Source organism: Lygodium microphyllum, chromosome 3 (genome assembly GCF_053477565.2).
Source record: "Lygodium microphyllum isolate KBCC chromosome 3, Lygodium_microphyllum_v1.1.10, whole genome shotgun sequence".
Lineage (NCBI taxonomy): Eukaryota > Viridiplantae > Streptophyta > Polypodiopsida > Schizaeales > Lygodiaceae > Lygodium > Lygodium microphyllum.
This window is the reverse complement of record NC_141137.1, coordinates 90,443,519-90,515,607: the sequence shown is the minus strand read 5'-3', so window position 1 is coordinate 90,515,607 and position 72,089 is coordinate 90,443,519. Positions and strand designations below refer to the sequence as shown.

Sequence of the window (72,089 nt, the reverse complement as noted above, 5' to 3'; positions counted from 1 at the left end):
CGCAGACAACCCGCAAAGGTAATCCACCTCTTTTCTTCGGATGCTTCCAAAGAAATCCGTCTTGAGAAAATAACCATAGGCTTTTCTTCTAATCTTCTTGAACTCTTCATCTGTCCATTCATCTCTTTTGCTTAGTGTACTAAGGTACTTGCCAATCTGCAACCAATCTCCAACATAGAGTTCTTCTATGAAAGCCACAATATCATAGACATGGCAAACATGATCAACCATAGTGGCTGAAATTTCTGCATCATCATGTCTGGCTCTAGACAACATATCTGCCACTGGATTATCCTTTCCTACTATGTGTTTAAATTCTGTATTTAATGACTTGATGTATGCAATCCATCTCAGCATATCTATATCCGGAGTAGAGCAACTCGTAAACATACCTATCAATGGCAAGCAATCTGTCTCTACCACAACTGAAGCTCCAATAAATTACTCCTTGTCACATTTGAGAGCCGTAACAATCCCCAGTAACTCCCTCTTGATTTGCGGATATTCCTCTGTCTCTCGTTTAGGACTTTCGCCCCTAACCAAATAGCATACATGTTTCCATCTGCATCATCTTGACCCACAGCCCAACCTATGCCAATTGGACTAGTGTCAACTGTCAATACAATAGGCCTTCCACAATTATAATCCGCTTTCCTGAGAGTAGGAGCAATCTGCAATAACTTCTTCGATTTCCGCATGGCTCTAGTGTGGCTCTCATCCCAATAGAATTTCTGCCCCTTTCGAAGCAGCTGATATAAACAATCTGCTATGTGTGCAAAATGGGGTATCCAAATCATATAGAACACACAAGCTCCAATGAATCTCCATACCTCTGAAGTGGTAGAACAATACTCCGTAATCTTGCCTATAGCATCCACCTTATCAAGTGAGGGTTTCCTGCCATAATATCCACACATATGTCCAACAATGACAACCTCATTTACTCCAAAAACAAATTTTTGCCCTACTAGTGTCAAGTTCACTTCTTCTAACCTGGCCAAAATCTTTTCACAAGCTGAAATATGATCAGCCACAAAGTATCTGCATCCCTGCTCATTTAGACTCTCATTCTTCTCTTCTTCTGCACACCCCTTAATGGGAACATCATCCAAGAAAGGCATGGTAAGCTAAGGTATATAATCACGAAGGACCTTATGCATGGCATTCATCATATGCGCAACAGAATTAGTAGCACCTTGAGGTAAGGTACACATCCTGACAAGCCCAATAGGAGTTCTCATAGTGGTTATGTCCCTGCTTTCCAAAGCCAACTGAAACTGATCATATCCCGAATACAAATCACCTAAAGAATAGATGGCACGTCCAGCAAATGCTTCTGCAAACTCATCCACAACGAGACCTATACCAACATTCCTGATAGTAACTCTATTTACTGGCTGCATGTCCTGTATAAATCGGAGAGTACCATTCTTCTTTGGAACCGTAAACCACCTATTTGAGTATGGTGTAGATGAAGGCTCAAGAATTTCCATCCTGATTTTCTCATTCAACAAATCAATCAGCTTTGGAAGGTGTGCCTTAGGCACTGGAATAGGTCGGAGGTTTCATGGAATATGAGGAATAGTAAAGATCACCATAGGAGCAACAATATCTAGATTCACACATCCAATCTCATGCAGAAAAAAAGCAAAACCCCTTCCATGTCGCTCAAGCATCTCCTAAAAGCATTGCTTCTCTGTGGGTAGCAAGAAATCACCATTTCCAATTTTCAATTCAGCAAGAGTCTCTGCTGAAAATTTATGGCCTATATGCTCCGGATTCCTCAAAATTGGTTGTTTGGCAGCCCTCTCTATTTGCTGATCACTGTCAGGTGGAAGCGGTACAGCTACCGGCTTCACCTTCTTATCCACATTCTTGTATTTCGTGTCAACCCTAGCTTCATTATGATCCTCTGCATTACTCAAATCTTGCTATAAATCAGCAATTCTGCACTTCAGTGGGGCTGAATATCCTCAGCCCTCTGCTCTATGGACTGCATAGGAACAGCCCTAAACTCTGGATGCTGAAATATTTCAGCAGTAAACTTTGTTGGCTAAAAGTTTTCAGCCCTCTGTGTCTCTGTAAGCTGATCATAATCAGCCGAAAACTCTGTTTGCTGAATTTCTTCAGCACTCAACACTTTTTGCTGAGTCACTTCAGCCTCTGACTCAATCTGTGACACAAAATCTGCAATTTCATGAAACATGTCCAGGGATTGCACTAATACATTACTGTGACAACTCTGCATATCAGTTTTCAGCATATTTTCCATCTCTATCATCGTATCTGCACAAATCATACTGTCATACATCCCATCTATATGCTCATCATCCTCTAAAATTCCTGCATTTTTCAAATTTTTCTCCTTCCTGCATATGTACTGCCTGGCAGCTCTAGGCAACTTAGAAGTCTTCTGATAGCTCATCGAACTATTTGCTGAAATCCCAACAAAACCGGAGGAGAAAACACTGCTGCCAGGAGGTGAGAACTCCAATCTCCTATGCTCTGTACCACCGTCGTCTCGCAAAACGGCGGTACCTAATGAAAACCCGAATCCCTCACAGTAGGCAAAGGTGCATCTCTAAGAGTATCCCTATTTCTAACATGGTTCACACACACAGTCATAAACTATACTGCTCTCATGCCATCTTTACTGCAAATCCGTGCATAAGTAGATCCAGCATCCATTACCTTTGTTTCCATGCGCATCTCTGTGATGAATGGCTGTCCAAGAATTATGGGATAAGAGCATGAATCCTGCACAAAGAAATGGAAATCCTCCTCTACATCTCCAATAGAAACCCTGACACTGGGACATGCAGCATACAAATCACCTGCAGTGTTGTTGGCGGCTCTCATACGCCACCCATGCTCTACATCCATAGGCCATCTGTTACTTTCATAAACTCCACGAACTATGAGATTAATCTCTGAACCATGATCTTCCAAAGCAACATAAGGCACCTGTTTCTCTCCAATTTTTACCATCGTTTCTGTAGTTTCCCTAGCCCAATGACTCCGCGAAAAGTGACTACGCGGTATCAAGACAGGCTCATCAGTTTCAGCATAGTGCATAGGCTGAACTCTCTTCTTTATCTGTGGAAAAACAGAAGGATTCTCAACCATAACCTCATCCTCATCCTCATACAACTTCCCAATCAAAACTCCCTATGTATCAATAGTAGGCAATGCATGTCTTTTCCTCTTCAGGACCTCTTGAAACTGATCTTGAAACTCTCTTTTCGAGATGCCCAAAACCTCAGAAATAGTAAAAGTCACCTCACTGCCAAGTATCTTGTCATTAAAGATTTTCTTCATGTCCGTTGATGTCTCAATATTGGACATCAATCTAAACCCTGGCTGCGTCCTCTCTCTAGGCTCTTACCTCTTTTCTCTCTTTTGAGCATCTTCCATCTGTCGTTCTGTCCCTGGTCTCAAACACGGTCCTGCAGTAGGTGGAGTAACAAACTCACTCCCTCTAGTCTTTTTAGCTGCACTTGGATTTTCTTCATCCCTCTTACGCTTCTCCTCAACAAGTACATATGCTCCCTGAGACTTAGCCAAGTAGGCATAAATAGAGTACCTGTCAACAACAGGTGAATCCCAACCTGTCTCAGATCTGATGCTAGAGCCTGCACTAGTCAAAACAGTTTGCTGAGTTTTTCCCTTGTTTGCCGTCTCCATAGCATAAGTCCATAATGCTGATTGATTCTCTGATCCCTTCTCAATCTGGACTCCATATGCTGAAGCATCTCCTCTAACTGTCACATAAGAAGTATGCGCAGCCATGTCATCCACTAACTTCTTCATTCCCCCTTTCCCAAAGTTGGTAGCAAGCGGAGCTCCTGTTTCTGTCAACCAAATCTTACCATCTTATCCCCAAAATACCAAATTCTTCCTCCTTGCATCCTGAAAAGATTCACAATCCCTGCAATGCTGATGGTCCGTACTATCGCACCAAATACATCTTCGATCTCTCCTAGGTGCACTAGGAGCACTCCTAGGTGCAGTAGGAGCGCTAGAAGAAATAGTAGGCGCAGTCGAAGCAAACTGCTCTTTCAATTTTCCCACCAACTCCGCTTTAACTGACTCCAGTGTCAAATCCGTTATGCCTTTGATTATGTCATCAAGAGAGGTAGGCACCGACGGATTGGATGGTTTTGGAGCAGAAGGTGCAGGCATCGATCATGGAACAGGAGGAATAGGAGGAGTACAAACAGTAGACACTGGCATAGGCTAAGAAACTGGCTGAGGAGAAGAAGAAATAACAGGGATAGAAGCAGGCATAGGAGCAGAAGACGGTGTCGGTGTCATAGAACCATTCTGTAGGCGAGTCTTCCATATCCTCCTCTTGGTCAAAGTCGAGACTACATCCTGGGCATCTTGCCAATCCATTTTAAGTCCCATAGGCTTCGTGCAATTCTCAAGAAGCTCTCCCAATTCTTCCTGAAGAGCAGGATCTGCAGCTTGCAAGAAAAGCTCAACTTTCTCAACATCCAATGCTCTTTGTTCAATGGCATCAAGCTGACTATACCTCTCTTCAAATTCTCGAATCAACTCTGAAGCAGCTAGACCTTTGTTTGGCATGTAGACCCACTCTCGGAATGACCACCGTGTAGCCATACCAAAGTCCTCAAGGGCTTTCTTAAAATCTTGCCAATGCGAATTTTGAATAAAAAGATCAGTCACTTTTGCCCTCAAGGCGAGTGTGATAAGACGAAGGAAATACTTAATCATAAGTCCAGCTGGAACTCCAAATATGTCTTCAAATATGCTGAAACATTACGGCCATCAAATAGCTTCTTCTCATTCTCAACTGCTTCAATCGCCTTAGTCGCGCTGATTGCATTCTCCTGCTCCAAATATAGTTGCCTTTGCTGAGACAACTATTGTTGATGCAATTGCTGCTGCTGCTGCATATACAATTGTGTCTGCTGATTTTGAAGCTACATATACATGGACATATTTTGCAAAATCTGCTTTAGATCATCCGTTGAAGTACTTGATGCAGCAGTCAATGATGGAGCTGAAGTAGAGGACGTAGCTGGAATTGTAGAAGAGGCTGAAATGGATGCTGAAGTATCTCCCATCCTGAAATTTATGCGACGCTTTCACGTCGGGTTCACCAAAGATGTCGAAGGATTGTCGAAAGTAAAGTCGCGACCACAGAGAACTTTGAATAATTTCAGGATAGGTATTCAATCTAGAGAGATCGATTCAATTTAAAAGCTCAATTTCAGATAATATGTGACATACAATCAACTTCATCTGAATGGGAACCTCTCCAATAAACATCTTGATAAAAATTCATGTCATATAAACAGCAGATCTCTTGTATAGATAAAAAATTCTGTAACAGTCAACCAGATCTAGAGCAACTTTTCGCAGATATACACAACTCATTCATATGATAGCAGCTGCAAATCGAGCCCATCTGGAGGCAGATCAGCCATCTCATAAAAGCTGGATCAAATTGCGAGTCTTATCCCCTTTCTTCTTCCTTCTTTATACTTTTCTTAGGATTTTGAGAAAGCAGAGACAACAAGCAATGAAGTACTTCGTTGTCTAGGATAACCTGGGTCTGAATATCACATCACCGGTCACAATATTTCCAACAATCCGCAAAGCACTCAGGAGAACAGTGGTAACTCTTGCTGATTGTCTTTGCTTTGACACATCCTAGGCATTGAAGGGTAGCTGGCTCTGAGGGGTGCACATTGCAAATTGCAATCCTCCTATCACTTTGAATTCGAAACCACACTTATTTGAGATAAAATCCATCCACAGGTGCTATCTCAAGGACATCGTCTAGAGTAATGGAACCATCTCGACGGCGCAAGAGGACATAGGGAGTCAGCTCACAGCCCACGATAGGAATCTCCGAGGGCAGGTGCACTCGCAGTACACTCAGCATACTTCCCACTCCCTCAGCCGTGTGAACCTGTAAATTTCTGTGGCTGTGAACAGCAATACTCTCGTTTGGCTATCTCGACCAGCAATATTAGGCAGTAATTCATGTACAAACTTGTGCCTTCTGTGAGGAGCTGGAGGTGGAGCTGAAGACAAAGCTGGGGAAGGGCAGTTGGGCACATCCGCCATCAGAAGACTACCACAAGGTCTACCAGGGTGTTCTCACACCACAAGCACGTGCATTCTGGCCTCTGTTTATCAGTTTTTTAACTCTCTGCTCGATTCGGCAGGCAGCAGCTATGATGCCATGAAATAAAGCCATTTGCGAAATCCAAGAGTCTCCAGAAGTCAAAATATCCAAACAACCAACGAGTCCTTCAGAAGAGCTCGTCATCTTCCACCTTCTTCGTTGACTCCTTTTCCTCTGCAGCTTTGTTTTTGTCTTCTTCTTCGTCGTCTTCACTTCGTCTCTGCAAGACTTCTACTTCTCCTTCTTTGTCTTCGTCCACTTTGTCTTCATCTTCTATGTAGCACGGAATTGTCTGTCAATCAATCTTCTCATTGACATCTTTCTGCCGTGGCTCCAGATACTTTGTCGTCACCTCAGCGAGTTTCAACATCACCTTAGTTCTGCAATGTCTTTGTCTTCCCTCTCTGCAGCTTCACAAATTGCCATCGGCTTGTCCTTCATCACACATTGACAATTTGGTTTCCTCTCCCTTCGTTGTAGTTGCAACTCGATCCGCCATCTTGACTCCTTTTCTTCTGTTAGCCATCTTCAACCCAAGCTCTCCTACGTCTCCCTTTTGCTACAGCATCCTTCCTTCCCCCCCCCCTGTTCTCCTCGTTTTCTTTCTGCCCCCCAAAAACTCCTCTTTTCAAAAATAGTCCTTCTTTAATAGGCCCTCCAAAAGCAACCTTTTGTTTTGCAGAAAAGCCCTCCAGTCCGCTCCCTCTTCAACCTTTCCAACTTATTCTCATTACTAAAATTATCGGTGGCAGCATCTTTTCTGGACTATTCTGAGCACACATAGTTGCAGTTTGAACCACCCTCCTTAAATCCGATTCATCACATATCCTACACAATTTTGGGTCTAAGAGCTCCATAAGTCGTCCTTCGGCCCACTGCCCATTCTACTATAGTGCGCTTCTGTCCAGATCCAAGCATCTCAATTGGTTTCCTACCACTAACTAGTTCTAGTAATAAAATGCCAAAACTGTATACATCACAACTTTCTGAGACCTTGCTCCATAGTGCATACTCTGGTGCAAGATAGCCCAAAGTTCCTGAACTTGTTCAACTGTAGCATTTTCGCCATAAAGACTCAAACTTTTTATAAAGTCCGTAATACAACATTGTGCTCAGCATGTTCACAAAACACGATCTCCACATCCATAATATTTCCAAACTTCCCATACATGCCCATCACTATGCCTCCAAACTTCTCTCCACTATACTCACACGCAGAAAATAAATGTAAACACAACGACTAAGTATGTACAAAGTAACAAATGTCACACACACAACATCTGGGTGGATTTCACACCTCGAATGCACAGCAATACGACAACGCAGGATATCATGTATGTTTTGGAGACTCTGCATGGAAGATCACTCGTGGCAGACTTTTGATTGCAAGAGGTGCCAAGGCTGACAGTCTCTACCCCTTGATTGTATCAACTTCTTCCCTTGATCATGTTTTGTCTATGGGTTCTATCCCACATGTATCTCTTTGGCATGCCCGTTTGGGCCATATGTCTTTGAAGGGAATGAAAATGCTTTCTGGTTTGCAGTACTTACCGCCCCTTGATTATGCATGTTTTGATTCATGTGAGCATTGTCTTTATAGCAGGCAAACTAGGTCTACGCATAAAAAGTCTGGTAGGCCACGCATGAGTGAGCCCTTGGCATTGGTACATTCGGATGTCTATGAGCCCATGCCTTGTCAGTCTATGGGTGGTGCAAAGTATTTTGTTACGTTCATACATGATTTTTCATAGAAAGTTTGGGCTTATCCCATTAAGCTGAAATCTGATATCTTGGCTGTGTTTCAGAAATGGCTTGCATTGGTTGAGAACCAATCTGAGTATAGACTAAAATGCCTAAGGACAGATAATGGGGGTGAGTATGTCTCACGTGCTTTTGAGCAATTATGTAATGAGAGGGGTATTAAGCGTTAGTTAACCGCCCCTACACCCCCCCCAAAATGGTTTGGCTAAGCAGATGAATAGAACCATCCAGGAGCGTGTACGCAGTATGCTTAGTCATACAGGCCTACCATAGAGCTTTTGGGCTGAGGCAACTAGTACAGCTGTGCATGTCATAAACAGATCACCTTCTAGTGGTTTGGATTTCTAGGTTGCAGAGGAGGTATGGACTGGAAAATTCCCCTCTTATGCGCATCTCCGTGTCTTTGGATATGAGGCATTTTGCCATGTGCCCAAGGACAAGAGAAGTAAGCTAGATCCCAAGAGTGTCAAATGCATTTTCCTTGGTTATGGGGATGTAGGTGAGATGGGTTAGCATCTTTGGGATCCGCAGGCGCAGAAAGTCATCCGTAGTCATGATGTAGTCTTCCATGAAGACAAAATGTATAGGCAACCTGAGAGAGTTGTTGAGATCCACAGGGTCATATTTCAAGAGGAGCCTAGAGCTCCTACACAGCCAGTTGGTTGGACATCCTATAGCTGCAGTAGATGCTCATCGTCAGGGTGTTGGACAGGCAGTTGGGCAGGCAGCAGAGCCTGCCGTGAGACAGTCTACTAGAGATAGACATCCACCTAATAGATTTCAACCCTCAATGCATTATGTGTTGGTTACAAATGTAGGAGAGCCTTTCACCTATGATGAGGCTATGTGCAGGGGTGACAGTCACTCCTAGGAGAGGGCTATGCAGTCTGAGATAGACTCCCTGCATAAGAATGACACTTGGAATTTGGTTTTCTTGCCTACGAGCAAGAAGGCTTTGCCATGCAAGTGGGTGTATAAGCTGAAAGGTACCCTTGGACACCCCAAGCTGGCATACAAGGCTAGATTGGTAACAAAGGGTTTTAAGCAGGAGCATGTTGTGGACTTTGACGAGGTCTTTTCTCATGTGGTTAAGATGACCGCCCTGCGCTTAGTCTTGGCTTTATTTGCTCATCTTGACTTGGATTTATATCAGATGGATGTCAAGACGGCTTTCTTACATGGGGACTTGCATGATGAGATTTATATGGAGCAGCCTAAGGGCTTTGCAGAACCTGGCAAGGAGCACCTAGTGTGCAAATTGAGGAAAAGTCTTTATGGCTTGAAACAGGCACCTAGGGAGTGGTATCATAAGTTTAATGCCTTTATGCAGTCACAGGGCTACAACCGGAGTGCTATGGATTCGTGTCTTTACACGAAGAATGCTCATGATGGTTCTTTATTGATTTTGGTACTCTATGTGGATGATATGTTGATAGCAGGGAAAGCTCATGATGAGCTAGATGCTCTTAAGGCTCAACTCAAGAAGAGCTTTGAGATGAAAGATCTAGGACAGGCCGCTTACATACTTGGTATGGGCATTAGACGCAAGGCATCAGGGACTCCTCTACTTATCACAGAGGGAGTACATTCATAAAGTCCTTGAGTGCTTCCGCATGCAGGATGTAAATCCTATTGGCTGTCCATTGCCTTCTTATGTGAAGGTATCACAGGCTGATTGTCCGTAGACAAAAGAGCAGAAGGCTGAGATGGCCAAGATTCCCTATGTATCTACAGTGGGGGCAGTCTTATATATGCCATGATAGCCACTCATCCAATTATTGCCTTTGCAGTTGGTGTTGTGGCACACTATATGGCTACACCTTGCAAGAAGCATTGGGATGCCGTGAAGGGTATCATGAGGTACCTGAAGGGCATTGCAAATATGTGCATATGCTATGGCAGCCAAGATACAGGAGTCGTGGGGTACACTGACTCTGATTATGCAGGACATGCAGATAGTAGGAAGTCCACTTCCGGCTATGTATTCACGTATGCTAGAGGTGCTATTTCTTGGATGTCCAGGGTGCAGAAATGCACGGCCCTTTCTACTACAGAGGCCGAGTATGTTGTAGCCCACTGAGGCTTACAAGGAGGCTATTTGGTTGGGTCATTTAGTTGCTGACCTTGGTATTGATGCTATCCCTACACTGCATTTGGATTCTATGAGTGCTATTGAGTTAGCCAAGAATTCGGTCTTCCATGCGAAGACGAAACACATTGAGGTGAGGTATCACTTCATACATGGGGTCATTGAGGACAAGTCTGTTGATGTTGTCAAGATCTTGACTGACCAAAATCCTACAAATCTACTCACAAGAAGCCTCTCTACAGAGCACTTTGCCTTCCTCAGGAGGTTGATGGGTTGGGATGAGATGACGTATTTCCTCATCCTGTTGTACATGTGTACATGTTATACTGTCTTTTTTCTTTTTCTTTTCACTCCTCACTGGGGCAAATTCGCCTTTAAGTGGGAGGTTGTTGGGTGTAAAAGCGCCTCTGCCTAGCCGCCCATGTATTACTACACTGACAGTCACTACCACTACACACGGTAGGTGGCGGGCCCAAGGCGCCTCTACCTAGCCACCCGTGTATTACTACACTGACAGTCACCACCACTGTACACTGCAGGTGGCGAGCGCCCGTCACTGTTACTTTATTCTTTATTCTTTTAGTGACAATTTGAATAAAGACGATCACACATTGTGACTGTTGGAGTTCCCATTTCTAGTCTCTCTCTTTCTTGCTCTTGCTGTCTCGCCATAGCTCTCGAGTCCAACCTTCGATCCGTCGCTTCCTTTCATTTTATAGATAAATAGTAGCATAAAAGTAAACATGACTCCTAACAAGGGATATACAACATTAAAAATAGCTAGTATCTATAAATATGCAACAATAAAAATTCATGTAACCACACTAAACTATGCATGTAGATGCTCAAGTTGTATATTCAAAACCATAGGAACACTTAGTACTAGAGCAAACAACATCCTATCAATACACATCATCACAAGTACCTAGCAATATGCTAGATGAGAATGACAAATATCGCAAGAGGCAAAGACCATTGATGTACATCCATGACTTCACAAGCTAAAATAACCTCCAAAATTTGATAGATACATCCAAGCACTTAATACTAATTCTCCTTGAGAACAAGATAGAATCACAAATGGTACAAACCATGCTACAACCATCAATAGAGGATTCCCATTTCATGAGCAATAGAGAATGAGCACAAACAAGCAATTACAATACCAAATACATCAACCAAGGAACTCCACAATCACACTTAATATTGCAATATCTTTTGAGGAGCTTAGTCAATGCCGATTTAAAAAAGAAAATAGTAAATGTTGCACGCACAAAAAATCTAGACTTGAATAGAATTGGAGAAACACAAGACAACTATCCCAATGAAAAACACTAGAATATATTAGCATGTTGAAAAGTATATGGCTTTCTCCTCGCTACACATCTAACTCCTCTTGGATGCAAATAATAAATAGTTCACACATGCACATCTTGTCTCTAGCAAGGAGCTTGTAGTATCTCCTAAGGATCTCAATCGATGCCTATTGAAGAAAATAAACATGAAGCAATATATGCACATAAAATCTAGACTCGTATAAACTTGGGAAAACACAAGATGACTATCCCAAAGAAAATTTCTAAAAATATATTAGCACATTGAGAAATAGACTGGCTCTTTCTCACTACACAACTTATGTCTGCTCTTGGATGTAGAGATGAGAAAAACACACACATGCACATCTTGTATCTATTAAGGAGCTAACCATATGTCTCTAAACTCAAATGCAAAAAGTTGAAAACAAAAGCAACCACGATAGCAATAACCTTGCTACTACAATGTAGCAAAGCTCACAAACATCATGGCATTACAACATTTGTATGATATTGATGGCCTGACAATGGCTAAAATAACTCAACTTTCATTACAGCTTGTATGTGCATGAAATCATGGACAACATCATCAATGTTTAAAACTTGCAAGAAGATGTAATACATGTGCTTGTAGGGGAGATATGCTGTATGCTTTACTTCTCTCTTCGAAAAATCTAGGCAAGAGCAACTCAGAAACTCTAATAATGTCACAATGTAATGCACCCTGTTAACCCCAAGTCGACATGGCGGAAAAATGAAGGAAAAAGCAAAAGGAAGATGCAAAAAGAGCAAAGACATGCAGACAGCCTCTAAAGATGAACCAGGGCAAAAAACGCAACTTTAAATGAAAAAGCGCCTCAAAAAAGTTGAAAAACTCTTGTAAAGGAGCTCCAGGCTCCCTCCTATGCCAATTGTAAAATACTAGACGGGTATAGGCTAGAGACATAAGGCTAGAAGAGGGAAATGGAAAAAATGACCTTGCCACAATGGCCAGTCATGTAAAAAAGGGATAGCTGCCCATGGGATTTTAGGGTTTGTATATAAAAAGTTCAAAAAGTGAATAAGAGCTCATTCTTTGGTGTGTGGCAACAAGAGTCTTCTTCTTCTTCTCTCCTTCTCATCTTCTTGCTTGTGTGTGCTCTTGAGAGAGTGAGTGTGAGAGTGTGAGGAAGTGAGTGTGAGAGAGTGAGGGATCAAGAGGGTGAAGCTCTTCACCATCTCCTCTTCTCTTCTTCTCTTCTCTTCTCTCTTCTTGTGCGCGCGGCTATGGAGGATGGAGCTTGGAGGTGGAGAAGGCTTGAGGATGCTTGAGCTTGTATCTAGGATTGTGGAGCTACCGGCATGTGTGAGAGAGGAGGCAACTCATATCGGCACTAAGGTAAGCTCACTACACTCGTAGGATCGAGGGCGCGTCGGCTAGGTGAGAGATAGCCATTAGAGCTCGCTTGGAACGCTTGAAACAATAAGCGGTCCGTGGCGGTTGAGTGAAAGCTCCCAAATTTTGGTTCCGTTGTGCCGGGACCAACAGATTCAAGCTTGAGCACTTGTGCACCTCATATCGAGCACCGAAGTAAGGGATTCATCCCCGAAACGAAGCTTGAGATAGGTAGGAAGTTTGGGTGTTTTTTATCTTCAAAACAAGTAAGTATTTTGGATTATTTCGTTTGTTTGATGATTTGGAAACATGGAGAAATCATGTCAATGTTTTTCTTTCGATTCTTGTTGCATTTAGAGTAGGCTAGGATTAGTAAATCGCACCAAAGAAGGGTAGGGTTTACTGTTGCAAAATAGGGCAAAACAGGGAAAAAATCGTGCAAAAAATGGCAAAAAGCTCACTTGTGATACCTAAGATCGGCAAGTGAGTGATTGGGGGCACCAACACCATACCCAGGAAGGGGTATAAGAGCCAAGAGGCCAAGGGAGAGCTCATTTGCAACCATTTCAGAGTGAGAGAGAGAGAGAGAGAGAGAGAGAGAGCTATTGCCAATTCGATTTGATCACACCAACAACGAGTCCACCGCTCTATCCAGGTATATGAATCCCTTCCTTTACCCCCTTAGGTAGGATCTGGAGGTTTGTGCCTAATATGATTGAGTAAATCACAAGAAATGATCGAAATCAAACTCGCATTGTTGACATGCGCCGCGCTCGGCCCATCCGAATGGTCACTTCTGGGCTGAGTCCCAGAATCGGCCCTCGACCCTCTCGACCCAAACCCTAATCGGCCCTTCTGAGTCTACCATTCGGACTGTGGACCAATTTGGCCCTTTGCCACGTGGCAAACTCGACCCTCGGCCCACTTCCCTCGGCCCAATTGCCTCAGCCCGTCCGAGCCAATCTGTCCGAGTGACTTCGTCTAAGTTCGCCTATCCGAGTCAATCTGTCCAAGTCCCAGATTTAGCCCTCGACCCATGCACCCCAGCTTGTCCGAGTGACCCACTTGGACCCTGCAATTCGGACCAATTGGGCCGAGTGTAGATTTTTACCGAATTTTTAGAAATTTGACTGGACCTGGCTAGAACTCAGCAGTGCAAGCTATCGAAAGCCCTTAAGACGCTCAGGACTTGATTCTGGCACATGGAATAGGCAAAATCATAGGGCGCAGCTGCTTTTAGCAGTTAGAAATAGGCAGTTGCAAGACCGAGAGACTTGGACGCAAACTGCTGAGTTGTAAAGCCTGCTTGGACCAAAAACGAATGAGGCAACATATTAGAGAAACCGTAAACCCTGCCAAGCATTAGAAGAAATATGGACTCTCTTTTTTGTCCCTTAAGGGGTTTCTCTCACCTCTCTCTCTCTAAAAAGAGATTCCAAAATAATATTATAAAAAGAGATATTCTACAGTCAAGCAAATCTTGTTTTTGTGTTTTCAATAGATTTCACCTATTATTTTATTCCCAAATTGCAGGATAAGGTCACTTTTTCTCAAAATCCTCATAACTAAAAAAATACAATTCTATTTTTTCTTAAAACGCAACCAATCATTGATACATGACTCTTTAATGCCCTCATGACTTTTCAACATTAAAATATATTAGAATCATTCTCATTCTCGCTTCTTAAAAGGGCGGAAGTTAAAAAACGATATAAAATGACGTACACATCATATTTTAAGATTATTTTTTACCCAAAGACACCTTTTTGACTCGAGAGTTTCCTTGTAAATTTTCATCTTTTTTGGACAAGTATATACCTATGTCTGGGCATTTTTTCATTCCCTCAGAAAGCTCTAGTTTTGTCCCAAATTTTGTGCATTCTTCTCTTTCCCTCCAGAATATGGTTTCTTGCATACGAGTTCTTCTGAAGCAGCATTGAGGAGTAGTTTTGATACCATTTGTTGAAATCAAATAATCTCTATCTACAACACACTCTACCCTGCTACAAGCCATCTTCCTCTTCAGAAATATGCAGTAAGAAATCTCCATCTTCAACAGTCTATACTACAAGCAATCCAGTGATAATGGAGGTATCTTTATTTTTTTAATCTTTGTGATGTTATTATTCTTCACAGTTGTTGTTCAGTCCTTAAGCATCAATTCATAGAGAGAGAGAGAGGGGGGGACAGAGAGAGAGAGGGGAGGACAGAGAGAGAGAGAGAGAGAGAGAGGAGGGGAGAAGGGGGGGACAGAGAGGATTGTGTGAGATGAACAAAGAAAATAAGTGATAGAGTGACAGATAGTAAATTAGGGCAGAAGATAAGATGATGTTATTGTTTTCCACTAGCCAAGCTTCAGTATGAATGTGTTTAGGGTTTCCTTGATGAATTTTTGTTGAGAGAGAGAGAGAGAGAGAGAGAATATTTTGGATAGAACAGAAGATAAGATTTGATGCTAATTAGAGGTAGATTAAAAGCCAAGATTACAGGCTGATTAGGGGTTGATTAGGGTCTATCAAGACTGAAAACAAGAGAAAGAGACAAAAACCAACTGGGTTTTTAAAAAAACACAGATATAGTGAATCAAAGGGGTGTAGTTCTGCGATTTGAATGTTAATTCAAGTTAACATTTGCATACTTTTTTTTTTGCAGAATGCAGGTGCAGGATGTACCAAGAGAAAGAGAGATATTCACTTTCAATTGGAGGATGAATATGCACCAATGTTCAAAAGAACTATGGAAAGAGATGATGCAATAAGATGCAGGATGCAACAAGAAAGAAATGTAGGGAAAAAAAATGTGGACCTTTGGGTTGATGGGTGCATTTATCCACCCAATCCACTCACTCGAAGGCCATCACAATTTGAAGGGCTTACATCATTTGTAAAGTTTGCTTGTGAAGGCAATGAAGGATTGTATGGATACACATGCAGACTTGTCACACAAGGATTAGCAGGGGCTCATCAAACCTTGACAAATATGCAGACAAGATTACAAGGGAATATGCAATCTTTGATGGAAAAGGATAGATTATTGGTTGAGAAGGATAGAGAGAACCAGAACCTACAACAAGTAATGTCTGTCATTAAAGATGCTATGCATGCTACACACGTGCAGAATATGGAGTTATAGTCTAAAGTCAATGACTTGGAGAAGGAGAATCGAAACATAGAGAGGAAGCTCACAAAAACTTTGGAGATTGGGCCCACTTTAAAAACCAAAGAGGCACGTCGGCGCATCCGATCCATTAAACCAATTGGCCAATTAGCCAAAGGAAGTGGACAATATCATAGACGGATATATGCTCAATCTACTACAATGAGAAATATGTTTCCTCATGCAGAGAATGATACTATTGCCAAAGTCCTGAGCAAGGATATGGTCAAAAATGCATTGGAAAATCGTAAATTCAGGGACATTGTGGATGGTGTTGCTAGTGAACGTCTTAGGGATGTGAGCAACTTGTTTACTGCTACAGATGCTCAGGGATTATGTGACAAGGTGGGAATGAGTTCTGAGTCATATAGTATGCTCTATCAACAATTGGATACATGTTTTAAGCAAGTCTTCAATACTAAGCGAGTAATGCCTCTACCAAAACCATTTCACGTGAAGAAGGCTCGAAAACAACTAAATGAGAAAGTTTTAGAACTAATTGGTGAGCCTACGCATCTGGAACACACACACATATTGAAGTATGGTTCCAAAGAAGTTGCCTTTGTATTGAATGCATCCAACAACTTTGTATTGGATATATGTAGGGTTCAGATTGCTATGGTCAAGTTCTACAATATGTCTATGGAAGAATGTAGAGGCAAGCTTAATTTTGTCCTCAAACTTGATGAGAGTGAGATTATCAAGGGGCAAAAACTTGAGCGTGTGAGTATAACACTTATGAATCGAGCATTGGATCCCAACATCGATGAAAAACATCCTTTATACTTCGATGTACAATCGGAGAATGAAATATGGTGGCTTGCAGCTTTTGAAGTACCAAAGGAGGACCATGAAGTACTTAAAGTTTTTTTTAACCTCACTAATATACCCAGTGTTATTCAACAGCAAAATAATGGAGCAGTTTTACACGTTGAGGGGTTTGGGGACTATCAAGTTGAATGGCATCTTGCAGGTGATTTAAAAACATTGAAGTGTATGTTTGGTTTATCAAATGCAGCAAATGCAAAATTTCCGTGCATATACTGCATGCAAACTAAGAAGAAAGGGAAAGATGGAAAGAAAGAATGGCTTGCCAAGGCAGGACAACAGGGTGCTCCGACACGTGATCAGAAAGTCATGAGAAATGGAATGCTAATTCCAGTGGATCCAAACTGGCGCCCTATTTTGGAAATACCACTAACAAGGGTTCACTTTTGCACATTGCATTGTTTGGTTAGAATAATTGAGAAGCTAGTATATGAATATATATGCTTTGCATACAAGATGCAGCCCGTGTCAGAATCTAATGCTACATGCAAGAAGGTAGAACAAGTCCTCTATGAAGTTGGATTGCACAGAGGCCAAGTAGAAATAAAAAAGGACGAGAAAAAATCGGGGAAGAGTGGAAATGTTCCTTGTAAACCATGCTTTGGCGGACCCAAGGCTAGGAAGTTTTTATCTCCACCTCGAGATGAGGAAGGCAATATACTAGTAAAACAACCAGAGAAGTACGAAGCATAGAAAAAGTTGCACCTTGCTATTTCAGATTGGAGCAATGGGGGACGAACAAGGATTGCAAAGGCAGAAGTGTGGATACACCTAGATAGATTAGCAGCTCTCTTACAGAAGTTGAGGTTTATGGATGGTGATGCCAATGCATTTAAAGAGACAGCTGCTAAATTTCATAAGTCCATGGTGGAGGCATGGACTACAAATAGCATAACACACTACATGGTCAGTATTATCACCATTGCAAAAAAAAATCATCATTTCGAATTACTTTGTGTTTCTAATCTCTTTTCTTGTGCAGCATATACTTGAAGCACAAGGTCCATACTTTGCAAATCAAGGAAGTTTGGCAATATGGTCAACTCAAGGCATGGAAAGATCTCACTAGCAAGCTCCCTGTGCTTTTCAAAAGGCAACTGATCATGGAGGTGGCATCAATGATTCCAATTCTATGAGGCAATTATTCCAATGGTGGTATAGGAGACTAGAGATACGATACGAGGAAAAAGAAAAGAAGTTCAAAACATCTCAAGCAGAATCTATAAGTAGGGCAATATATGAAGTGAGAAAAGCAAGATATGAAAACAGCACAGCTAGACAATGGCACGCAGAATGGTTGGCAACCCAAGAGAGAGATGGAAAAAAATGGAGACCTAGATAAAGATAATAATTTTGATGCATTTAGAGTCCACAAGAGAGCACAAGTCCCAAGGATATGACACATCAATACTCATATCTCTAACATGAGATGTCTTATAAATTTTCTTTAAAATTTCAAAGGTTTGTCACTATGTTTTTCAAAGTCGATTTCGAACTTTGTTTTTTAATTATGAAAAGTCGATTTTAAAATCCGAAGACAAAGATATGAAAATTCCAAACATTGGAACATTCACTGGCCTAGAGAGAGGGGGGTGTCAGGAGATAGAGAGAGGTAGGGATGGGGTGGAGAAATGAAATGAAATGATAAATTTAAAATTCATTTACACCACAGTAAGTTTGAAAGTTTCGTATTTAAGTCGTCTCTCCTTTCATTTTTTCCCATTGCTCTCCACTCTACCCTCCACCTTTCTATCCTTCATCGTCACAGCCATGGCACGTTCCAAGCTTCCTATCAAAAAGGTGCCTGCGAGAGCAAGAGCTCAACACTCTTCCGAATCTAGTGAGTGTACTGTGAGTGACAAAGATCCCCTAGTGACCGATAACGGTGGCCCTACTGCAGCCAATAATGATGGTGCTATTGTGGCCAACAATGGTGGCCCTAGTGTGGTCGATAATGATGGTTCGCCATTGTCCAGAAATGGTGGTCCACATGCTCCAGCTGCTCCACCTCCCACTACTGCTCCAACTCGTAATACACGCCCTCCAACACATAAAAAGTGAAGATGGAGACCAAGCACAGCTGCGCTACGCGAGATAAGGAAATTCCAGAAGAGTGCCGACTTGATTATTCCTAAGGCACCATTCTCCAAGTTGGTGCGAGAAATACTGCAAGATCTACAGTCAGGGCATCATCACAAGTTCTTTTCAAGGAACCAGGCAAGGAATGTGGAGCGATGGTCAAGCCAAGCCTTGCTTGCTCTCCAAGAAGCATCTGAAAGCTACTTGATTGATCTAATGAGTGATGGTCAACTTTTAGCCATTCATGCTCAACGTATCACTATTAAGCCCATAGATCTGGTTCTTGTTCGCAGGATCCGCAATAACAAGGATGCATTTAATCTTAATATCAACAATATGCTTTGAGAAGCTACCTTGTAATTGGATCTATGTTTTTAGCTCAGGTTTGGTTGTAGATTGTAAGGAGCTTAGTTTTGGGTTATCTTTCCAGTAGACCTTCAAGTATTTGATAGTAGTGGCCTGCAAAATGGAGCTAAATTTTCCCTAGCTCTAGTTGTACTTGGTGTGATGCACTATCTACCGTATATTTCATAGTTTCGCAATGCTAAATCCAATATGTGATATTCTATTTTGACCATGTTTCGCATTGTGTGAATTTTCAAGTTTCCAATTTTGTAAGTAGTTTTGTTGAGGATAAATTCAATGTGCAACCAGTACACATCGGTGTTCGGTTGTACATGGGCCGATGCACTATATCCTTACTATATTTAGTGGTTTGGCAACAGTATATCCGATATGCGATATTCCATTTTACCCATGATTTATTTTTTGTCAATTTTTAAGTTTCCAATGTTTCGTGTTGCGAGGTTGACAATACATTTAATCTGCAGTTGCGCACACTCATTATCAGTACATTTAATCTACAGTTGCGAGGTTGACAATACATTATCAGTGCAGTATAATGCAGTTAACGCATTTTCAAAGAAAGATTGAACCGTCAAATTTATAAATCAGAATCTGGTGAAACTTCACCCTCATGCTGGGCATTAGAAAAACTCATTTATATTAAAAATTTGGCCCCATCAGAAGCCTCTGGGTCACCTGTCTGGAGGCTCGCATCTGGGGCGATTCAGGGCCCCAGACGTGAGCCTCCGGACAGGTGACCCAGAGGCTTCTGTTGGGGCCAAAAAAATTTTGGGTGGTTGATGTGTCCTTGAGGAGTCTACAGGTAAAATTTCATGTGAATCGGAGCACTGGTGATATTTTTCCAAAGCGTGGATTCATTAATTAAAATTTTAGGGTTTTTGAAAAGTTTGGCTATAAGTTTAAAGTTTCACCTCATTTTACATATTTCACTTTTGAGTTCTGAGTTCTCTCTCCTAGAAGACATGGTACGCACCAAGCAAGCGGCCCGAAGATACCCCCCTGGAAATTCCATACGGCAGCCACGTCCTCCAGCTCCACCACCACCACCACCACGCCAGCATCGCAAGCGTCGATGGAAGCTAGGCATAGTGGCTCTTCGCAAGATCCGCCACTACCAGAATACCACTCACCTTCTGATACCGAAGGCTCCATTCCAAAAGTTGGTGCGGGAGATCATGGAGGGCATACTAATCAGGAACAACAAGACCCAGTTTCCAGATACATTACGCGCGAAACAACCGGATTGTTGGACTACCCAGGCCCTCCTCGCACTACAAGAAGCTGCTGAAGCCTACCTCATCGACTTATTTGGAGACTCAGTCTATGCAGCGGTGCATGCAAAGAGGGTCACCGTCACCGACAGGGATCTGCGGATAGTCAGGTTCTTTCAGCGATGGAAAGATAGTCCTCGCGGAGGTCAGCAAGGATAAAGGTGTACAACTCAAAAGCGCATGGAATGTAGCTTCTGAAGACATTTTGTAAAGCCTTGGTTGTAATGGACCCCATGTAAAATTGTTATTAATACAAATACAAAGTTTTTGGCGCGTCTTATTTTTGTTTAGTCGCTTGATATTTATTTTATTTACGTCGTTGAGTTATCGTTACATGCGTTCGAACAAATACATGTTGCTCACGAATTCGATAAAGCACTGCATATTAAATTTAGGGTACGAACCGTGTTACGTATAAATTCGACAAATAAACGTAACATTCAAGTAAAAAACAACAGTAAATGACACGTATCACAAACTAGATTGCACACGAATCCAACAAACATCGGTTTTCATTACTTGAAGAGAAGATTACAAAGTGCAGTACATCAGTGATGCGATATCAGTAGGCAATAAGTACATCTATTCTCTCCTAGGCTTCTTCGAGCTAGGCTCCCCATGGTCAGTGATCATAGGCAACAATACATTTTGCCCCAATAGTTCCTGTCTAATGACAGTGGAGTCTTCAACACCAGCAACCATGCCACGGGCCACCATGGAGAAAAGTGGGCCAGACCTAGTACTCGTGAATAAGTAGAGTAGCTTTGAACGTCGAAGCAACACTACTTTCTCCAGGCTGGAGTTGGTCGGGATGGTCTTGAAGGGCCCAGCCTTTGTTAGTGCCCTCAACTTCAAGAAGTTCTCGGCAAAAGCAGGGGAGCATGTCTTGTGAAATACAATAATGTCATTGACAAGCTGCCCAACGTACTCCTTCAATGCCGAGTCTTGCACCCTTCCTTGGCTACCAGATCGGCCACCCTGCCTAGATGAAAACTCATCTATATAGACAATCTCCTGCAACACACAAGTTCAGTATCAGACTCACTATGCATGGAGTGTGCTGAAGATATATAAATCATATTTATATGAAACTTAACCAGTAGGGCCTCTAGGGCATCGGGAGCGCACACATGTGTTTTTGTCAGGATCGGGCCCCCAGATGTGCCCTGGCTGGAGGCTCGCGTCTAGGGGCCTGAATCGGCCCGATTCAGGCCCCCTGACACGAGCCTCCGGCCAGGGCACGCGCCGATTCAGGCCCCCAGACGCGAGCCTCCGGCCAGGGCACATCTGGGGGCCCGATCCCGACAAAAACACATGTGTACGCTCCCGATGCCCTAGAGGCCCTACTGGTTAAGTTTCATAGGAAACCAAGAACATTACCTTCTCTACATCATCTATCTGCCACTGTAATGGAGCATCCAGGTCTGCTCCTGCAACTGGGCCGCCCTCGTCTCTCTCCTGGGTAGGCACTGCATAGTCGGGTCGAGGACCAAAAAGGCTTTCCTGCAACCGCTCGAACTCCTCATCAGAGATCTGATACTATGGCGCCGCATCCTCAATCTGCTCTTGGATGCTCACAATGGCAGAGATGTCATCGATGCTCGTGCCATCATAATGAGCCACCTCATCAACATGTGGTGGAGCATCCTGTATATAAAAATCTATGAAATCACTAGGTGCATCACGCACCATGATACAGTATAGTTCTTCTTCCCTAAGCTCCAACAACTCTAGCACATCCTGCATGAGTAGATATTCCACCCCCTCGATGGTGATAGCATGGAGAGAAGAGAGGGGTGGCTCTTCGCTCATGGGCATCTCATCAGGGCATGGAGGTGGGTGCACAATGGCCAAGTTCTGTGCTGCCTCAACACTCAGATCGAGAGTGATCTCCTCAGGCTCCCTCTCAAAGTACTCTAGTAGTGGTCGAGAGGGTGTGTCAATGTCCTCGTCACTGTCCTCTTGCACCTCAGTGCACATAACATATATGGCAAAGGCGGCATCCCTCTCAATGAGATCCATCGTGACGTGGTCCTGTGACGAGGTGGGCACTGCTCTAGCACGGAGATGTTGCCCCACATGCACCAGGGCTCGACTTATCACCTTTGCATGGCTGGATCCGGCACACAAACTATACAAAAAATCCATGGGAACCCACCTGAGAGTGGAGTTGGGAATAGAGCAAGTGAGAGGGTTCACTGCATCGCAAAATGATGCTAGTATACTAGAGTCAGGGTCTACAGCGGAAAGCGAGCTCTCTAGACTCAAGGTCACGCAAAACCTAGGGTATATTTGGTCCCCTATGTGCGCGTAGCATGTGGAGCTGATCCATGCAGCGAAGGCGGGAGTGGTAGCTTTGGCACACAAAGAGAGAAGGAAGGAGAGCACAAGTGTAGGGAAGTGGAGAATGAAAGTGAAAATGAGTTTGGAGTTATAGCTTTTATGTGTCTAGGGTTTTAAATAAAGGTTCTTTATAAAGTTATTAACTCTAAAGTTTCAAATTAAAACTCTTACCTTAGTTTCTTTATTTCAGTACTTTAAAGTCGCTGTTAAAATTACTCATACAGACAAATGCTTCATTCTACATTATTATATCCTCGAATATGTTTGGGTCGCTGAGTATATTCAAGTCTAACGGGAGAAAATATATAATTTTTTAAAGAAAATAAATCTAAAAGGCCTTGAAATTCCCTTTGGATCCAATTTAATATTAAAATCTAGGAAACGAGCAGCAGAGATGCGCTACAATATATCATTGTGCAAAGACAATATTCTCTAGATTATAGACCTCTAACCTGCAATTTAATTATGATTTTTAACTGCATGATTGAGTAATTACAGTATGTATTATCGCACGCTTGGATCACACTAAACTAAAATTTAAACTACTCAGAAGTTCAAAAAAGGTATGTATTCGCTCTTTATAAAGTTTTTTTACAAGGATTCCACTATCTCAAGGATATGTGGAGAAGCACATTGTTTACATGTCATGGATTGCTCACTACGAGTCCTGACTTTTCTATTATCTAACTTGAAATAGAAGTTGTAGAGGGGTTCACTGGACATTAGTTGGATTTCTTGTCTCAGAAAATAAATGGGCCAATGACTCTCTGCGCTGACTACGAAAGGATTATGACCACTCCACAAGATTACCACATCTACGAGTGCTGTATGTGTGTCATCTCGAATATCTTGATCCAAGCTGATCCACTCCCCTCGCAAAAGTCGCCATCTTCTATATCGAAAGCGAATGCACAGAGTTTGTCTAGCAATGAAATACATGTAATAAAAACAAAAATAATGGTAAGTGAATACGACTAACATAACAATTCATCTAAGCGAAACCTATGTCAATTAAATCAAGGTATGCAAAGTAGTAAAAAAGTTTTACCTGAATGTAATATCAGATTGGTTGACCCTGCACTCAATCATCTCATCAAAATGTGTTCTTTTGACTTGCCAAGACTCACCCAATAGCTGACTCATTCATTCCTTGGATGGACACTTGCATTGATAAGTAATCTTTGTTTTCTTCAAAACATCACATGAACCAAACAAATGTGCAAACAATGAGAATGGAATAAACCAACTAAGATGCAAATATTTGGAGCCTGTGGTGGGTTTCATAGCACTATTGATGTCAGATTTTATCTTCGACTTGCAAGCTCCTGACAACTCCAAGCTACCAATGAACCATTCACCACTAGACAATGGCGGCAATGGGACATGTTGCAATCTCTAGCTTTCTATCACATACAATGAATTATAAAAAAAGATATTTTGAGTGGCAAGTTGACTTGCAGAGGTATTATCATAGATCAAAGAACCTATCTCTTCATGCCAAACATGTATCTTGCCGCTTAAACATTCCACATTCTGCCATTCATGCAAAGTCGATGGATATAGAGCTGTCAATCAAACAAGACTGAATTAGAATACTGCAAAGACTTTTAAAAACAACTCTGATACAAAAGAATAATCAATGGTAAAATTTAACAACTTACTGTTTTGTTTATAATTTGCAATGTTGTTCTCGTCGTGTACATAGATTTGTTTATGCGTATAAACATGTTGAATCAACACTTCTGTTACTGCACTTGTGCCATTAAACACTTTTCTGAACTCTAGAATTCTACCTTTCCAATGTTTGCTAGGGTTTGCAACATCCTTGCGCTTGACCTTGAAACTCCCTCGAGTACTTGGGTGCATCAAAATCCAATCCAACTTATAATACTTATCACAAATCCAATTACCGCCATTATCTTTCCTGTTGAAGACCTCCACTGCAAGTATGCTACTGATATTTTTCCTCCGTGAAGACATCTGTAACAACCAAATACAAAAGTTACCTATCAACATGTGTATAATTTGCAAATGTTCTCTCCAAATGAAATTAAATTTAAATGGATCAATTTAAAAAAGAAACATTGTACCTGTAATTTCTTTCACAAAGATCCCTAGATATGTTGAACAAGAAGTTGACTTATAGTAAGACCATTGTTCCTTCACTAACAGATTCCTGCAGTACAAAAACAAAAGAAATCTTGGGTCAACGCATACATATAACTTATATAGGCTTTGTCCAAATGCGTTGCAATTTAACCATGGAACAGCAGTAAAAAATGGCAATATACATGTGGCTTTCTCTGCAAAAAATCCCAAAGATGTTGTAGAAGTTGAGTTCTTAATAAATCATTGTTCTTCACCCTCGGAGATTCTTGGAGTAAAAAAACAAAGGAAAGCTCAGTATACATGTAACTTGTATACATTTTGTCTAAACGAGATAAAATTTAACAGTGGAGCAACAAAACAACAAGACAATATACCTGTAACTTTGTTTACAGAGAAACCCTAAGATGTTGAAGAAGAAGTTGAGTGTTCAAAATATCACTATTCTTGACTGTAAGAGACTCCTAGAGCATCAAAACAAAAGAAATTACATGTCAGAGAATGCACATAACTTGCACAGGTTTTCTCCAAACGAGATAAAACTTTACCATAGAACATCTATGGAAGAGAAAAATATACCTGTAGAGTTTTGTGAAGAGAATCTTAGGGCTTTGGTAAAACAAGCTCTGCTTTCATAAAACACATGAAACTCTCTCTGTACTTGTGCAAAGCAAATGAAATTTTACAGGGTTACAGACAGGGCAAGCAATAGTGAGGCTGTAAAATTTCGTCAGGAAAGAAGAAGCGGGGAAAGAGATATGACAAATTTGAGTTCCGCCTAAGAAAGAGGGGGAAACTGAAAAGGGAAGAAAAGAAAAGTCAAATATAAAAAATAAGAAAATGAAAATTCGAGGCACAAACTTCCAAGAAGTGACAGCATTGTAGTCCCCACATTTTCCCTTATTTTATTGCTAAGGGAAGATTTGGTCCAAGATATGGCTAGAAGATTCATGTTACATGAATCTGGAATCCCAGCTCTCTCATTGGTTAGGCCTATATTTGTTTATTCACTCCTTAAGGGGCAAAAAAGAGAGTCCATATTTCTCCTAATGACGGCCAGAAAATTGACCAACAAGCCTATTAGGCCCGAAACATCGCGAGAGTGCGTAAGACGTCTAGAAATTGGTTGCTGCACTCACCTTGAATTTCTGCACTTAAAGTACCCTTAAGGAAATTGAAAGCATGATTGAGCACAAGTGCATAGGAAAAGACACACACATCGAGTGGCCATAAATTGAGGATTGTATTCAATAACGGAAGGAACTCGCCCAGATAAACCACTCAAGGAACCCACCAGTAGGAGAGGACCCAAGACATAGACAAACCATCAACGCGCAAGTAGGACCAAGCAAGGGGCACCGAGACGAAGTGGATTTGACAAGTCTACTGAACCTGATCGATAGCTTGGTGGAGCACCAGAATTCGACAATGGCAGAAGAAAGTTTAGACCACAAACCTAATGAGGAATTCGACTTAGGAGTCTTTCCAAAGGCTATTCAGCAGAGCTGGTCAGCAGTTACGACGCTCATGCTCGGTATGAGCACCACGGCAAGACAGTAGATGCTATCATCACAGATCTAGAAGAGAAGAGAAAGCTGGCCCGCAAAGCATTGCAAAGCATGGCTGAATACAATAGGGATCAGTAGGCTAGGTGCCAAAGGCAAAGCATGGAGTTGTGAGAGGTACAGCGGGTACTGAACCTGGCTGGCGGAAATCAAACGGACCACGAGAGAGCACTAGAAGGAGACTTAACGCTGAGCGAGCTTCTCATGAAGCGGCTCCTCGATAACATGGCTGCAGAGCAAAGTGCCACGGCACTAGCAACAACGCTGCTCGCAGGATTAGGAGCAAACCAGGGCTCAAAGAGCCAGTCTAAAATCCCTATTGTTGCCAAGCAACTCGATAAGTACCAACCCCATGACGATCCATACAACTTTGTTGAGTAGTTCAAGCAAGTCTGCGAAGCCAACGGCCTCAACGACCTAACTCAATGCTCTCAAGCGTTCAAGCTTTGCTTGGGCGACAAGGGTAGAACATGGTATACAAGCTTAGATACCACAGAGCGAGCCAACTTCAAAGGCCTCAAGGATCTCTTCATTAAGAGATTTGCCGAGCCTGGATACTCCGATACTCTACTAGTACACATGATGAATGTCAAGCAGAAAGAGAAGGAGGACATTCGCGATTACGTGACCCATGTGAGGAGTCTCTTTAAGAGAATCCCTATGGGCGAGCGACCGACTAAAAGAGTAGTTTCAACTGTATTCGTCAGCGGAATCCAAGATGAGGAGTTGTATAAGGCCTTGGCAAGCAACTCGAGCTTGCAGCGAGACGCGCTAGCTAGGGTCTTTGAGGAAGCCATCCGAGTTGACGATCAGCTGAAGGAGCGGAGCTCCAAAAGCGCGAACCTAGAAGAGACCAACTTGCGAAGCTCACAGAGAGTGTCAGCCTTGAGTGAGGGATCAGTCCCATCATCCCAGGATAAGGGGAAAACCACCGAGACAAACCAAGTCTTGGCTAACGTTAAGATGGAACTAGCCAAGTTGCAAGACATGTTGAGACGACCAATGTGCCCACACGTCCAATGCGTGAACTGTGGCGGAAACCACTTGCCAGCCGAGTATCAAGACCCTAGGTCAAGACCTTGTGCTAACTGCGATAGGTTTGGTCATGACATCACACATTGAAGATTGCCAAGAAGACTTCCATACTCACAACTATATGGCCAGTCTTACCTAGGGAACAAGCCACATCCATTTTTTGGAAGGGGAGCCCCATTGGCCCTCCCTGCGCCTAACGATGTTAAGCCGGCCGTTCCTAAGATGGAAATAAATCCTACAAGCATTCCTAGACCGCCTAGTCCTTATGTAACCCATCCACCGAGTGATGCTCCTATCCACTATGTGGAAGAACCAAACGAGGAAGAAGCTTACATATGCCCTTACGTCTCACATGACGATGAGGGCAACGTTGTCCTCATGGATTATCGCCCCGTACCAGTGATGGCATTAGGAAGAGGACGAGGTAAAGGCCTAGGAGAGCAGACGCAAGATCCAATCACCTATTGGACTTGTGGTCACCCAGGTCATGTCTCATCACGTTGCCCTGAAATGGAGTAGCAAAATCGAGACAGGGCTAACCAAAGGTGTACTGAGTGTGGAATCACCCATCTCTTCGTCGATTGCCCAAAGCGAAAGCCGTCTTCTAGCTCAGCCAACGTGCCATCTATCCCATTGGGGCTATTTGGTGTCGAGAACCTCGATGGGGAGGCCACGCCTATCCCATTGCGGGTCATGATCTGTGCCCAAACGAAGTAGGCTGGCATCTCTCTACCAAGACCTAGCAATCTTGATGCAGCCTCGATAGGGAAGAAGAGCCGTAGATGGAGGAGAAAGAGGTCGGAAGCTAAAATCGCACTAAAAAGGGAGAGTGCTACAACTCTGCTTGCTGGAAGGAAGGTCTCTGACGCAGAGGCAGAGACGTCGGCCCCTAAGACGGCCAAAAAGGGAAGTGCTAAGGTAGGGGAATACCCGCATCCAAAGCGACAGTTAGAGGCCATAGAAAAGGTGAAGGAATGGGTGAAGGAAGCCTAAGAGCATCTAAAAGACGCTAGCCCATCATAGAGGACGAGATTGATGATCTCTCCAGCATAAGTATCCCAACCTCACCTCCACAACCAAAGTCGGGAGAAGTAACTGCACCACAAGCAGTACCGCTGAGGCCAAGCCTCAGTGCTACAGGACCGCGGTTCAGTCATGGCCACTAGTCAAGACGATCCAGGTTAGGAGAGAGACGAATGCCCAACGCTGACCACGTTGGTGACTACCCCTGTAACACTTAGCCTAGGAGATTTGCTTAGGCAGCACTCCACCCTATGGCAAGATCTTAAGCAGTGGGTTGAAGGGTCACAAGAGCAGGTCACGAGCGACAGACCCTCATGACCATGATGTAGAGACGCAAATACCGAGTCTGACACTGCACTCTATGCCTAAAGCCTTGCACGTCAATGCTTTTTCAAAAGGTTCCAAGATGCATGCAGTCTTACCGGTTTTAGCCCTAGGCGATACAATGAGAAAGGGAATCGTGGACATGGGAGCTGGGGTTAGTGTGCTTAGCCATGCAGTGCTTCAGACCTGGGGAAACCCACCTGTTGAGACTGCTAGGTTTAATGTCACATTAGCAAATGTTATGAGAGTCAAGCCATTCAGGGTTAATAGAGCAAATACAAGCAGACTCCAAGCCATAGAAAAAGAGTATCTTCAGGATGGAGCAAGGAGTCATGTGTATGGAATGTGATCGCGCCTAGTTGGAACAAGTAGGAGCCATAGACCTTGAGCAAGCAGGCCTAGCCCAGCCAGGAATAACATCAGTACTTAGGACTAAATCACCATCTGAACTACGCCCACCAGGGGAGACCACCTCTTCTAGCGAAGACGGAGGGTTCAACTCTGAATCGAAGGTTAGTTCGGATAATGATCCGAAAATCCCTAGGCCGCCCACAACCAGGCGCACCAAAGGGGACCTACCCCTCCACCTGAGGCGCAGACGATTAAGGTAGGAAAAGGCAAAACAACCCAGGGATACACGAACGGAAGAACAGTGAAAACTGCATGACCTTCTTAAACAATTTACAAAATTCAAAAAAGGGGATAGGGTGCCAAACGTCAAGCGCAAACGAGCGAACTAATCGAGGGACCAGCCAAGTGAAAACCGCAGGACCTTCTTAAACACCCCGACCAGTCTTCATTGCCGATGACTTGACTGATGAAGAAGAAACAAGCCTTGTCACTCTCTTGCAAGAGTACATAGACATGTTCGCCTGGTCCTTAGAAGAGCTTAAGGGGGTAGATCCAAGTGTCATGACTCACAACATACCCATGACGCCAGACGCAACGTCTATCAAGCAGTGACCGTACCCTATGAATCCAAAACACGCTCATGCTATCAAAGAAGAGATTGATAAGCTGATGAGAGAGGGATTCATCTACGAAATTGAGCACACAAACTGGGTATCGCCCATAGTCATCGTGATGAAGAAGAATGGAAAAATCCAAGTGTGCGTCAATTACAAGAAGATGAATGCTGCCACCGAGGGACAACTATCTGTTGCCATACACCGAGCACATGCTTAAGAGAGTAGCAAGCAAGGAAGCCTACAGTTTTCTGGATGGCTTCTCAGGGTACAACCAGGTGCAAGTGCATCCTGCGGACAGAGGCATAAGACTGCCTTTGCCACTGAGTGGGGCGTCTTTGCTTACATAGTCATGCCCTTCGGGTTGACTAATGCCCCTACCACTTTCCAACGCCTCATGTGCACCATCTTTAAGGACATGCTTCGCAAGGAGTTAGAAGTCTTTATCGATGACCTCTGTGTCCACTCAACCTGGATCGAACACCTAGACAAACTCTGAGCAGTCTTCGAGCGGTGTCACTTATATCGTCTCTCCTTGAACCCCTTAAAGTGCCAGTTTTGGGTTAAGCATAGATGCATCCTAGGGCACGTGGTGTCAAAGAATGGCATTGCCACTGACTTCTCGAAGGTCAGGGTTATTGTTGACCTTCCACCCCCAAACAACTATAAGGGAGTTCAATGCTTCCTAGGCCATACTAGATACTATCAGCGATTTGCACTAAATTATGCGTTGGTCGCCAGACCCTTGTACAAGCTGCTTATTGTCTTCGAATGGACCGAAGCATGCCAACAGGCATACGAAGAGTCGAAGAAGGCTATAACCACAGCACCAATCCTACGAGCCCCAGATTGGACCATTACCTTCCATGTGCATATCGATGCTTCTAAGTTTGCCGTGAGGGCAGTGTTGTGCCAACCTGACGAACACAATTTAGACTATCCAGTGAGCTTTGCTAGCAGACAACTCACTGAGACCGAGATGAACTACTCGACGACGGAAAGAGAGGGATTAGCCATGGTATTTGCTGTGAAGAAATTCCAGCATTATCTTTTGGCCACGCCCTTTACCTTCTTCGTGGACCATCAAGCCTTGCTCTATCTAGTAAACAAACCCTGCACTACAGGACACATAGCTCGATGGCTCCTTCTACTTTTAGAGTTTGACTTATTCGTGGTGGTACGAAAGGGAAAATAGCATTACATGGCTAATCACATGTCACGCATTCCCACTGGAGAAGCCGCTGGACAACGTGTTGTTGATGAATTACCTGATGCCCATCTGTTTAACCTTTCCAGCGCGAGAGAGGTCTATTTAAGGCTGACCTAACGCCCTATTGGGCATATGACATAGTCTAAGTGCTTGAGCACGGACTGTCGGACTGACCAATAGAAAAAGCTCGACTTAGGCCATTAATCCTTAAGATCCAACCCTATCAGCTGATTGCAGGCCAACTCTATAGGTTGGGGCAAGATGGATTGCTACGTAGATGTGTTTGCGAGCATGAGATGCATGATGTGCTCTTAGAGACACACGGCGGCATTGCCAGAGGGCACTTTAGCAGAGACACAACAGCACGAAAAGTGTTGCAGTCTCAACTGTAGTGGCCCATGCTTTTCCACGACGCAGTACGATTTGTCAAGCACTATGACGAGTGCCAGCGGACGAAGGTTCCAATTCGCAAGGATCAAATGAAATTAACCCCAATTATTGCTCCACAACCCTTCGAAAAATGGGGAATTGATTTCATTGGACCCATCAGTCATATGGCACAGTATTCGCAGGCCAAGCACATCATTGTGGCCACAAATTACCTCACGAAATGGGCAGAAGCGAGAGAACACGAAAAAACGGCGCTAGAACGACTGCTAAGTTCTTATGGGAGCAAGTGATTTCACGATTTGGCTGCCCCATCGAACTGGTCAGTGACCAAGGCACTCATTTCATCAATGAAGTGATCGCGCATCTTCTGTCCACCTTCCTCATCATCCATCGCAAATCCTCGCCATACTACCCTCAGGCAAACGACCAGGCCGAATCAACGAATAAGATTCTTGTCAATGTCCTGACCAAGGTTGTCTCTGCTTTGCGCAGCGACTGGGACAACAAGCTGATGGCAGCTTTGAGGGCTTACCGCACAGCTTATAAAATGGCTGTCAGTCAAACCCCCTTTAGGCTGACCTATGGAACAGAAGTGATTCTACCATTAGAATTCTTCGTTCCTAGCCTGAGAATAGAGCTGCAAGAATGATGGGAAGGGAAGGAGGCATAGACACAACGCCTAGTTGAACTCGAACGCATCTCGGAGACTCGTCTTCTAGCCACCCATGCGCTAATCTGTGAGAAAGCCTGACGCAAGAGCTGGTTTGACCACCACGTCAAGCAGCGCGAGTTCGAATGGGTGACTTAGTGCTCCTCTACTCAGTTAAGGGGCATAAGCAAAAAATAAAATTTAGAGGTCTTGGACCCTTCAAAGTTCGTGCAATCGGCCAAACTAGCAATGTCGAGCTTGAGACCCTCGACGGTGAAGGAACAGGCTTCTTCAATGGTAGTCGAGTCAAGAAGTACTACCCTCCTACACATCCTTTGCGTGAGCCACTGATGTTAGAACCGCCTGTCAAAGTACGAGTAGCCACAATCACTGAAATCGACAATGAGGATGAGGAAGCCATAGAGCCCGCATACCTCCATATCACGGTCACTGCCAACCAAACATGTGCTTTTAATGCCCTGATCGACGAGGGAGCAGACTGCAATGTCTTAACTCACGATCATTGGACCCAACTGGGCAAACCACAACTTCAACCCACCACTACCAAATTAAGCCCATATGGGGCCCACTCATATGCACTTCTGGGCAACTGCAGATGGGCAACTGCAGAGCCGCCGTCTCTATCGAGTCTGCGACTGTACCACTGATGTTTTACGTGTTGCCAGACACTAAAGAAGCGGGCATGGAGTCGCTACTGGGGCGAACTTTCAAAAAGCAAGCTCACTGCAATGTCGATTACGCGTCGCAGCACATCCACCTCGCAATAGGCAACGTTCTCATTGTTACAGCTTTCAGCAAGGACTGCGCAACCTCATCCCGGGCCACAAAGCCACCGATAGAAACATATGTAGTCAAGTCTAAGGAGGGGGGTAGTGCGCGACCGCCACTCCCCGAATTTCATAAACCGCAACCCATGGCAGCCAAAGTTAAGGCCCAATAGCCTCGCCTTCAATGGATACCTAAATAGTTGTAATAGCCACCTAGGAGTCGACACTCCTACCCTCATAAGACCAGAAACTCTAAACCTAGGAGGCCCAGACACAGTTACAGCAATAGATGCGTAGTCAGTCAAAGATGGGTCCCCAAAGCCCTCTTGCATGCACAAGGCTACTATGAGGGCAATGCTTGGATATGGATACCTAAGGCCCACACGGCCAAAGGCACCACTCGTACGCCAACCTCAAGCTTGGTCATCCCAAAAACCATAAAACCTCAAAACCACAAGCCGCTAAGCTTCCCTGACCCGCAACCATCAAGCTCATCCAAGAGAGTCGCCCAAGCCTATCGACCCATGCGACAGCCACCACCATCACAAGAATCATCACCCGCCAAAGTCGATCCGACTTCCCAAATCCACCCTGAAAGTAGCAGGCCGTCACTCAAGGCTGCTGCTAACCCAGCAATAGTCCCAGCGACCCAATCGCAACCTCAAGAACACTCACAACTGCAACTTTTCGTTGCCAAAGGCTCAAGTCCTACCAAACCCCAACCACATGCAAGCCTTAGACCCTCTTATGAGAGGAAATCCTTTCTCACACTAGCAGCTGATTTAGTTGAAGAAACAAGGGATGACGTGGTGGCTTGCATTAAGCGACTGGACGCCACTTTTGTGTCGCTAGCTCTGAGCTACGATCGCCTGGACTTAGGCCTATTGGAAGAATGCTTCACAACCGAAGTTCAAACGATGCCTTGTTCTTGGGAAATGTTTGAATTCATGTTCACAAAAGCTGCTACCTCTGCTGCTGAATTGCTCAGCACTGAGATCTCCAAAGAACAAGCAATCAAACAACGCCTCATCATGTCGTATGATCAACGAACCACTTCTGCCATCACTGACCAAGAAGTTGCAGAGCTGTCCAGACTTTTGCTAAGACGGAATCCCAGTTTTTAAGGTATTGGTACACTCTTAGGTTGCAATGGGAAGTTGAAGGATGTCGAATAATGACCAACGTTGAGCAGTGTCGCGCTATCAAAATAGCAGAATATGACCCCACATATGTTGCGTCCACCTCATATCGAGTGTTAACCACCCTTCAAGGCCGTCCCATAGAAGAACACATCAAAGGACACCCCTACCTCGACCGCTTGTTGACCGAAGAGGAGTTACACATTGCTAGCCGGGTCAACTCTGGTGACTTTCTAACATACGTTCTCACATGCATCACACAAGTGGGGATTAAACCCTCTGATCTGGACCGCGACACTCACTTAGAGTACAACCCCCAATTCTATAATTGGCTCCTTCACAAGTAAATACTACGTCGCCATGCCAAACACCCTCACCGTTCTAATGCTAAATCCTAGGAAGGATTCTTCTTAAGTGGAAGGGGAGGGGGAATTAGTGAAATACATAAGCATATATTATGAAGTAAAGGGCAAAAAGTCAAAGACTGAAAAGGAGAATCTACATTGGATCTTAACGAATTCATTCAAAAGTATAGAGTTTTTCTTTTTCAGCAAATTATTATGTCGCAAGCACTAACAAAAATTACTGTTTATGACAGGAACAAAAGATGTCGCAGCAAGACCGCGCGCACCGACTCCCATTCACAGACAAGGAAAGAGAGAAATATCACATCCACCTAGAAAATCGCGCCTTCGGCCAGCTTAAGTTTTGAACCATCTGCAACATAGAAGTTGTGGTGGTTAGGGAGGAAGCAACTAGGAGGGTGGTCGAGCAATGTAACCTCAGCAAGTACCTTGAAAAATTCTCACAAGAGCCGGGACCACCTGAAGTGTGTAGAATTCCTCAGATCATACGACCTAGACCAAGAATGCGGCACAGTGACGGTGGGTAGAGGAGAAAGTGCCAAGCAGGTGCATGTCCGTCTAGACCCAGCCTTGGCGGAGAAGGCATTGGGGTTGGAGCCAGGGACGGAGAGAAAACAGAAGAGGGATGTCTATGCGATGCTGAAAATGAAAAAGGAGGAGGTGCTCACCAACGACGACATCAACATCCTAGACATCCCCGACACAGAAGCTAGGCTACAAGCAAAGCTAGTACATGTCCTCTTCTCTAGCCAGCGCTACAACTCCATGTTGCATCGAATCAACGTACTTGTGCTGGAGAACATAGCGGCCCACACTTTGGACGAAATTGACTGGAACGGGTATGTACGAAAAACCATCGACCAAGCAGCCAAAGCATTGGCTTTAGGAAGTGTGCCAGCAAGTGGAGGGTCTCCAGCCTCCAAGGCTACAAAGAGGAAGAAAGCTTCATCCAAGGCCTCTTACATCAGGTATGGAGGTGTCTTAACGACACTTATCCAGGAGGCCGTGAAGGAGGCACAGGAGGCAAAAGAGGGGGAGGGGGAAACACCTGGCAGATCACCTCCTCATCAACACCAGGAGAGGTCCAGTGATAGGACTGAGACCGAGGAAGAAGGAGAAGAGCCGAAAAGCAAAAAGCAGGTCAAGGAGATCGAGAAAAATGCAGCGCAAAAGAAAAAGAAAAAAGATGACGAGGGCCGTAGGAAAGAGAAAGAGGACTTAGAGAAGGCCAAGAGAGAGTCCCTTAGGGAGGCCAAAGAGAGGGAGAAGAAGAAAAAACAGGAAGAAGAAAAGGAAAGGGAGCAATTACAAAAGGCTAAGAAGGCATCGAAGCAGGAGGCAGAGGAGAGAAAAATAAAGGAAAAGGAAGAAAAAGAGAAAAAGAAGGAAGAGCAGAGAAAAGCAGAAGAGGAAAGGCGAAGAAAGGCTGATGAAGAAGAGGAAGAACTAAGAAGGAAGGAGGAAGAGGATATGGCTGAAGCTACACGCCGGTCCATCGAACAACAATGCAGAGTTGATGAACTGGGGAGTTTGAGCCCACAAAGAGAAGAAAGGCCTGGGTCAAGCACACGGGTGCCGGAGATTGTGCCGCTCGCCATCATTGAGGGCAAGGGCAAGGCCCTGATCCACCCAATTCCTACTCTACTGGTGCCTCCCACCGAGCCAACCACCATCACTCCTAGCATCCCCACCAGTACAGACGTATCAAATCTTGTGGCATGGATGTAGTATTTCATTAACAAGGAGATAGCCCAGGGGACGAGCATTGAAACTACGGCTACAAGACAAAAGCGGCCAGCCACAGACGCAAAGTCTAGGCAAGATCCTAAGCGACAAAAGGTGGAGGGCTCAACAACACCCATCCAAACAATGATGACGTCGCCAGCTAATTATGATGAATATGTCGTTGAGCTACTCTCGCAGTTGGAGAGAGCTAAGGAGGAACGAAAGGTAACGGTGGCTGAGTTGGCACAACTGAGAAGGAATCAATAGCCACCTTCCAGCTTGACAAAACATGGATGATAGCCATGCAACAAAGGGAGATCACAGATCTCAAGCAAGAAATAAAGGCTAAGGATGACAAAGAAGAGCACTGGAGGCAATAGCTCGAGAATAAAACACAAGAGCTGGTAAAGATGCAAAGAGAGCATAAGCTCCTGATAATGCAATATCAAGAGCTCTTCGCAAAAACCGCTAAAGTTGGAGAGCTCGTGGCTGAGCTCAACGTGGTGCGCAGATCGGTCGCTATATGCTCACGTAGTGAATCCCGGAATGTCCCCAAGAACAATGAACTCTACCTTTTTGCACAAATTACAATGTAAAAAGCATGAACGACAAGAGTAAGAGACCAATTGGGTTCAATCTCCCCCCACGCCTTGTGTGAGCGCTTCACAAAGCATATATTTTATATATATTTCCATCTTCATGCTCAATAATAGCCCAATTTACAAAAATATAACAAGCTTTTAGCTTTTGAGTTTGCTTTTACAAAAATAGGAATAAAGCTAATGGACGGTGCCCATAAAGTCTGGCACGCCCAACACAATGTCCAAATAGAAATAACATATCCGTGCGCATAGGCGCATACAAAATAATAATAAATAATCGATGCCTCAATAGACATGACAAAATATAGGCATGGCGCCTATCAAAATATAATCCATAGGTCGAATACTCGCTAGACTCCAATGCTTTCCTCCGCCACTGCTGCTATCTCTACACATCAACTGAAGCATTCACAATCGTTAGTAAAATAATACAATTAAACCGACAAAAGTGAATACCTAGCAGTCTTCAGCTACATAAATAAATCAACTGGTTAGAAATAAATCCTAACCTTAATTTATTACGAGTGCGCACTCTAAAACTCATAAACGTTTATTAATTCAATATGCATTTTGCGGAATCACCCGCTATGGAATCACCCATGTACACACTAAATTAATGAAACGCCCGAAAAGGACAGGTGTCCCCATCAACTTCTTGCACAAAGAATCCACTTTGTGTATGAGCCCCGGTCATCAAAGTTTACAGAATCCACCATAAAACCTCATGGAATCCACTGTGGAATATGCCTCCTGGCATCATACCCCCGGGGTGGGATAGCAATTGACCTCAATTGCTATTAGCTCAATGTGGAGCTAACAGAGTGGGGAAAGCATTTAAGTCTCTAGCGTGCATCCATTGTGCTTCCTCTACAGGATGGTTCTTAAATTTTACTAGATATCTAGAATACCTTCGGCCAGTTCTAGTGGTCATAAAGTCAGTGTCTATGATAGCTTCTGGTTCAAGTATTTCGGTCTCTTCCTCTAATAAAGGTGGGTTTTCATAAACAGGGTGGACAGGTAATTGGCCTCTAAATGGTCTCAATAGACTAATGTGAAATGTATTGTGAATTTTCCAATGAGATGGTAATTCTAACTTGAATGCATTATCATTAATTTTATGAATGATTCTAAATGGTCCATAGAATCTAGGAGCTAGTTTGACAACTGGATGTCTATCTACACTTTGCAGTCTACATTTTTCTATTCTCAGCCAAACATAATCATCAACTTTGAAATTCATGGCTTGTCTTTTCTTGTTGGCTTGTTTGGTATATGATTGCTGGGCTTTAGCAATCATATCCTTAACCTTATCAAAAATACTATTATGCATACTAGCAATATCATCAACACTCTGAATTCTATTAGACAAAGATGCAACAGGTGTAGATAATCTATATCCATAAATGACTTCAAACGGTGCTTTCTTTGTAGATGTGTGCAGTGTATTGTTATATGCAAACTGTAATAAATGCAAATGAGTGTCCCATGTGTGAGGTTTAGAGATAGTATATGCACGTAAAAGATCTAGAATGGTGATGTTTGTGGCTTCTATTTGTCCATTAGTTTCTGGATGAAATGCAGATGAGAAATCAATCTTTGTGCCTAGATTAGCAAACAGGGTAATCCAAAAATTGTTACAAAATCTAGAATCACGATCTGAAATGATAACTTTTGGCAATCCATGGTTAGTAAAAACAGTTTTAAAAAACAATTGTGCTGCTTGTGATGCTGTTAAAGTTTTCTTACATGGAATGAAATATGCTTGTTTACTAAATCTATCTACAACTGTCCAAATCATATCATGGTTAGATTTAGTATTTGGTAAACCAGTAATGAAATCCATAGAAATTTGTTCCCAAGGTTTAGATGGAACAGACAAAGGCATAAGTAATCCATATTGTTTACCATGATGTCTCTTAACTCTTTGACAAATCAAACATTCAGAAACGAAGTTAGATACATCTGCATCCATATGCGGACAAAAAAAATCTTTAGTTAACATACGTAATGTAGATATGATACCTCTATGACCTTGATATGGGGGACAATGAATTTCATTCAAAACAAAAGATCGGAATGGAATTGTAACACACAGTCTCTTTTCATAAAACATAAATCCATCATTATATGACAATGAATCAACAGGAATGAAATTATTTTGAACTAATTTATTCCAGTCAGAATGAAAAGTAATATCCTGGTGATATGTATCTTTCATAGCAATCAAAGAATCGAAAGATATGACAGAAATATTATGAATTGCAGGTCTTCTACTCAATGCATCAGCCACTACATTTTCTTTTCCAGGTTGGTATTGAATGATAGGATGAAAACTTTGAATGAAGGAAGCCCATTTGATATGACGGTCAGAGATTTGGGGTTGGCTAAGTAAATGTCTAATACTTTGCTGATCGGTCTTTATCATAAATTCTGAACCCATTAAGTAGTGTTTCCACTGTCTTAATGCTTGTACAACTGCTAATAGTTCTTTGTCATATGTGGAATATTTCAACTCAGAGGGTTTCAGCTTACAACTAGAATATGCTATAGGATGATTGTCTTGCATAAGTACAGCTCCTATTCCTGATCCACTAGCATCGGTCACTACTAGAAAGAATGGTCTATTAAAGTCAGGCAATTGTAGAACAGGGGCATTGGTTAATGCATGTTTCAGTAAGTCAAAGAATTTATGTTGATTTTCGGTCCATTGATAAACAATTCCTTTCTTGAGAAGTTTGGTTAATGGTAAAGCAAGTAATGAAAAATTACGTACAAACTTTCTATAGAAACTAGCAAGACCAAGGAATGAGCGTAACTCATGCACATTTTTAGGAACATGCCAATTCAATATTGCATCGATTTTCTTAGGATCTACTTTAATTCCATCAGATGATACAATATGACCTAAATACTCAATTTCCGTCTTAAAGAATTCACTCTTTTCAGGATTTGCATACAGTTGATTTTCTTTCAATAATTGAAAAATTAATGACAAATGCTCATAATATTCTTTCTCATTTTGACTAAACACCAAAATATCATCAAAGAAAACAATTACACAATACTGATATTTCAAAAAGATACGGTTCATCATTCTACTAAAGGTAGCAGGTGCATTAGTCAATCCGAATGGCATGACCAAAAATTCGTAATGGCCAAACTGTGTTCTGAATGCAGTCTTAAATATGTCAGATTTATCTAGCCTCACCTGATGATAACCAGACTGAAGGTCAATTTTACTAAATATAGAAAATCCTTGCAGTTTGTCCATAAGGTCATCAACTCTAGGAATAGGATACCTATTCTTTACAGTTATCTTATTTAAAGCTCGATAGTCAATACACATACGATAGGTATTATTCTTTTTCTTGACTAACAGTTCAGGTGCACCAAATGGAGAACTGCTAGGTCTAATCAAACCTCTATTTAGTAATTCCTCAACTTGACTCTGGATTTCTTTTTGCTCTATCTGGTTGTGCCTATATGGTGCTTTGCAAGGTGGTTGTGTGCCAGGGATCAAATCTATCTTATGGTCTTCTGGACGTGAAGGAGGTAAACCTGGTGGTAGGTCTTCTGCAAAACAATCCTTAAAATATGCAAGAAATTCCTTATGCCTAGGGTGCATATGATTTTCCTTTACTTGCAATTCATTCACCCAAATGAGATATGATTTACTACTCTTGCGTAATGCACGTTTAGCTTGAGTATGCGAAAGCAGTGGAAAAACATTAAATGCATGCATACCATATAGGATAATAGATTTTCCTTGAAAATTAATATTCATTGTGTGTGTGGAATAATCTATATCTGGATTATGCTGGTGTCGCCAAGGCATTCCTAAAATAATGTCACTCGACTGTAATGGAACAACTAAGAAATTTCTTCTTTCAGTGTATGAACCAATTTGAATCTCTAAATCTTGCACTTCTTGTGTACCATTATACCTAGTGCCTAAAAATGCAGCTTTTATGCGATAATGCGTAGGTACAGTCTGTAATTTCAATTCCTTTACCAATTTTGCTGAAATAAAATCATGAGTACTACCGTCATCATGCAAAATAGTCTTTTCCTTTCCATGCACCAAACATTTCATAGTCAATAATGAATGTGGAGTAGGCATACCTAGTAAAGTATCGGAAGTAGTAGTAGTGTCGTCCTCATCTTCAGTGAAATCAGGCATATCCTCATGTTCGTCTTCGTCCATGGCTCCAAGATAGTTGATATGAGCTGGTGGCTTCTTTGAATGACAGTTTGCTGCGAGATGTCCAAGCTGGTGGCATTTATAGCATACTATTGGCTTGGCTTTGGTTACATTGTTTGCAATGGCGGGAAGTCTAGGTATATTTGGATTTGGCTGTGGAATAGGCTTAGGATTTGAATTGACATTGGATGGTAATGCAGGTGGTTTAGCCTAATTCTTGCATAAAGATGATGAAGAGAAACGACCTGGATTAAATCTTCTAAAATTGGAATTGAATTGTTTAGATCCATAATTACCATTGGCTTGGAATTGCTGTGGTCGTCTGTCTCTACCTCATAGCTTATCTTCAGTGTCGTGAGCTAGGGAAATGGCGTCTTCAAGGGTAGCAGGCTTGAACATGTTCACTTCAGCGTAGTAATGCCCAAGAAGTCCAGACATATACTTCCGCTTATGTGTCGTCTCTGGTACGTCTTCAAGCATGCGTAGCTGGAGGAGTGCATTCCAAAAACGCTCTGTATACTGAGGTATAGGCTCACGATCCCGTTGTTGAAGTAGATCCCATTGCTTGATAGCCTTCTCATAAAATTGCGGTGGAAGGAAATTCTGCATGAACTTCTTCTTGAAATCTTCCCAAGTAGTAGGACATTCTATGCTCTTGCGTACTACAGTCCACCAAAGTGATGCTCTGTCTACCAAATGATTAGTAACACACTTGATTTTATCTTTTTCTGGATAAGTTTCCTCATGGAAATAGTCATCAAACTGACTAATGAATGCTAGAACAGTATTTCCTTCTCGTATGCCATTGAAAGTGCGAAATTTGAAACTTTGTTTACTTATCTTTGATTCCTTGCGAATGGTTTGAGCTTCAAGGGTAGCGTCGATGGTACGTCGAATCAAATCTTCAGCTTGAGGTTCTTCTTTGTCGGTAGACGCTCTTTGTAATTTTGCCAATTGCACTTGCAATGCTTGCCTAGCCCTTCGTTCTTCTTCCAATTGCATCATGATTAAGTCAAGCTTTTGCTCCATCGTAGGCTCAGATAGGTCGTCTTCAGCCATAGGATCATCCATATGTGGTTCCGTCATCTTGTAAAACTCAAAAGACCTTTCTCACTCAAAATCAGGTTAGCGGAATGAGCGTAGCTCAAATTCGGGGTTACAAGGCTTATGTGTTTTTGGGTATTTCTTTCTCAATCTTCAGAAAATCTGCGATTTTTCCTTCTTTGTATGCTGAAAATGCTTCAGCAAACCTGTGTATGGATAGAATACCTTCCAACGAACAACTTTGCAGTTCGGAGTTTCTGCACAGGAACAGCCCTTCTAGGAGTTTTGAGCACAAGTCAGTTCTGACTCTAGTTGACTAGTCTGACTTGCAGAGTTGCAGACTTAGGTGACTTGTAGAGTTGCAGACTTGCAGAACTTAGCTGACTTAGTGAACTTGCAGGACTTGATCACAGTTGACTTGCAAAATTTGATCTCTGAAGCGCGGGACTTGGAGTTGCTGACCAGAGGTGATTTGTCTGACTTGTTTAAGCTTAATGAATTAAGCTTACTGGCTTAAGCTTTAGAGGGGGGGCTTAATCTTTGAAAAACGGCGCAGTCGTGAGGGGGGGGGCCGTTTTTTCTGCCACACGGAAAAATTGGACATCCTTGGATACCTCGCGATGATTTTCTGAAGCTATTAAGCTTCTAATCAAAGCTTATAAACTCTAAGATTCAACTTTGAAAGAGAGGAGATATGAAATTTCTCACAGTTTGCCCACGACTTTTTTATGGAGATGAGGGAGTGGTCCTCCGCCTGTATTGCCTGGTCCTTCGCGATCGGATAATAGAAATAGGGGTTCTTGATCGCTAGAAGTCTACATGTATCGACGATTTGCGACGAGATTGAGTGTAGAGCCCGATCGTTCCAGGAGCTCCGCCTCTACACGAGATGGGTAGCGATTGGAAGCTCTTAATCTCAGCTCTGCTCTGATACCACTGGTGTGCAGATCGGTCGTTGTATGCTCACGTAGTGAATCCCGGAAGGTCCCCAAGAACAATGAACTCTACCTTTTTGCACAAATTACAATGTAAAAAGCATGAACAACAAGAGTAAGAGAACAATTGGGTTCAATCTCCCCCCATGCCTTGTGTGAGCGCTTCACAAAGCATGTATTTTATGTATATTTCCATCTTCATGTTCAATAATAGCCCAATTTACAAAAATATGACAAGCTTTTAGCTTTTGAGTTTGCTTTTACAAAAATAGGAATAAAGCTAATGAACGGTGCCCATAAAGTCTGGCACGCCCAACACAATGTCCAAATAGAAATAACATATCCGTGCGCATAGGCGCATACAAAATAATAATAAATAATCGATGCCTCAATAGACATGACAAAATATAGGCGTGGCGCCTATCAAAATATAATCCATAGGTCGAATACTCGCTAGACTCCAATGCTTTCCTCCGCCACTGCTGCTATCTCTACACATCAACTGAAGCATTCACAATCGTTAGTAAAATAATACAATTAAACCAACAAAAGTGAATACCTAGCAGTCTTCAGTTACATAAATAAATCAACTGGTTAGAAATAAATCCTAACCTTAATTTATTACGAGTGCGCACTCTAAAACTCATAAACGTTTATTAATTCAATATGCATTTTACGGAATCACCCGCTATGGAATCACCCATGTACACACTAAATTAATGAAACGCCCGAAAAGGACAGGCGTCCCCATCGACTTCTTGCACAAAGAATCCACTTTGTGTATGAGCCCCGGTCATCAAAGTTTACGGAATCCACCGTAAAACCTCACGGAATCCACCGTGGCACGGAATCCACCGTGGAATATGCCTCCTGGCATCACAACACCATGGAGGAGAAAAGGAAGTAGGACGTGGAGGAGCAACAATAAGAGATTGAGCGCCTAACCGATCAGTTGAACTCTGAAAAAGAGGAACAGGGGAGGCTGATCAGGGAATTGGAGGACCAAGAGCAAAGGCTCATGATACTAACCTTGAAGCAAGGGGAGATCATGGAGGAAATGAACAAGAAAGCAGAGGAGTCGACGGTGCATAATGAAAAGAGAGTGAAGACACTGGTGCGACGTCTGGCTCTAGTAGAAAAGGAAAAGATCATTGTAGAGAGCAAGGCAGAAGCCGCCCAAGTGGCCTTCAATGCCCAACAAAAAGCCTTCCTCGACACCATCAGGGACACTACCCACTCAGAGGAGGGAGAGCCATTGGAGGTGGCACAAAGAAAGCTTAGCATTGCACGCAGAGCCCTACGCACAGGACTGCAAATGCCACCCCAACCTGCGGAGGTTAGGCTGAGCCCGGATGAGCAACTGAAGTACCTACTGCTGGTCAGCCTAACCCCCCAGGAAGCGGATGCCCTAGGATTTGAAGAGAGAGCACCACAAGGAAATCGGTAGGGGGAGGAAGCCGAACTCAAAGTCGACATGAACAGATTCGTAGAAGATGTGATTCCACAACCCCCCTCGTCACACATTCAAGAACAACAACCACTTAACCTGCCCCTGGACAGACAAGCCACGCTCAAGGAGCGACGGAAAAAATTGGTGGAAGAAGCCAGGAAAAGGCTGCAAGCCAAGCCAGTCGTGCGGCCATCCGCATCCCTCCCACCATGCCCCGATAACCTCCCAACGCAATTCCACTCGGAGCTGGTGGTCTGGGAACGACAGAAAATCGAAAAGGACCTTTCTCTTTCAGCTTCCTTATGCCTAACAGCTTGAGAAGGGTCCTGCCGATCAAAGTAATGGAGGAGGTGATCGCGACTGGCAGCCGACTAGGCCAAAAATGGCTGGATGACAGGGCAAAGACCCCCACTCTATGAGGCACGGAGAAAGTAGAATTCTGGCAAGACAAAGTGTACGAAGTGCCACACACCGTAAGGGGTTACGACTGCCAACCCCTCTGGAGAAGGCGAATATGCAATGCTAACATGCTCGCCTGGATGGCATTTTGCAACACCCTACCCTACGAGAGGAACGATCCCACATTCATGGCGTATCCTCGTAGGATAGGTGTGGATTTTGTCGCCACCCTCCATGGGAGGCATGACTTCCTCGTCATCTACAATTCCAACGCCACCTCCTTCGAGGATGTTCTACTTTTTTATTTAGGAAGCCTAACCGACTCCATGACGCGCTTCCTCGCAGCATTCTCCTCCTGTCCCGATCCCGCTTTCATAACTACGTGTAATTACCTTAGGCTTCTTAAGCTCCTACTCAAGCAAGATCCGACACTGCAGGAAAATGGCTTGCCTCCCCTCTTTTTTGATCCAAATGCTATTGATAGCTGCGCTATGGCACACTTAATGATGAGAGCTAGCCTACTACCTTTCTTTTGCCTAGCTCTCCTAGAGGACATGAGCGACAGCCAATTCACTAGGTGTAATCACCCCTTCCTATCCACCACCTCTCTACACGTCCGCATGAACCTAAAAGGGTACATGCAAAGCCACCAATTTTTGCACAAATCCATCCGCCCTCCTTCCCCCCCTCATTCAGACGATGAGAATTAGACTTGGTTTTCATACTCCTGATGTAATACTATCCCTAAATGTACAAAAAAAAAAAAACAGAAGAAAAGAAAAGCACAAACGCCATTCCACACTGAAGGGACGGAAAAACTCACTTGCAGAACTACTTAGCACCACAAAAGCACAATCACTACACCTAGGGGTTCTTAAGTTAGGCATGTCCGATGGCTTCAATCGGCCGTGGCTCCACTCCCAACCCCCTAGCCCTTTTTGCTCCCCCACTTCACGCTTAGGGCACATCAAGGGCAAGACACACCTAGGGAGGTAACACTCACCTATGGTTAGACCTGTCACCCTAAGCCACTAGCACCACACCCCCTTGGCACAAATGGGGTCCTCAAGTGTGGGACATCACCCAGGCTCGCATGCGGTTAGACCCACCTCCCCATTCCACTAGCACAAGCACAATGCACCAACACGCTGAGGACAGCACTCCCCTTAGGTAGAGCACCGCACCTTCTCCTTCAGGCACCCCAAAAGCGCCAAACCACCAACTTCAGAGGCCCTCGTCAACCCATGACATCCAGTTAGCTGCTCTGACAAACATCATTCTTAAGCTTCCACAAGCGCCTGAGTTTACATGTGGCCCTCACCCTTACACCAACCCAACGCCGAAGTGCCATGGGACTGGCACCCATCTAGGAGGGGGGTAATGTTAACCCCAAGTTGAGATGGCGAAAAAATGAAGGAAAAAGTAAAAGGAAGATGGAAAAAGGGCAAAGACACATAGGCGGCCTCTAAAGATAAACCAGGGCAAAAAGCGTAACTTTAAATGAAAAGGCGCCTCAAAAAACTCGAAAAACTCTTGTAAAGGAGCGCCAGGCTCTTTCCCGTGCCAATTGTAAAATATTAGACGGGTGTAAGCTAGAGGCATAAGGCTAGAAGAGGAAAATGGAAAAAAGGACCTTGCCACAATGGCCGGTCATGTAAAAAAGGGATGGGTGCCCATGGGATTTTAGGGTTTGTATATTAAAAGTTCAAAAAGTGAATAAGAGCTCATTCTTTGGTGTGTGGCAACAATAGTCTTCTTCTTCTTCTCTCCTTCTCATCTTCTTGCTTGTGTGTGCTCTTGAGAGAGGGAGTGTGAGAGTGTGAGGGAGTGAGTGTGTGAGAGTGAGGGATCAAGAGGGTGAATCTCTTCACCATCTCCTCTTCTCTTCTTCTCTTCTCTTCTCTCTTCTTATGCACGCGGCTATGGAGGATGGAGCTTGGAGGTGGAGGAGGCTTGAGGACGCTTGAGCTTGCATCTAGGATCGTGGAGCTACCGATGTGTGTGAGAGAGGAGGCAACTCAAATTGGCACTAAGGTAAGCTCACTACACTCATAGGATCGACGGCGCGTCGGCTAGGTGAGAGATATCCATTAGAGCTCTCTTGGAATACTTGAAACAATAAGCGGTCCGTGGGTCTTGGCGGTTGAGCGAAAGCTCCCACACACCCTTACTACCTAAGATCCCTCTATATCCACATGAAACATGTGACACTCATTACAAATGACAATCTCCTCTCTCAAGACAAAGGCAACAATAGAGAAACCTTTAGCTATATTGTCTCTAAACTCTTTGGTCACCTTGGAATATGATAAATAGCTTTTCCACCTCGATGTTTAGGCTTAAAAGAACTTATCCCACATTAAAGGCCCCACTATAGCACAAGAGGTCATCGAGGACACCATATCCCTCTCTAACAAGAATCATGTCCTCTCCAAATCTACCAATGATAGATGTGTACCTAGAGAAATATGCCATACACCAAGAGTTGGCCTATGCAATCTAATCACCCAAGTGTTGTCTACACCCAACACTATGAAATAAAAGAAGCACAAAACCATATGAACCCCTCATGAATACCCCCAAGGGCACTTGTAGATGGTGGAAAGGCACATCAATCCTCGCACCCAGATCTCCTATGAAGCATTTTGGAGATTAATAAATGCACCATATCATTGTTTGGGCTCCTCGAGAACCTGTCAAGGGGTGCACCTATAAGAAATCATCTATATAATGTGCGTTCAAAGGGTATTAAGAAATACCCTTTCTTTACATGCTATAAGGCTATTAAATGACCCCTTTTACTTTACTAAACTTATATAATTTTTTCACATTATAATTGAAAAATCCTTTTTGTAAATATAATCTTGTGACTTTTACTAAATAAAATACCATTTCTTTTGAACTCACATGGTATCTTACATATTCTATAAGGTGTGCCACACCCCCCAGGAAGAACCCCATGGCAAGTGACTTTTGATTTTGGGATTGTCCTTCTAATTGCCCACATAGTCTTGGCTATCTTCTTGTCTTTGATAGCTAGCATCAAAGATGTTGGTCCATCAACTACCCTTGTTGTTTTCTTCTTGTTCACTATGGTTGTTACATACTCTGATTTGTGACTATCATCATCCAACACAACACCAGGTCTAGAAAGTAGTTGACTTTTTCATATTATCTTGATTTGCAAATTGCATTATTAGTGCACTTTATTGAATGATTGAAAGTCTAGAGATGTGGTTTATTGGTGCACTTTTGTGAATGCCATCATAGATTTGCTACAAGCATATGTGGTAGAGGAGAACTTGTGCTCTTGATATAACTCTCAAACTATAGTCTATATGAAGCTAAGGCACTTAGAGAAGTAAATTGTTGCTTGGGGGAGGGGTTGAAGCACAAAATCATGTCGTAATCATAGAAATAATGTTGAAACAACCCTTAGGTTGATATGCAATCATGAACATAAACTAGGCATTATGATCACATCATTTTATAACTTAGGCACATCATGCAGTAGTGGCAATGGCAATGGGGATTCATTTCTTGGAGCAAGATGGGGCATATCATGTCTAAAATGAGAAAATGTACCCTTTTTTCTTCACAAATATGTAACGTTTTACCAAAGTCCTAAAATCACCTCCCCTTCTCTAAGCACACATAAAAAAGTATATTCTTTAGAACTCAAGTGGTAGTCACATAGGTGCTAACACATTAACATTCTTAGGATAAAATAGAACGTATTGTAATGACATCACATTAGCATTTTGGAATGCATTCTTAGAATGTCTATATGTTGAAACACATTAGCACCATGATGGCCACAAAATAGTAATAAATTGGGACTAATTTAGTGATAGAACCAAATAGATTGCTTTGGGTGATTTAGGTGATGTTGAATAGAAAAACAATGATGCATTGTGTACTTAAAACCACTGTAATGCTTAAAACTTCATTAGACAATGCAAATTTGTGTAGTTGGAACATACTCTAGAAGCATCTTTGCTTTTGGGAATTGTTGCCCAAAATAGGTAGCCTAAAAGAGGGCATTCTATGGCTAACACTCTTATACCTTGCCCATTTTGATTTGTATCTTTTTGGACAAAGGCCTAAATGTAATCCATGATATTTTTTTAATATTAACATATCTATTCATGTTAAAATTTGTGTAGTTGGAAGCCAACTTTTTTAAGTTTCACTAGTTTGGAAACCTATGTTATGTGCATAACAACGGTGTCTTAAGTGGCACCTTTGACCTTAAGCGTATTTGTTCAAGTAGGCGACGGGTGTTGATAGTCCCTTTATTGTTGCCTTGATTCCTTGTATTTGGACTTTTCCCAAGGATGATTGGAGCTTCATAGTTTGGATTGTTGCAAACTCCTAAAACACAAGCTTCAATGCTTTTTATGGTTGGGACCTGTTTGAATGTGACACATGCCTATTGATTCCTAGGTCATTGGCTCCTCCTTCAGCACTTTAGAGCCTACACCTCATGTGATAGTGGCTTGAATGTGCTCTTTCTCCCTTGCCTTTGCTTTGAACCTCCACTTTCACTTTGACTACATTGTAATTGGTCTCTCAATTCCTTGATCATGCATTGCCTCACTTGTTCATTTAGTCATTCCATTCCATTCCATTGTTTGAGCACTCTTTTATTAGCCATCTTGTTCTCACATCTCTCTACTCTTTGTTAGCTATTGTGTTCTCACATGCTATTGCAACAAGGGTGCTCTTGACACTTGAGCTACCATGAGCATCAGGGCTTTCAAGACCACACACTAACATTTGATGCCTTTGGTTTAAACTTTGAACCTTTTGTTGAGCTATGAGAACTTATATCTAAATTATTGTTTATTTTTGGCATTTTCAACTCATTAAAATAATCCCAAAAAGGCATTTTGGCATTTTTCATGGCACTCTAGATAGTTGTACGATGCTAGACATTCTCTTGGCTCCAACATGTTCTATAAAGGGGCCTAGTGTGCATATTATCATTCATCCCTTGCGCCTGCAATTGTTGCCACCATCATTACCCTCCTCATCTACCTCATCTGCCTTCATCACAGATTTTTGCCCAATCATCTCAGCTGCTGCCATGTCTTTTGGTGATGTCGCACAATGGTGATGTCTCTCTCTCTCTCTCTCTCTCTCTCTCTCTCTCTCTCTCTCTCTCTCTCTCTCTCTCTCTCTCTCTCTCTCTCTCTCTCTCTCTCTCTCTCGGGCACTTTGAATGAAAGTTGATTTATCTACAACTGTGGCTGGCCTTGTCACCTGACGTATGCTTGCTCTATCATCTCGCATGGTAGCTCACTTATGCAGCTAATTGGGATATGTTCACTTCTAACGAAGCTCAGTTTACTGGTGTGCCTTGTCACCATTCCTCATCTTGCTAGTGTTGAGCTAAACCAACGCGGGGTGGTTTATAGCCTGTATATGGTAATGTGCAATGTTGCAAGGAATCTGGGGCCGACTTGCGTGCCTGGGAGTTTAGATCAAGGTCAAATGTCTTGGATGATCAATCGTCTTTGGATTATGTAATTAGAGGATTGAAGGTCTACGGCTATCTAAATCAACTACAAAGCATAACTTTAAAGGTGCTAATAGTATCATCTTCAGGGGGGGATAATTTTCAAAATAGGGTGGTTGATGAGAGAGGAAGTCGTAATTAGAGGAGTTGACAGACTAGCATCATCATTAGTGATAGGGATACACATCAGATAAGGGACATAGTAGACGAGCAATGATATCTTAATACACTAGCAACCTGACTAAAAAGGATGACAACATCATCAATATTTGGGGTCCAATGAGAGTCATCAATTTTCATTGTAGATGTAACTAGCTTGCCAATTGGAATATGGTATGTCCAAGTTTGCTATTCGAGTGAGTGTCCCATCCTATTGAAGCCGCAACTACCTGGAGTTGGATTTTGCATAAGTGTGACACTTACTTTAGTATAACTTTTGCTATGATAGAATATCAATAAGTGCTTATGTAATGTGCTACAGTATGTCATCTGAACTTTAGTATCACCACAAATATTACCATGTTTGCAATCTTGCACGGGCAACAAAACCTATAGGCACTCTTAATGTTGGTCTTAACTTAGATACATGTTGAATTCAAAAAAATATTTTCCAAGATGAATTGGCTATTCTAGGGAAGTTGCAGCATCCAAACATTGTCCTGAATGGGCAAGAACATCACAGAGTATATGCCCCTCGAAACAAAAGAGTAAACTAGCCCCTAAATCACTCCATGCTGGCATGGGCTCTTTTAGCCCCTTCCTTGTTTTAATGTGAGATGACAAAGTTCTTGGTGTCCCTACACCACTAAAGATGACAAAGGCATCATCAAAGAGTCCCAAAAGCTAGAAGATGACATGTGAAGTTGAATCTGGAATCTAGACAAGAGCCATTTCAATTTGGCGTGTTAAAAATTGTGAGATAATACAAATGCAAAAGTTGACTGCTGGTTTTGGAGACAATTTTCTTATCCACTGCTATCCTTAATAGATGGCAAAGTGTTACTCATTGGATGCTCTTTATAGATGGCATTATTAACCTTTAACCTCTTGCAATTGGAAGAAGCTGACAAGGAACTTTTTTGTTTTGTGTGCAGGTTGCAAGGTTTTCATTGGTTGCAATGCCTCAATGTAGAAGGTGCTATCTACTAACTCTTATCGTATAGTTTTAAATATGATTGCTAAGATTACTTGGAAAAGTTAACTTCACATGTTTGTGCTCTAGGTTTTGAAGTTCTAATGTGTCTCCATAGAGGGGAGGGGATAGAAAAAGGAGAAGGGGTAGAAGGAGCACTCTTCATATAATAGTGGAGGATGGGAGTGAGATAAACATGATGGAGGACAAGTGGAGCATGAGGAGGAGCATGTTGACCTAGACCCTATTGTTGATGACCTAGATTGTGACTTATGTTGTGCATCCTGAGGTGGTGAGTGAGGACAACACAAAGAATGAAGAGGGAATGAGTATGTTTGGTCTAAGGGATGGTTTATCAAGTCTAAAGATAGCCTTTGGGAAGACATATTAAAAAATGGAAGAAGACATCAAAACCTATCAACCATTCAAGAATAATTTTGAGGTTAACATAGAGGCAATAATTAATACTATAGACAGGGCTAGGAGCTTAAAGAAAGGCGCTATCTTGAAAAGAAATGCAACTATTGCAAGCTATAACAATCTATATAGACACCCAACAAGATGTAACAAACATTTCTTTTTAAAGAGAAGAAACTTAATTTAGCATAGGAATAAATTGTACTTGATCTAGTCTATGCTTCTCCACCTCAAATAAATATGTAGATCTCTTCACTTTTTAGATTATCCCATGGCTTTTAAAAACTATGAATTTGAGGTAGATTCATCCTTCCTTAAACACCGGAGAAATATCCATTAACCTTAAACAACATTGCTATGTTTTGAACATTCATGAGTCAATTATGTTATCTTCATTTGATTTTACCCGATTTATAGACTACTCGCACTTTTCAAAAAAGATAATAAGAATTTATAAAAAGATACACAAAATCTCGGTGGGTAAATCTAGCTATGCATGTCAACCTAATTTTTTCTAAAATTTGAAGAAGGTGATTTATTTTTAACCAAGAACTATGAACTTCGTGTAGTCCCAAATTGCTATGTGAGATTTGTAAAAATTTGGTGATGGTGCTAATAAGATAGGCTCTAGGACCAACGAGACGATACGCGTGATAAGTCTAGTGGGATGGAGGGAGGTGGCGAGAGAAAGGCTCCATGTTGGCGGTGTGATTGTGGACGGCAGCTGCGGAGGGCGTTCGAGAATTATGTCGCTTCTTCTAGCCTCTTCCAGTCTTCCCCGAAGGTGCCTAAAGGCAGCGTCTGTCTGAGGTACTCGTCTTCTCTGGAACAGTCCTCGCTAGAAAGGAACGAATTAACTCTGCAGCTTGGCACTCCTCTCTTCCTGTGCATGCCTCTGATAGCAGTTCTGTTTCTCACAGTACGAAACCAGCATTATTTGTTCCGTTTGCATTTTCGTGTTTCTATCCCTGCTGCAGAGGTATGTCTCTCTGCATGTGTCCCATGGCACCTCTCTCCTTGAATGTCAGAAATCAGTATGGTTTGTTGCGTTGCATTTTGATGTTTGTAGACTTGCTGCAGATGTGATCCCTCTTTGCATGTCTCGTAGCAGTTGTCTTCATGAAGCTAAAAAATCAGCACTTGTTTGTTGTGTTGCGATTTGGTGTTTCTAGTCTTGCTGCAAAAGCTTTCTCAATTTCTTGAGCTTGGGAATTGGCATCTGGTCTGTGGTTTGCTCGGCATGTAGGAATCTTTTTTCACTTTTGTCTGTCGCCTTGCAAGGGATCCATGAGGCTGCATGCGTTCTACAGAGTGCTAAGATATGGCCTCTTTGCAGGTTACAGTACGCTGAAACATTTCTTCTGTCAGAAGAGCAGACATGGCTGCTACAGCAGCTCAGCCACCAGCAAGAGTCGAGACTTTCTTGAAGACACAGGTTGGGCATGCAGATCACAGGGTTCTTAACAAGGAAGTCGTGTTAGCTTCTAGACCACGCGGGAAGCCAAGTGAAGGTAACTTTGCTGTGCGGGGATATGAATTCCCCCTCACCTGCCCTATACCTGGCTCTAGGGATGTTATTGCAAAGACCCTCTGGGTGTCCGTTGATCCATACCTTCGAGAGCGCATGAATGCAACCAACCCCATTGGCATGCAGCCCTTCGAAATCAACAAGGTTTTATTTCTTCACTGGAAAAGCCCGATTAAAGCATGTACTGAGATTCAAGTCAATTGTCAGCGTCTTAACTGCATTAAGGTCATTTCAGTAAAGAGCAAAAATGTTCTGTGATGAAATCGAAGTTGTTTGCAAAAAAATAAAATCCACTCATGGATGTCATCATGCCAATTGTTACTCAGTTTGGTCAACTGTAGGCCTTGCCAATAAGTTTGCTGGTTCCGATCAGGGTAAGTTCACTGTGCAACTTTGCTACTGCAGCTGAAAGTCAACTTAGTAGTATCAAAATTTCAATCAATGGGAATTAAATTCACTTTCTATTGTGAATTAAACATGAAGGATTGCTGTAAGCTAGCAGATGGTAGTAATGTTTGTTATTTTGGTTGTAATCAGAGTCCTGTGTTTGCGTGGCAAGTATGTAGAGAAGAGTCTCTGCTTTTAGAGAGAGCCTGTCTATATGAATGCTTCAAGAATTTGTACTTAATACAAAGATAGATTTACAATTTCCATAATGATCGGCCTATTATTTTCAGCTGTTAAGTGCCCACAATACCTGTAAGGAAGCTTAACACATTGGGACTAATTGAAAGTAAGAGATGGTGTTTTGAACATGCTTAAGAAGATGAAGGTCCTTTTGGAACCAACATGTATCTAAGATTGAAGAAAATGACAACCTTCAAGGAAAAATAGGGAATTTCTGATAACCTTGAACGAAAAGTAGGGACTTTTCACATCCAAGGAAGTCTTATCTGAAAAAGAGGGGTGGCTTGGTAAACTCTAGGTGTGAGTAAAATGAAAGGTTGTCCAACTGTACAATGTCCAAGCAGTGTATGGATAGGGAAAATGAAAGGGGCAGTATGGTAACCAGTAGGCTTGAGTATGATAAAAGTTGTCCCATGTACTACTCGTGTCTTCAAGCTTTGATTTAGAGGTTCTTGAGAATGTTTAGAAACTGATCAGAGGTCCCAACAATGTCTCTATGTTTGACTACTCACTGTAGTACTGTAGTGGACATGATGGGTCAGTCCCATCAAATGGTCACATGAACTATGTGGGTGGGTGGTGTGGCTAGATAGAGAATGTCTTTAATGAGGTCCTTGTTGGCTCTAGTTCTAGTTATTGTTGGTGTGGCATTTTATTGGGTGGGAGGTGGGAACATGCATACCTTGATTTAAGTAGCCGCTCCTTCTAACGATAGTAGAAGGCAATAAATTCATTCACTAGGACTTTTTGGGAGGTCCTTGTGTCATAGGAGTTGACTGCTATCTAGTTGAGATAGTAAGGTTAACTATTGAAGCGGATATCAAATGGTCCTTTGTTGGCTTGAGTGTCTAGTTATCTCATTTTATTTGGTGGGAACGTGTATATTTTGATTTAAGTAACCCCTTCTTATAACTAAAGTAGATGGCAACAAATTCATTTACTAGGAGTTTTCGGCAACAAATTCATTTACTAGGCGTTTTCGGGAGGTTCTTGTGTCGTAGGTTTTGACTAATATCTAGTTGAGATAATATTTAGAGAGTTCACACGTAGAAGATGGCTCAACTACACTCCTCTGTCTTCACTTTACACTTTGTTAGGAGTCGTGCATCTGATTTTGCCAGTGAGGCTAGCTGTGTCTCCACGTTCAAGACAATTGGTGAACCCTCCATCTCATCACAGCCAAGCTAAATGTTAGATCCATAGAATCCTTTTGATTCATATGGATCGAAAGCCTTTTTTGTTGCTTCTATTCTTCAAGATCTAGTTGTAAGTTACCATGGAGACCATGACTGATATTGTTATGTCAATGTCCATAGAGGAGGTTTTTATGGGCAGACTTTCTTTTCTTATGATTGGGCACAAGACTTGCACCATCTCATTAGGTTTAATTCCTTCAATGTCAATAGGATTAGGAACTTTTGTTTCAAGTCCTAGTTCATTTTCATTTTTAGTTTCACATGTTAGCTATCCATGGGTGCATGCCACTATGCACTCTTGTACTCAGTTGTGGGGATTGGCATACTTGTGCACTACCTTACCCTTGCAAGTAATGAATATCCATCTATATTGGAACCTCTAGATGTCTATCCATGGCCACTTAGATGCAAGGATATCCATCCGCTACTTATGATGCCATTTCAACCATTCCATGGGCCACTCATACGTAGGGATATCTGGTCTTTTCTTGTCTTGTGCCTATCCACCTTCCTTGGGCTACTCGTACAGTGACCATGCCTATGCCTACTTAGTCCAAACACAGATGGGTCCATTGTGTACACTTCCTAGATGCATGGTGGGCACTTTGGTGGCAATCCCCAAACATACTTTAGTCCCCTATCCTACCAACCCTATTTGCCACTCAAAACTAACACTTATGGCTATGATCAATAACACTTTTAGTGATGAGACTCGTTTTAGGGGGTTGAACTTCTTTTTTTGGTTGAATCTCATTCAACGAGTGCTTGAGTCTCGAGGTCTTTGGGACCTAGTAGTTTGTCTAGAAGGCTATGTTGGACTCTCAGTTGTCCTACCATGATCATACCCATCCATGGAAGGCTCACAATGCTACAATGAATGTCAAGGTGATGCAAGGGTTATTGATTTTCACGTAGAGCTTCAGCTCTAACCCCTAGCATTTGATCGTTGGAGTCATCTTATCTTATCAACCATTATGTTGTGAGAGGTAGAACTTGGCACATCAATCTTGATCATGAGATGCAAGAGTTCTTTATTAAGAAAGGGGATGATTTGAAAAAGCCAAGATGGTTGAGCATAGGCAATTACTTGTCAATCTCACTACTGTTGGCTCATTGAAGTCAAATGATGACCAGGTCAAATTGTTCCTAAATAAGATGCCTTCTAAATATTTCCACTTTATGCAGCAAGTGATTTGTTACGGCTCCATCCTATTCCCCATCCCTTTCAAAGGGGGATGATATTGGTGATATAGTTACAGATTTCCTGGCCCTCTGTGTTTCAAAGGGGGATTCCTAGGATCTTGAGGAGCTTCTTCCAGAATTGTTACCTAATTCGGGCCTTTTCTTCATTCGGAAACCTCTCTCTTTCGTCATTGAGCTGCCATCCCTTGTTGCTTGCCTACCCTTTTATGGCCCTTGGTTCCTGTTCTTCTTGGGCAAGTTATGGTGCCTTTAATACCTCCTCGCTGTTCTCCCTTATTAGGGTCAAAGCCTTGGCTCCCCCATTCCTGACTGGAGTTTGCTAGAGGTCTGTTCGAGGTCTCTCCACTCCCATTTGTCCAGATCATTTGACTCAGCTCTGCTCTGCTGAGTTCAAGATTAAGGCAGTGTCCCTTCTATATGATAGCTGAGTGTGTAAGGCCAACAGCTTAGTCTATGTTCCAAGATAGGAGCCAGACTTTTTCCAAGCGATGTCCAACCATGATTTTCTGGTAGTTGCAGGGAGACATGGGATCTCCACTCTTAAACAGAGGAAAAATAGTATGATCTGCCCAACTTCTCTCCTTGTTTGCAATTTGTCAATGACACCCCCAACTCCTTTGAGTGAAGAAATTGCTATGAGTTGGCCTAGGCATAACTGAGTGTGGAATTGATGGCATCTATTGAGAAGTCTTCCCATGGAAGTGGAATCTTGCTATTTTCAAAATAAGTGTATTCACTATAGATCCAATTAGCACTTTTCTGTCCTGTTGAGCATCTAAATCTATTGCATAATTGTACCACAGTTCAGGTGCTGCTATGGGTGTGGGTCAGGTGGCCCCTTTTCCTAAAACATCCTTGGAAGTCTTTTTACTTTATCCCCCCTAAAAAGAGCTGGTAGATGTCCTTTTTCCAACCTAGCAAGATAGCTTCATTTTTCCCTCCTTTTAAGTTCTGGAATATTTTCCCGATTGGCTGTATGTATTTGTGTTCAATGTGATATCCCTCTAGTCTGGCTCTACTCTGACAGCGTTTGTGTTGACATTTTTATAATGATCATAAAATATCCAGTTTCAAGCCAAAGTTAGGATGGCTGTTCTCTCTGAAAGACTTACTGGTTGCTACTGAAGAATAGCTTATGTTTCTAAATGTTGAATCCCACTACAAAATGATTAAATGATGAACCTTAATGTTTTGCATATTTCCATTTAGCAGTTCTAGGTGTTGCCAAAGAGTAGGTTGTCCACTGTGAGCATGAGTTTCTTGTGAACATGTTGGTTCTTTATGATTAAGCAAGGTCTAATATTTTGAAGCTTACATTTTGACACTGCCAATCTATTGAACACAAGCCACACTTTCTTTGGAAGATTATGATAATGAAACATTAATGAGGCAGTGATTGTATTTCAAAGTCATGAAGTTTTATACGTTTTGACAGCCGATCCAGTCACATTCACTTTCCAAAGTCATAGCATCTGATAACGTGGATTTTCAAGAAGGAGATGTAGTGTATGGGGTTACAAATGTTGCCGAGTATGTTGTGGTACCTGCTGGACAAGGAATTGAGAAAGTCGATGTCAGTTCAATTCCACCTTCTTGCTTCCTAGGGATTCTAGGTATGAGAGGTCTATATCTGGAGTGGCTTAAAGAAGTCTCCTTGTTTGAGTTGCTATTTACTTAGATCTTGTCTCTTATTTGTTTCTTCATGATTAAGATAAGTTGTGGTCCATAGATAGTTTTGTATGAGAAGAAGTTTTTAACACTCGTATAATACCTTGCAGGTATGCCTGGCCACACTGCATGGGTTGGATTCCACTTGATTGCTCAGGCGAAGCCAAATGATACTGTATTTATCTCTGCTGCATCAGGTGCTGTTGGTTTGGCAGTGGGTCAATTTGCCAAAAACAAGGGGTGCCGAGTTGTTGGTAGTGCAGGCAGCAATGAGAAGGTGCGTCTGTTGTAACATTACTCCTTCAAGAAGAGGTCAAAAAAAGCTTGAACGGCTGGTTTTGGGTTTTTGAGATCTGGCCTACGGCTGTCTTTTTTCTCAACAAGAAATTGCAAGCAGATAGATCTAGGACCAAGTCCTGGACTCGAGCACATATCACCACCCATTTCAGCAAGAGTTTTGGAAAAGAAGGTTAAGATGGTTGGAAAGAAGCAATGTGGAAATTTCAGCAGGATGAGTCGGATGCTATTAACTTTTATGGTTTTGCAGAGTATTACTATTTTAGAATATTAATGGAGGATGGTTACGTGCTCACATGGGATGTTTGGCTCCCAAGCTAGGTTTCTTTGTCACCAGCAGCAAGTCAAGCTGTGCTTAGACTTGATTGTATACATACGTTTATGATCCTAGTATAGCTTGCTCGTGTTTATATGCTTTTCTTATCGTCAGGAAGTGGGTGATGTGGAGCTTTAGACATAAGATGGGAGGATTAGACTAGAGAGGAGGCCATCCTGCATGTCATGTTTTGGGTCCTCAGATAGTCTGGATGGCCAACACGGATAAGACATAAGATGGGATGCTTAGACTAGAGAGGGGGCCACCCTACAATATGTAGTCGTGTTTGGAACCTCATAGGCTGGATGGCCTTAAACATGGATTGGTTGGTCGTTATGATACCATCTAGGATTTGGAGGACTCTTGTAATCAAATTCTTGTCCGGATTGCTGAGCCACCCACTACTATTTGCACACTATCATACCTACACTCCAGTGCTCACTGCTGCTGAAATATTTTCTGCTAGATCTTAGAAGGACGGGTTGTGATCAATGTTAAGTTGGCAGTTCGCAAGCTCCAATCCATTTTAACAGTACACAGCACGTGCACACAATGACAGTGTCAGACCTCTAGCATCTCCATCAAACTCTTGACAGAGTTCACAAAGCAGTGGATGACAGCACAAATCTAATGGATGCTAACACACATTGCCATAGCTTTAGCAAAATGTTGTGTGGGTTTAAAGGCAATGGCAACATGCTGTGTGGATTTAAAGACAGATCCAGTTTGAGGCTTCTTTGGGGAGTGCTTTAGCATCTTGATGGGCTTGTATTGTGAAGATGCCAAAGGGAATCAAGAAATATTTACATACCTTGCAAGTACTCTTTGCAGTACAGTAGTTGTATATAGAAATGAATCTGCACTTCAGTTTTCGAGGTTTCTTTCTTGAAGAGTGTGCTAGAATCTTGAAAATATTCATGGAGGTTTTGATATCCTTGCAAGACTTAGGATGCATACTGAATTATCAAGTGATTAGTGGCGGGGTGAAGTTACTTGTCAGCTCCATACTTAGGAGGTAAGGCCATGGTCATTGGTGATATCCTCCAGACTTCCTTGCAAATTGTGGTGGGAACTTTTGGTGCCCTCGACTTTGATGCAGGATTGCAAAGTAAAGAGGGGAATCTGAAATTACCTGAAAGTGGTGTATAAAGAAAGTCTTAACAATGCTTGATGATCTGTGCATCAATTGATCTGAAACTTCTATAAAACATCTGGACTGTGCCTGCACCCTTTTACTTTTGCAGATAAAAGTTTTGAAGGAGTCATATGATTTTGATGACGCCTTCAACTATAAAGAGGAGGAGGACTGGGATCTGACCCTGAAAAGGTGAAATCCTTTACAGATTACTCTGCTAAGATTCCAGAGCTGTGACGAATAACTGTTGTTGTGGCAGCTGTGCACGTATTCAAGCAGGCACATAGCCAGAGTGATTTATATCATTCTTCCAACAGAATTGTACTCACGGGAAATTGTGTATGCCTCATAAGTAGTTTCATGCTTTTAAAACTATCAATCATGGCAACAATGGTCTTTGTAGGCTCTTCCCAAATGGAATTGATGTCTATTGTGAGAATGTTGGAGGTCCCATGCTGGAGGCAGTGCTAAACAATATCAATGTGAAAGGCCGGATTGCAGCATGTGGAATGGTGTCCCAATACAATAAGGTAATGGATATATTTTGTCTAGGTATCTTTGTGGCTCTGTATATATGCTCTGACCACCATGTATGGTTTGATATGGATTTCAGCCTCCTGAAGAAGCGAATGGCATTCGCAATTTGATGATGATCATTGGCAAGTGTGTAAAATTAGAAGGTTTTATAATTTCCCATTATATGCATACCCGGGCAGACTTTTTGAAAGAAGTCATGCCGCTAGTGCAACAAGGAAAGATCAAGTACAAAGAGACAGTCTTGGGTAGGGGGATAGAAGAGTTTCCAAAGGCATTCATCAAGATGTTTGATGGTGAAAATATAGGAAAGGCATTGGTCCATGTCAGCAATGATTAGCTTTCTCCATGAAAAGGGTAAAACCTGGGAAGCTGGAATGGTCTTTCAGAATTAGGAAACATAGTCGGCAATAAGACTAACATGTACATAATACTAATGGTCTTTAGGAATGGTCTTAGGAGCTAGGAAAACATCATCGGCAATAAGACTATGTACAAAAGCTTGAATGCTGTAATTAAGATGTGTAAGAAGCAAAAGCACCAATAAGCTGTGTAATTCAAGCTGTTTTTGACCAATTTGTTGATGCTCCTCTTTAAAAAGGGTGCAAACACGGCATCTTTGAACGTGAGTGGACCTACTTGTAGAAGACCTTGTGCATGGACAGAGTATATCTTAAGGCAAAATTTTGCAAGATAACGACCAGGCTTTTGGGAAATTTGTGGTGCTTTAAGAAGTGTTGCTGGCCTATATGTGCACACAACAATCTTCGTAAGATGTGGCAACTCGCATGCATGTGGAATTGTCACTCCCATCTTGCCTTCCTTTTAAGGGTTGAGAGCAAGTTTTCCCATGCACTAGCTAGGTATGAAAATGTGTGAAACAAGACATAAAAAATCAATTCCCTCCACTCACGTTTTTGCAATATACTTACACCAGGGGTTTCCTCAAAATTGTGAAGCATTTTCTTGGATATGAAGTTAACATCACCACCAAAATATGATGAGGATGGCACATAGACCGACCGATACCAATGGCACATGGTTCCACATTTGGCACTTGGCTCTCATCCTCCTGCACCACGCATCACATAGGCTTAAAATGTAGTCAGTTCGACTAGTTCCACATGTTTGGAAGATTCAAGTATGTTGTTTCTAATCCTATTGGACTAATATAATTTATAAGACTTATGACGTTGAACTCTTATAATTACCTATTCACAGCAGATTTTCTGGACAATGTAGTCCATCACATGATCTCAAAAATACAATGTGTAGATGCTCATTAAAAGGCTAACATTTGATTCAGATGGACAAATTATGACAATAGGAAATTTTGAGGCTTTTGAGCAAATCAATACTTTGAACAAAGTAGAGGTAATATGCTTTATAAAAAGCCAAACCTATTGTAACTTCAGCTCCCATCTTGTAAAATATTGGTCTAAACTAAGATTATTTGAAAAGTATTGGTCCAACCTAAGCTGCCCACGTACCAAAACAAAGTCAAAATTGTATAATTGAGACAAAGTATTCAATCTTGCAAATTGCATATCCCTAGTGAAGTAGTTGCCATCCTTTGTACTTTTAAGCAATACCTTTTACATACATTTATTTATGCAAGACCAAGCTTGTCTTCACATTAAGAGAGATGACAAGTATAATATTTTATTTGTCAAATAACTTGTAAGGGCAACCTACCCCTTGGTTGTTTAGGTGCAAATCTAATGAAAAGAAAGGTAGGATAGAATGGCCTAATGATTTGTTTCAATATGGATGCATAATGAGGTTGTTCCTCTTCATACTTTAGTAGATTGGATTTGCTAGATTGTTCCTCTTCGTACTTTATGAACTTGGATTTTCTCTTGATGTGGTTGAACTCAACTTTGCTATATTAAAAAATGCTTGAAATATTGAACATGCAAAATGGGTAATAGAATCTCAATCGTATTCATGATGGAAAAAAAAAAGATGACGGCATACAACATGCATGCATACCATTGCATCACACTTGGACACAATTATCATAAAATTAGAGTTAAATATTTGATGGTATTTTGGCAATATCACAATAGAGGTGACAAAAATGAAGAGTAATGATTCCATAGAAGGTCGAATAGGTATGTAGAGATATGTATAGGCTTACTATTAAAGCTAGTGGTTTTCTTGAGAATGTAGTAGGTAATATATTATTAGTAAATGATATTTACGAGTGTCAATTGTGTATAGATATTTATTGTTAAAACTAGTGGTTTTCTAAATAATGTGATAGGCAATATATTGCAAGTAAATGAAATTTTATTACCTTGTAAAAAAATGCACCAAAGAGCCATCGCCTTGCAATGATATTTAGTTAAATTCGAACTTTAGGTCAGTTCTTAGGGTGTCCTTATGAAGATTTATTAAACCAAACTTTAGGGCTTAGCTTCTTAGGGATCTTACGCCCATGTCGAAGATGGGTTCCTAAACTTCCAAATGAAGTTGGCATCAATGCCCTAAGGAGGTTGACCAATTTTCATCTATTTCTCTTATTCTTTGGTTAATCATCTTTTGGCTTTCATCTAGCGTGCCATCGTTTTTGAAAAGAGCTTTGTTAATTGCAAAAAACTCATTGCAGATTAGCTTTTCTTATTCATTTTGAAACTCTCCTCCAAATTGGTTTGACCCACTTTTTGTAGATAGCTTTTCTTATCCATTTTTAAACTCTCCTTGGAAATAGTTTGACCTAAGAGCATTCCCATGAATGATGAGTTCTCTTCTTTGGTTTGACCTGATAGCATTCCGATAAATGACGAGTTTCTCCTCTCTTACATAGTAGATGGGAAAAATTAGGATCTTCCTAGACCTTGAGTGGCCATTATGCGACAAAAGTTTCCTAGACCTTGATTGCCTCTTTATAGATGAGTCATCTTCTCTCCCTTTTAGACACATGGGAGAGCTTGGGATCTTCTTAGACCTCCAGTGGTTGCTTATGTAACAAAAGTTCACATGAGAAATATTAAGCTAGTTTGAAGATATGGCCTTTCAAGTTCTCCTAATCCTCCTATTCCAAACAACCATCTTTGTAAGCATGAATAATCTTCAAAGTAGATGTTTACATGAATACTTTTTTGGAGTAGCTCTTCAAATCTTTGTCTCTTACAATTCCACAATAATTGTGGAGTCATCAAGTCTTCGAAAGATTAACAATATGATTTGTGTTTTTGCGAGTAAGGCTAAATTTGTGTTCGATCTAGCTTATGTCTTTTGTATTTTTCATTAGGATTTCATATATCTAATCACCTTCTTAGACCTTTATTCCACATATCCTTAGATGTCTTTGGGCCCTTTGCTTTATGGATCCTTGAGGTCTTTGATTGCTTCCACCATAAGTAGTTCATAAACACACAAAGAGAGCCATGAACCACACAAAGAGAGTCGGATGAATCTATCTAATCACATTCTTAGCCTTTTGTTATGTAGATCCTTATAGCTAAAGTGTAACCAATGAAGCTATTTTAATGTGTTGAAGAATGTGTATAGAATGTCGTGCTTTCAAAACTAAAGAACTTTACATTTGCGAATGGAAAGTGGATGAAGTTATTTTCCAACCAAAACTTTTGAAAAACAAGTGGATATGATTAGTTGGGTGATTTTTTAATAATGGAAACTATGTTAGAGTTGAATCTCCACTTCTTAGGTCATAGTCTTAAATAATGACTAAGCACCATTTTAGGGGGCTGGAGTTGAGATTCTACTTTATGGGTAGAGGGCGTTCTCCTACTCCCCCTTGTCTCACTTGCTTTGAACCAATTGTGGCAATTGGTCTGCTCTTAGCCACGATTGATTATAATGTGATCATCTTGATTTGGGTGATAGGATGTTGTTAGTGACTGTTAGGTTTCAACTCTTTAGGTCAATCCTTGTGGGAAAAGAATTTATGCTTTGTGGTGAGGTATGAAAACATACAAGGGTAGAGAGGTGAAGAACCCAAGAGCACACACACAAAGGTAATGGAGACTTGAGGATATATAGAGATAGAACTTGAATTTGTGTCTTTTTTTAAATTGGTTCACACAAAAGAACTAAGTCTAAAACATGATAAAAGACTAATATGAATGTACGACAACGTATGTACACATGGTCACTAAGTGTGAACGTGTTGAGGAAAGGGGAGGTGGCACAATGAATGTGCTATAACCAAGGATGGACTATGAGAGTATAGTCCAATTGTAGAATCACTAGCCTAGGGTCACTAAGTGTGAATCCGTTGATGAAAGGGGAGGTGGCACAATGAATGTGTCATAACTAGAGATGGATTACATGAGTGTAGTCCGATTGCAGAATCATTGGCGTATCCTCATGTTGGACACCTAACATGCCGGTGAATAATATCATACCACATCACCAAGATGCATATTGGATGCTAGCTCATGTAGAGCTCAACGTCTTAACACTTCCCCTCAAGTTTAGCATGAGCTTGTGAACTCCAAGCATAGTCTTGAAATGTTGAAACTTCTCAATTTCCAAGGCCTTGGTGAAAATGTCAATAGCTTGATACTCTATGCTGATATAAACCAAGTCGGTAGTATCACCTGCCAGAACTCCCTCCCAAATGAAATGGTAAGGGACCTCTGTGTTTGGTCGATGCATGATACATTGGATCCCTAGCCAATTGAATACTACTAAGGTTATCATTTACTATGATAACCTTTTTTTTCACTTGCATTGCCAAATTACCAAGTAGCTTGCGTAACCAAGCTATCTCACATGTTACAATTGCAAGTTGCCTTTATACTAGACAAGGCAACTATTGGTTGTTTGCTGTTCCAAGTAATAGTAGTACTACCAAAGAAAAATATAAAACCATTGTTAGATCTCCTATTTGAAATACTACTAGCCCAATCTACATTTGTATAACCATACAAGTCCAATGGTACACCTGCACCATAGAATAAGGCATAGTCCAATGTGGACTTAACATAGCACAATGTGTGTTGCACTACATCTAAATATGGCTTATGTGAAAGTTGCATAAATTAACTCTCTAAACCAATTATATAGTTTAGGTTTGGCCTAGTGATCGCGTCAAATAGATAAGGAAGCCCATAATCTTTCGAGACATAGTGATATTCTCAATCAAGTCACCTTCATGTGCACTAAGCTTAGCATTAACATCCAAAGCTATAGAAATAGGTTTGCAATCATCCATATCATACTTCTTCAACATATCCAACAAATTCTGTCTCTGCGACAACCACGTACCATTTGGAGTCCTAATTATATCTATGCTAAGAAAACAATACAACTCTCCTAAATTCTTCATCTCAAATTCAGTGTTGAGGAGACCCTTCACATGATCAATCTCTATCTTACTATCTTCCACAATGATCAAATTATCCATATATATAGTAATAACAATGATACTTGTATCACTCTCGTAGATATAGGAGTGAGTGATCAGCCTATGCTTTGTAAAATCCAATGCCAACAAGGTATTTTGCAATCCTATCATGCTATGCCCTGGGTGCTTGCTTTAGCCCATAATACAAGGCCTTACAAAACCTACATATATAATTTGGATGACTCTCATCTACATAATTAGGTGGCTACTCCACATAAACTTCCCTTGCAACTCCCCATACAAGAAGGCATTTTTAATATCCATTTGATGCATATTTCAATCTTTTGATGTAGCCATTTCTATGACAACCCTTATAGTGGCCATTTTAGCCATTGGAGCAAAAGTCTCCTCAGAATCGATACTATGAATCTGCACATACCCTTTGGTAACGAATTGTGCCTTATAGTGCTCAATGGATCCATCGTTGACCTTGTAAACCCATTTGCAACGAATAGTTTTCTTCCCTTCAAGTGAAGGCACCAACTCCCATGTGTCATTATTTATAAGTGTAACCATTTTTTCATCCATAACATGAATCCCAATACTCATTATCCACTGCATTCCCAAAACAAGTGGGTTTTACATTCTACATAATCTTAGCCATGTATGCATAGTGATGAGCTACATAGATATCATATGCCAATTGTTGCGTTGGCTTTCTTACTCTACTTGAGCTACATGGACCTGGATCACTACCATATGCTTTAGTATCCTCTTGTGCCTTTTGCACACCAGGTGTTTTAATAGTTGGAATCCCAAACTCCTCATCGAAGCTTTGCTCAAAGCCATCTCAATAAGTATTAATATTGAGAGAAAACTAATGATACATTTGTCATAGTAGGTGAGTCATAACTTTCTCTTTAACTTTCTTGACATATGCAATTTTCTTAGTGGAGTAACCTTTGATCTCAATTTGCCACTTCAAGGTCTATCAAGAGAACCATGACTAGGAGACTCTTGTGGTCCACTCAATTTTTGTGATTGCTGGCCTATTTTCTGCACAGCCATCCTCTCATGCTCATCAATCTCAATTGCATTTTGCACATTATTATACCAGATATTCATTTTATTGAAAAAACATTCTTGCTAACTCTTAGTTTACGTGTAATAAGGTTATAACATCTATACCCCCTTTGCTCAAGAGAATATCCAACAAATATATATATATTGACTTTGGGATCTAATTTACTATGCAATTGATAAAAAATATGCACATAAGGAATACATCCAAATACTTTGAGATGGGACAGATTTAGCTTTCAACCTGTAACTTCTCTTTGGGTGTGCAGTAGTAGTGGGTGTCCTATTCATAATGTATACAATAGTAGCAACTGCTTTAGCCCAATAGTAATGAGGCAAGTTTCTTTCAAACACCAATGTATGAGCCACCTTTGCAATATGCCCATTTTTTTTCTCAACTCTATTTTGCTGCGGAGTATATCTACATGTATACTGCCTTTGTATATCAAATTTTTTGTAAAAGATCAAAAAACTCATTAGAGAGATATTCCTCTCCATCTGACATTAGGTATTTAATATGCAACATGTCTCCTTGATCAAAGCGTTAAGGCTAGTAAACATCTCACTTTTCTCATGCATAAAGTAAACCCATACTTTGTGAGATGATGTAGCCTTTATAGGACCCCAAGAATGTATCAATTTAAGTGGCTTCTTGTATACATGTTTTTCATGTGGAAACACATGCATTGCTTGCTTTCCAAATTGACATGCTTCACATACTTTATGCATCCTATCAACCCTAAACTTAGACAAGCCATTCACAATCTGCTTTGATTGCATGTCTTTCAACTACTACACATTCACATGACTAGTTCTCTTATGCCAAATTTCAATATCACCCACAACACTTGAACCTTGTGTAAACATGGCAGTATCCATTTTAAGCAAACTTACATCAAGAGTAATCAATCTACTAACATGTTTCCCTTTTGTAATCAATCTACAATCAATTTTGAGATATTCTACATAACAATTGTTGGAAGCTCATGCTCGACCGCTAAGACCCACACGGACCGCTTATTGTTCAAGCGTTTCAAGCCAAGAACTAATGGCTACCTGTCACATAGCTAACACACTATCCCTCTCTATGAGTGTAGTGATCTTACCTCGATGCCTGATTGAATACCCTCCTCCTTCAAGCACGTCGGTAGCTCCACGATTCATGATATGAGCTCAAGCAACCTCAAGTCTCCACCTTCAAGCTCCATCCTCCATAGCCACACGCGAGACAAGAGAAAAGAATAGAAAGGAAGAGGAGAAGAAAGGAGATGATGGAGAGCTTTTTCTCCTTGATCCCTCACCCTCATACCCTCACACTCCCTCTCTCAAGCACACACAAGCAAGCAACAGGGAGAGAAGAAGACAAGTCCACTTTGCCACACACCAAAGAATGAGCTTCTCATTCACTTTTTGCATTTTATACAAAACCCTTATTCCTTTGGGCACCTGTCTCCTTTTTTACATGACCGGCCATTATGGCAAGGTCCTCTTTTTCCATTCTCTTCTAGTTTCCCTTTCTTTACCCATGCTCATCTTCTCTTTACAATTTGCACAGGAGGGAGCCTGGTGCTCTTTATAAAAGTTTTATGGATGCCTTGCATTTAAAAATGCAATTTTGCCTTTAACTTAGCTTTTGAGGCCGCCCTTGCACTTTTTTCCATTTCCCTTCCTGCTTCTTTCTTTGTGTATGCATTTGGAGTTTTCTTGGACTTCTTTTTCTCCATCTCGAACTGGGGTTAACATTACCCCCTCCTAGATCAGTGCCAGTACCATGGCACTTGCATGTCTATGTTGATGAGGGTTCGGGGATTTGAAGGGTGGTTGGTGAGTTGATGATGATGGGACCTTTCGGGGATTAGTCATTGGAGAGAAGCTGATCAAAATGTTGAGGTGGTGGAGGCCAAGAATGGTTGGAGTGGATGACGGGGCCTTCAAAGTTGGTGGTTTACCGCCTTTGTTTGTGCTCGAAAAGAAAAGAAGTGTGCTACCTAGGGGCAGTGTCTACCTTGACACGTGGTGCATTGTGTTCGTGTTAGTGGAACTGGGAGAGCTGGGTCGAAAGCCTGCGGTGTTGTCCCACACTTGAGGACCCAGTTCGTGCATCGTTGTAAGTGCTGTGTGCGGCTTAGGGAGACAGATGTAGAAGTCTTGTCCTTGAGGTGCCCCAAGCGTGAAGTAGGGGATGTGGCTAGGTAAAAAATCCTAGGTGCGGTGATTGTGGCACTCAAATGGTTTCAGGGACTTAGTCTTTTCCTTTTCTTTCTTTTTTAAAATTTCTTATTTTCTTGTATTTTTTAATTTTTTATTTTGGATAGATAAACACAATCGACATTATAGATACAGGGGTGCTCTTAGGCTGTACCTAGGTCCTCCTCTGACGATGCATCATGGGGTGGCCTAAGGGATTTGCTAAAAAAGGCACGGCTTTACATGTAGCTCTTGAGATAAGCCTTGATGTTTAGAGGCATGGTTGACAAAAAGGGGTGTCCACACCTTGTAAACTGGCTATCATTCATTTCTTCAAGTACCTTCATACAAAAAAGAGGGTAACAACATAGCCCTCATCATTAGCCAGAGCCATGGCACAACTATCTATTCCTATGTTGAGATCAAAAGAGAGTGGTGGGTCTTCTCGGTAGTTGGCTTTTGCTTTACTAGAAACCTAATGGTCCTAAGATAATTACAAGTTGTGACGATGAAAGTGGGGTTTGGACAGGATGAGAAATTCTCGAGGAAGTGTGTGATTGAAGGATGGATATCTCTTGCCTTGAAGGTTAGGCACTCATCGGGATTCTCTGCATTGGCATTGTAGATCTTGGGAAATTCATACCTACCATGCTCCTTCCTATTGTAATCCACTCCGAGCTTGCGAGGGTAGGGCATGTAGATAGGATCGTTCCTTTCTTCAGGGAGTGTGCCGCAGAATGCCATCCATGCATCAAGGTTCATATTCTAGATCCTTCTCCGGTGCTTGGGCTGTGCTTCATAGCCTTGGACCACCGTCTTGGGAATCTGGTGCACATATTCCTGCCATTAGATTGGGACCTCGTGCCACCATTGAGGGATAACTATGCTCCGCTCTGCGACCAATTGATTCGCCAAGTTGTTGGCCATTTAAATTATGTTGTCCACTACTTCCATTGGTAGGACTCGGTCCAGGTCTTATGGGTAGAGAAATTATAGCTTGAAGGGCCAGGTTTGGAGTTCTCCTTTCTCCCAAAGACTAAGTTCCCGGGGCTAGTTGACAGGATAACAATCCTCGCATTGTGGCACAGGCTCTCCAGGAAGCTGTTGGGGTTGCTCTCTAGCTCTCTGCTACACTTGCTCTACCAATTCCTGTCTTCTTCTCTTAGTTACAATGATGCGCTCGAGTACTTGGTTTCCTTCTGGATCTTCCTGCAGTACATCTAGCAGTGGTGGGCTAAGCTCTCAGGCATGTTGCTCTTCTTCTCACTCCTCCTTGAAGTCCATCGCCCTTCTTCTAGCGGTTGCTCTTGTGGGGTCAGAGCTGGGGGTGGATGTGACTGCTCCTACTTTTCAAAACCTAGCTTCTATAGCTCATCAATGGAAAGATTGTCTTGCCTCAAATACTAGAATTATTCTTTTCTCGTTAGATTGGTGCCGGTTGGGAGAGCATGCTCTTGCAAGCCATACTTCAGGGCTCTAGTGGTCAATTCTAACTTCTCGTCCTCTCCACCGAATCCTTGTTGTCCACTTGCATTAGAAGGCTTGCCATTGCGCCTTTGAACTTGCTTCTGCGGCTTCAGCTTTGGCCTTTGCCACACTTGCTCACATTTTGCTATGGCCAAGTGCTTGGCAAGTTCTCGCGCCCATTCGAAGTTGTGCTTTTCCCGCTATTTGGCTCTCTCTTCCAACTCCTTGTTGCCCTTCTCCATGCTTTGAGACAACATCATTACCACCTGCTGTTGTTCATTCCATACTTCTAGCATGTGTGTTTTTTCCTTGTTTTGGTGGTTCATCTACTCCTAGGCTATCTTCTGGGCTTGTTGCACCACGGAGAGCTACATGGAAGTTTCTGACAGCCTTTTGGACAGATCTTCGTTCTTCTATGCATGGGCTTCTTAGTTTCCTTTTTTCAATTGTCTTTCAAATTTGGCCATGGTTTTTTATCTCCTCCACCTCCAGTTCTAGGTTCTTTGGCTCCTCCTTGCAGCCCTTGGGGGGTTGCTTCTTTGATTGCTTCTTCCTTCTCTTTCTCCAAGCATTTGATTTCCCTTTCCACTCTCCCTTGTTCCTCCAACTCTAGGGCAGTCCTCTTTTTCAAATTTTCTATTTCTTTTTTATATCTTTGTGCCCTCTCTTTTGTTGCGGCCTCTAGCCCCTTTGTAGCCTCCAAGATGTTTTTCTATCTCCTTGTAGCTCTTCATACAACTTTGCTAGCTCCTCATTAAGTCACTGCATGCTCACAAGGTTCTGTTTCTCCCTAGCCAACCTTGCTTCCCACTTTCCTTCTTCTCCTTCCTTTGCTTCGAGTTGCTCTTTTAGCTCTCGGATTTCTCATTGATGCTTTGCTGCCTGGGTAGGTTACTTCCAACCTGAGTGTTGCCGAGGCTTCTTTTTCAATCTCCAGCTCGACTCTGCTTGCCGCTCTTTTCTCCTCCTTGGCCTTTTCTAGCTGTGCTAGGAGCTCTTTGATATACTTATTGTATGTCGTCATCGTGAGCGTCGTGGGGAATTTTGTAGTCATGGAGGCCTCTAGATTTTTCCTTTTGGGATCCTTCCTCGACTCGACGGCATCAGTTGCAAACCGGTCTTTTATCTCCTACAGTGGGGACCCTTGCTTCTGAATGTGGAGCTATCTCCTGTATCTTCGTTACCAAAAACTGCATCATGGACATTAACTTGCTAGTGCCCATGGCAGTTGTAGTGTCTTAGACAATTGAGGTGGTCATGGCGTGCGATGTGAAGATTGATGGGAGGGAGTGCATTGGGGCCTTTCCCTTGCCTAATACTATTGGGACTGCTTCAATTGCTGAGGTCTTGGCGTTGCTCCTTGGTTTTCCTTCCCTCTGGGGGTTCATGGTGGCTAGCTCTTCCATACCCAAAGTCTCCTCCACTAACATGTGCATGGCCTCAACTATGTCTTCATCTTCCTTTCTTCTCAACTCTTCCGCCTCTTCCTTTGCTTTTCTTTTTCTCTCTTCTTCGGTCCTCTTGGACTCTCTTTGGGCCCTCTTCAGCTTGGCTCGTTCCTCCTTTGTCATTGTTTCTTTATTTCCTTCTGTGGCTTTGATGGGGTTCTCTTTGGCGTCTTGGGCTCTCTTTGACCAAACTGTGTCTCTTGCTCTTCCCTATCACTTATAGTCCTCTCATTGGATTGCTCCTACTCGGGGTGCTGCAATCATGTTAGGGGTCTCCCCTACTTCCTCTTCACCTCCTTCTGTCTCTGTCAAGGCCTCCTGGATGATGGCCGTTAGTACTCCACCGAACCTGATGGTGGA

The 72,089-nt window shown here is 42.2% G+C and overlaps 1 protein-coding gene across 3 annotated transcripts; it reads left to right on the top strand.

Annotated features, from left to right (window-relative positions):
• The first annotated feature begins 52,378 nt into the window (after window positions 1–52,378).
• Window positions 52,379–60,927, top strand: LOC148038612 (2-alkenal reductase (NADP(+)-dependent)-like). Of its 3 annotated transcripts, XM_087673839.1 has the most exons (8): window positions 52,394–52,536; window positions 52,647–52,705; window positions 53,063–53,398; window positions 57,716–57,893; window positions 58,059–58,225; window positions 59,806–59,888; window positions 60,100–60,226; window positions 60,310–60,927. In XM_087673839.1, exons 3-8 carry the CDS (start codon window positions 53,105–53,107, stop codon window positions 60,568–60,570), a joined length of 1,110 nt encoding a protein of 369 aa, XP_087529965.1. In that variant the 5' UTR covers window positions 52,394–52,536; window positions 52,647–52,705; window positions 53,063–53,104; the 3' UTR covers window positions 60,571–60,927. The 3 variants fall into 3 exon arrangements, with proteins under 3 accessions (XP_087529962.1, XP_087529965.1, XP_087529964.1); XM_087673836.1 differs by lacking the exon at window positions 52,647–52,705 and having other exon boundaries at window positions 52,379–52,536; XM_087673838.1 differs by lacking the exon at window positions 52,394–52,536 and having other exon boundaries at window positions 52,543–52,705.
• Window positions 60,928–72,089: the final 11,162 nt, after the last annotated feature.

Bases quoted from the DNA above. Each gene is read 5' to 3' on its own strand.
- LOC148038612 (XM_087673836.1), top strand. From the start codon at position 53,105: ATGGCTGCTACAGCAGCTCAGCCACCAGCAAGAGTCGAGACTTTCTTG. The intron at 53,399-57,715 runs GTTTTATTTCTT...ACGTTTTGACAG, and splicing joins AGCCCTTCGAAATCAACAAG to CCGATCCAGTCACATTCACT. The intron at 59,889-60,099 runs GTGAAATCCTTT...TGGTCTTTGTAG, and splicing joins TGGGATCTGACCCTGAAAAG to GCTCTTCCCAAATGGAATTG.